Source organism: Quercus lobata, chromosome 2 (genome assembly GCF_001633185.2).
Source record: "Quercus lobata isolate SW786 chromosome 2, ValleyOak3.0 Primary Assembly, whole genome shotgun sequence".
NCBI lineage: Eukaryota > Viridiplantae > Streptophyta > Magnoliopsida > Fagales > Fagaceae > Quercus > Quercus lobata.
This window is the reverse complement of record NC_044905.1, coordinates 81,586,709-81,658,797: the sequence shown is the minus strand read 5'-3', so window position 1 is coordinate 81,658,797 and position 72,089 is coordinate 81,586,709. Positions and strand designations below refer to the sequence as shown.

The 72,089-nt window shown below is 36.1% G+C and overlaps 1 protein-coding gene, 1 long non-coding RNA gene, 1 other non-coding gene and 2 pseudogenes across 3 annotated transcripts; all 5 read right to left on the bottom strand.

The window, feature by feature from the left end:
• Positions 1-106: 106 nt before the first annotated feature.
• LOC115976856 (thyroid adenoma-associated protein homolog) lies at positions 107-11,595 on the bottom strand. The gene is made up of 4 exons (XM_031098368.1): positions 8,164-11,595; positions 7,665-7,933; positions 4,530-5,126; positions 107-2,689 (listed from the first exon to the last, which is right to left on the bottom strand). Exons 1-4 carry the CDS (start codon positions 11,509-11,511, stop codon positions 250-252), a joined length of 6,654 nt encoding a protein of 2,217 aa, XP_030954228.1. The 5' UTR covers positions 11,512-11,595; the 3' UTR covers positions 107-249.
• A 6,889-nt stretch (positions 11,596-18,484) lies between these two features.
• On the bottom strand, positions 18,485-21,274 carry LOC115957334 (annotated as a pseudogene).
• Positions 21,275-39,594: 18,320 nt separating this feature from the next.
• Positions 39,595-63,877, bottom strand: LOC115972289 (annotated as a pseudogene).
• Positions 60,095-61,766, bottom strand: LOC115978349. The gene is made up of 4 exons (XR_004088686.1): positions 61,688-61,766; positions 61,505-61,563; positions 60,390-60,737; positions 60,095-60,299 (listed from the first exon to the last, which is right to left on the bottom strand). It is a non-coding gene; the product is annotated as an uncharacterized LOC115978349 (long non-coding RNA).
• On the bottom strand, positions 63,399-63,530 carry LOC115978459. The gene has a single exon (XR_004088738.1). It is a non-coding gene; the product is annotated as a U6atac minor spliceosomal RNA (small nuclear RNA).
• Positions 63,878-72,089: the final 8,212 nt, after the last annotated feature.

Sequence of the window (72,089 nt, the reverse complement as noted above, 5' to 3'; positions counted from 1 at the left end):
GAGAACAAAAATGATAAAACATAATCTCATACAGCACCCACAAAACTTCAGCTTTTATAACAAGCCTGTTTAAATATGTTAAGGTGATCCTCACAAAATAGAGTTTAGTGTTGTACAGACAAATTGTATGGCACAGCTAAAATTTACAATACATTATGACTTCCCTCAAAATTTCCATAGCTACATTTCTCAAAAACTCCAAAGGCCCCTATAATTGACTAGAATATGAATCTTGCATCTACAAAGATCTTACCTAAGAAGAAAATAAGGTTCAAAACCATCCCAGATACAGCCGTCTCTGAATTCAGGGATCAAGTGGTCAGGAATACTACTAACATTTTTCTCATGTAATTTAACAACTAACAAATACAGGTTAAAAATCAAAGGGTTCCTAAGGAACAGAGTAATAGTTCTACCAAGTTCAACAACATCAGATAATAGATGTCTACCATCCCCAGCTTTTTCATTGAGAATGATGTTTGAGAGGGCATAAAAGCCAAGCAAATTTGCATACAGAGGTAGAAAAGCATCCTTGTGGTTGCCAACACCTCCTATCCAATCAGCGCCTCCCTGTTTCTCCACATGGTCCTTGGCAAATGAGATCAACTGATGGCAAAACCTATGTCTGCAGTTGTGTAAATAACTTCTCATGCTGTCTTTGTCTGAGAAATTTACTGCCCAAGATTTTGAAACTGGTAGATTCTCCAAATGGGAACAGCAAATTTGACTGAGCAAAAGCTTCTCTTCATGATGATTATCAATTTCCTTGTCAAAGACCCGTCTCACAAGATCTCCTTTGGGTATAGCATAACTAGCTGCATTTAGTACCCACTGCGAAAGATAATCAAAGTACTCAATCCAGTGACCAAAGATAGAAGACAGATGGTCAAAACACAATGCTATTACTTTCTCCACTTGGTTTGGAACCTTCCCAGCATGAGAGCATCTTCCACATCTCTCCAAAGTAAAACATTTCTGAACATCCAAGGCAAGCCTCTGCCTGATCCCATCATCCTCATCCTCTAGCAGCTGGATACAAGTGAACCATATATCCAGTATTTGATGAGCATACATATTGACAGCCTCATTTGGTTCAAAATGAGAGTATGAATCCTTACATGGGATTTGATTATTTAGTACAGAAGAATCAATAACCACAGCTTGTTCCAACAATCCGGATGCTATCACAGATTCTGCTGCAGCCTTCCGCATGCTTACTGGCTCAGAAGAGGCACTATGTTGTTTGATTAGGGTTGTGAAAAAAATGATGCAATCATACAAGCGAGCTGATCTTTCCAATTTCTCAGATTGGCAATGTTCAACGGATATTCTCAATCCCACAATGCTCATAAATAAACCAGCAAATTGCTTTACACATACTCCCATGCAACAGATGAGTGTTTCCCGAGTCTTTGAATGTCTTGTGAGTTTGTACAAGGAAATTAACTTATCCCAAAACTGAAACAAAGAATCACAATCCATCCCACCTATATAAAATGTTTTAGTGCATTTATCATCACCATGTTTCTGAAACTGAAGCAAGTTCCAAGCAAAAAGAATCCTCAGAATGTAATATGTGCATCTATTATTCTTTTCCGAGTCTAAGAGTTTTATCATTGTTTCATGGAGAGAGGATTTGGTCCAATTCTTAATGATCCTAATCTCACCGCTTGACAGATCATGGACCTCACTACCAGATTCTATTGCTTTCACGAATTTAAGTAGCCACTTCAATGTTGTAACTCGAACTTCATATGATGTGTCTGACAAGGAGCGGATCAGCCTTTCCTGGAGTCCAGCAAAAGGATTCTCCATTTCAGTTATCTTCAACAATTTTGAATCAAGCGTTGGACATCTCTGCGGCATCTGGAACTCTTCAGAAACTTCCTTTGATGCTTGAAACACACAACTAAAATAGGACATAGCTGCTTGCTCACGAAGTTCTGCTATAGTGGGATCATAATATGACAACCCATAAGAAGCTTCAACATCTAAGCATTCTGTCGATGACTCCAATAGTAGGTTCCTAATGGCATAAAAGTTTTTGCTCATACTGAATGTTCTTGCAATACTCAGCATGTGATCCAAAACCCTCAAGAAAGAGGTGTTGAGAATGGGGCAAGGGCACCATCTGGGGCTCCCAATCCATGAACGAGTCACAAGAACTTGGATAAAGTCACCAAGAATCTGATCTTTCTTTGAGAAATCAGAAAGATTTCTACAATTCATATCTAGAAGAGAAATTAACTGCAATAGTATTCCATGTATTGAATTAAAGGAAGCATGGTGAGAACCGAGGGCCATGCGCAATGAAATGGATGAAACAGATGATTCTGTGAGTTGGTTTTCTACAAAAGGCAACTCAGAGGCTATATTGTGAAGGACAATTGGCAACTTTTCATTAGAAACAAGACCAGTTAAAGCTCTAGATGCCAGAACTCTGACTCGTAGATTGCTTTGGGTTGAACACTTCCTGATGAATGGCATGAACAGGAAAGGGTCAAGCTCATCTCCAGTCTCACTTGCAATTGTTGAAGGCTTGAGCCTGGACAAAAGTATCAGTAAAGGGCACAAACTTGGGTGCACAACATTTGCCAGGTCAGATTCTGAATGCCCAGATGACACATCACCAAGCATCTCAGTTGCAACTTTCAGTTCATTGAATACAAATGTATGTAATGAGGGGTACCTTCAAACAAGTAAATTGAATTTCTTGTTAAACAGAAGATATTACTGTAAGTTAAAAAAACAAGGACTCGGTGCCAGCACTAAAGTTATAATTTAAAATTTTTACCCTCAGAATGTAAAACTCAGACGATGTATTATGCTCCTAACAAATAATAGCTCCTAATACTAATTCCCCCAGAGATCATATTCATAAGTCCCTAATCATAAACAGCACAGTTGATCAAATATTTCAAGGGTTATTGTTAGACCTTAGACATGCTGGAGAATACAAATAACAACTGCTACAGAAAAATATGAAGGGGTAAAAACGTTCAAAATTTTATTGATCTAAAGACTCATCACTCATGTATGTCACACATACAACTATAAAAGTTAAAGCTGCCAACTACATTGTCATCACTAGACTCAGGACAGAGACCCCTGTAAAAAGGACAGAGGTGTATCACTATCAATGAATAACAAGGACCAAAAAGGAAAGCGTCAAACAAATTTTTGCATTGGTATTTTTCTTATATTTTTTGTAATTCCTCAACCTATCATATGTTTTTTCTTTGCTACCCAACAACCATAACTCGTCAACCAAATTTGGCAACACACTGCCAACCCCAGAAGTTTATGCTTTTGTCTCAAATTTCAAATCAAGAAATGCATATTTTAAAATTTGACACAGTTAACCAAGTAGACATCTCTCTGCATGGTCAAATTAAGTTTTCAGACAACTATCCTAGTTACTATGCAAACAAGGCCAAAATAGAGAAAGTATCCAGTTCTTCCAAAGTACGGAGCTGGATGACAAGGCTAACTAGTTTAAAGATAATTTACAAACCAACAACTATTTGGGTGATTGAACCTTGCAGGAAAGCATCCTTTTCAGCAAACAATAAGACTGTAGTCTCCCCTTCATTTGGTACTGAAGGAGCTCAAAAAAATTCAGGAATAAAAAAATTGATAAGTAAACAAATAAAGCAATCAATCCATCTCATCACTTTCCTTTCCCTCATACTTCTACATAACAAAACAGGTTCCAATAAAAAAAAGAATTTGTAGTAATTATATATATTACCAATTGATGCAAACACTTAGACATAGATTGCATTCTCAGTAATCAGATTAATTTTTTGATAGGAGTAATAAGATTAATGCAAAAAAAAATACCATCTCTTGTAATCCAATATTGTTTCTTTTATTCATTTCATTTCTTTCAGCTTCTTTTACAGTAAAACAATCCCTGGAACGGCCATTTTACATCATAGCCTCAAGCATGATAAGAACAAGTTGTCCTTCTCTGGCCCCTCCCACTCCAACATTTTTCCAGTGTGCTAAGAACAACACCAACATGATTATGATTGTGTATTAACTCACAAGCTTAAAAAGTGCATTGCCACTCACAAAGGAGCCCTGTAACAAAGAAGTTTGGGAAAAGAAAAAAAAAATCCAAATTTAAAGGATTTCTTTCTCCTTCAATATCTTTTGATTTCAACCAATTAGGCTTAAATTAGGGCCTTGTAGCTTGTGTTTTCGAGCCTTTCTTGCTGAATGAAGAAACATTGATTTAAAAATCAAATCTTAAAAAAGCATTTTTCCAGCCTTGATACGAGTATCTTTTGGTCTATCAATCTCTGGTCCCTAAAATCCTACCCAAGTTACATAAACTCCAACAAGTAGAATATAAAGGTCATATTGACATCAACTTTAAATATCCTAAAAAGGGAATCTTTCCAGCATATGTGTATAAAGAATTCTATCTTGATGACCCACTTAGTAAAGTATCTGGAAATACCAAATCCAAGTAACAAATGCTGCAAATGGAAGAAAAGAAACGTTAAATTAAGAAACCATACCTATGAAAAAATTCAAGCCCACTTAATGCACGTCGTGCTGATTCTCGTTTTTGAATATTAAGAAATCCAATCATGCGGCGAACTAAAGCAGTGTATGCCAGACAAGCACTGTTCCGTACCTCCCAGTATGGCGAAGAGAAGGAGCGAATAGAAATAATTAGAGCCTCAGCAGAGAACCCTGAAGTATCAGTAGCCAGATTAGTGTCATTGAAAGCAGCTCTAAGGACATTGAATGCATGTACTGTAGGAACTAGACCCTCATGTCGGATTTTCGAGGTCGTTTTGCTCTCAATTATCTCAGGTTGCATTGCAGACTTGGTTTCTTGGTTTCGTTTTGTTGACAAAATTATACATGAGTCACCATTTGTTCCATTGGTTTCATTCAGATTCAGCAAAGACCCATTAGCTACATCAATTAGCCATCGCAGTGCTCGTGGTAGAAGCTTCTTTGGTGCACCTTCTGGCTCTGAGAGAAATAGAGCAATAAATGCAGCTGGAATGCCTGCACTTCTCCTTAATAAATCATCCACAATTTGTCCCTTGGCTACAGTTCTTTCCATAAGTTGCTCCATCCAAGATTCTGTCAACTTACAGAGTCTGAGAAGAGACACTATTTTAGAATAGATTTCCACAATATTCAATTAAAAAAGAGAAATCAACCACCAACAACCTCTGAATAAATTCAACCCCACCAAACATGGAGAATGGGATTTGACTAAAGGATAATTTAAATAATGATATCAAATAAAATCATTAGGACAAATCTTAGGTACAGTATCTTAGGTGTTATTCCTTAGGTTCTCTCTCTTAAGATTCAGTCATGTGGCTACTTAACTAAAAAATACATTTCTATCTCATAAAAAAAAATTCATATGACAAAATCTTAAAAGGGGAACCTAAGGAACAATACATAAGTACTGTACCTAAGTTTTGCCCAAATCTTTAATACGACTCAAGTCTCTCCCAAAAAAGTGCAAAGGCTTGGCAGTAATACAACAACAACAACAAAGCTTTAGTCCCAAATTTTTTGGGGCTGGCTATATATCCTCAAAAAATTAGTCAGGGTCAACTACATGTATACTTGGAATAATTGATTCCTTTATGTTAGCATTAAGGCTTAGTTGATTCAAGTTTATTTGTATTTCTTTTCCAAAAGAGTAAATACAACAACAACAACGCTTTAGTCCCAAAATTTTTGGGGTTGGCTATAGATCCTCAAAAAATAAGTCAAGGTCGGCCACATGTATACTCAAAATAATTGATTCCTTTATGTTAGCATTTAGGCTTAGTTGATTCAAGTTTATTTGTATTTCTTTTCCAAAAGAATAAAACACTTGATGTTTTGGTAATCTAAAATTCCATCATGACTAAGAATCCAACTAGGAGTGTGCAAAAAACCCACCGACCCGCCAAACCCGACCCGACCCACCGGGTTGGGTCGGTTTTTAAGGCTTGGTGGGTTGGGTTGGGTTACAAAAAAATTTTTTATGGCGGGTTGGGTTGGGTCTGGGTCATAAAATTACAAACCCGCCAAACCCAACCCGACCCACCCATATATAATATATATATAAAATATATTTTTATATTTAATAATGTTTTTTAAAATCAATAGTAGGGAACTTATATATATATATATATATATATTTTTTTTTTTAAATATATATTATATATTTAATAATTTAAAAAAAACTGTTGTAGAGCAATATTTCCTCAATTCCTCCTACTAATACTAATTTAATATATATATATATATATATATATAATATATTATATAATTAATAAATTTTTTTAAATAGTCAGTTCTTCCTATCCTATATAAAAACCAATTAGTTCACACAAATCCTAATAAATTACTATTGTTGTTTAGTCATTAGTGTTGTTTGCCTTTAAAGAGTTACCTTGATACTAATCTTTAGGTTTTTTTAATATTTTAATTTTTTTTTCTACTCAATTTAATAATAATAATAATAATAAAATTTCAAACCCATGGGTTCAACCCGACCCATGTGGGTTGGGTTGGGTTGGGTTGGACTTATGTGATGGGTTGGGTTGGGTTGGGTTTTTTTTGACCCACCATGGTGGGTTGGGTCAAAAAATCCCCTCAACCCGACCCAACCCGACCTATGCACACCCCTAAATCCAACTAAGAATTAATTTGCCCCAATTCAAGTTATGCATCTAAAAAGAAAGCTAATTGAACAGTGAGTAAATTCAATTACATTCAGAAGGAACAAAGTAATCCCATCATAGGACACTGCAGTCTGTTTTCTTCACACATTACTCAAACATATTTCCAGAGTATCACACATTACTCAGGTCTAAGACAAAGCAAATGAGGAAATGCAGATACAGCTGCATGTATATCTGGTTAAATTCTAGATAAATTAAAAACTGAAAATAATGCTATAATAGTCAACTCAACTTGCCACTCCAAGCATCATTGCTCGTTATCAATCCTTCATCTCAAAATAAGATGGAAATTATTGCAGTTTATTCAGTAATGAAGGGGGAAAAAAAAAAAAGGTGGGGGGGGCAATATGGTATTAGACAGAATGGAGGAATTGATTTGCAATATAACATTTGCTGGGCTAAAATACATTTTACATTCTCTACCTTTAATGCTACTGTCATTTTAATCCCTAGGTATCAAAATATGTAGTTGACCCCCTGAACTCTCAAATTGTAGTTGATTTTACCATTCCAATGGGTTTCATTAACTACCCCAAAACGATGTTTTGATTCAAAACTTTTTTTTTTGGGGGGGGGGGGGGGGGGCGCGGTGTTGGAAATTAAACTTGAGGGGCCAAAGTGAAAGCAAGCCATAAGCTCATGGGGTTAATTACAAATTTTGAATCTAGAGGAACTAAAATGACAGTCATTCGAGAGTTAAAGGGTTTAATCACAGGTTCGGAAACTTAGGGGAACAAAAAAGGCAGCAACAGCAAAGTTGAGGGACCATGGTAAAACATATTATAGCCCAAATTTTCCTATTAGAATCATTTGCTGTTTCTGTTGTCTATATGTGTGTGTGTGTGTGTGAAATGATTCCCCCATAAATAGGTGTGTCCAAGGCAAGAAATAAAATATGAGATCATAATGCGACTACCAGTAAAAAAAAATCAAATGGAAACATACGTTGGATCATTTGAACAAAGTAAACGATTGCAAAGTGCTGTAAATCCAGCCCTCGTCTTATCAATTGCACCATTATGCTTCATCTTCAGAAGGACTTCTAAGAAGTGGCTCCCAATTTTTTCAAGTTGTTTCACATCAAGCATTGCATCAGATTCTGTCATCAGCGAAGAGTCGGCGTCAGAGCGGAGGACCCCAAACTCTAATGTATCCGAAGCACCACAACTTGGTAAAGGTATCTTTCTTATGATGGTTCCCAAAAGAAGACTCACCTGATAACAAAAATATATTACAATTGAAGATAGCATTCTTCAACATTGTAACTCAAGAAATCTAACAAGCCTGAACACATATGCCATATACCCAGGCATTTTGTGGACATCATCCTATGAATTGTGTTTTACATTTTTAAAAACAACTGTTTACCAACAGAGAAATGAACAAAAACATGCATTCCATGAGCAAACACAAAAACGAAGCAAGCAGCCAGTAAGGAAAGTACCTCTTTCATAGCGAGCCAGCAACCAACCATAACTATCTGGTCTGATGGTCTGGCATCCTGGACAACTTTTGAACCTTTATCTTCATGGTCTGAAGAATGTGCCTGCACATCCACATCATCCGAAACCTCAAACAGGAAATTATCATCATCAACCATCTCATCCATGTCTTCTGGAAGATACCAAGCATCTGCAGAAACCACCCAAAGTGCCAAAGAAGTTATTCTCATAATGAGCTCCAAGAGTTTCTCCAATAAATGTCTCATCTCTAAGAAGCTAGCCAAGACTACATCAGAATTCCAATCCAATTCCTCAAAAGTATACCGCAGAGCAAGTAATACACCATGAACAAAGCTGTTCTTGCATGCTTCAGGCAGGTCCCTCTCTCCCTCCTCCACAGTAACATTTAACCAGTCTATAAGTGATTTCATATATTCTATAACAGGATGCCTAGTTTTGCCAGTCTGGTCATCTCCATTTACTAGTTCAGGCTGTGAACGAAAACAGACAAGATTAATTGATGCATTGACAAACCACCCCAGCTCCAAAACATACTTCCTAAAAATAAACCGTAAAGTCAGAGATCCCGCATCACTTTCTCTCACACGTGGACTGCAAACTAATTTCTTAGCCCAAGCAATTACTTTCTGGACCATGTCTTCACTTGAAATTCCAGGAAGTGGGGTAGGAAAATGTAGCAATATACGAAAAGAATTCTCTCTCAGCCTGTCCCAACTATCTACTATCGACCCAACTAACAACAAAGTTGAATCAGGTAATGTAATTCCTTTATTGTAAGGATAGAGACAGCTTTCAGGAGTAAGAGATCTACAGTCTTCTTGGTAAGAAGGCACAATAGACCAAATATTAAGCATTATCAGAATGAGATCCATGGCCATTATTTTTCTCTTGTAAGGAGCAGAAGGATAACATGAGAAAAATAGAAAAGAACTAAACCACCTCATAAAATGAAAAAGATCATCCGCTCTGTTAACTGTAGTTTCCTCACTTCCATTTAAAAAATGCACTTCAGTGTTACCGTGATAGACAAGTGGTTGCCAGCTGCCCTGCTTGAATTGTCTCTCCAAGGCTGTCCGCACCCGAGAAAAGAACTTTCTGAATAAGCTGCTCCACTTCATCTGAAAAGCAGTAGAGCAACACCTCATGTTTAATGGCACTGCCTCCTTCATCAGAGTAAGTTCTAAATGGGAAGGCAAACTAGATGTCTTGGGGTTTAAGAAAAGCGACTCAGCAGCATCTACACGAAGTGACTCATCGACATGGGTCAGTGCCAGTACAAGCCACTCAACAGGGACTTCCACCTCAATCCCCTTTATGCAGACAAGAGCATTACACGAAAAGCGATCTGATCCAAGCCCACCCTCTTTATCCTGTACCCCATTTTTCTTGCACCAATCAATGTCCCCCTCAATCAAAGCAAGTAAACGAGAGACCTTGAACAATGACACTAAAATGGCCACTTGCTGTTCAACCTTTAGTTCCATGTTTGAAAGACCAGTCTCATGATATAACAGTCCATTTTCAGCCCCATTTGGCCCAATGGAGATAAAAGCAAGCATAGTAAATATACTATCCACATCCACCTCAAGTATAACAGGCAGAGCATAAGTGTTCAAATTCGAACGAAGCTTTGAAAGTCCAGAACCAAGCCCATACAAAAGCGGGGGCAAGCAATTCCCTCTATAAACGGCATAACCATTTGCAATACCCTCACTGCTCCAACACTCATCACGCAAGTACTCAAGGAAACACTTCAAAAACGTCGTTACAGCACAGCAAACATCATCATCAACATACGCCTGTATCGTCTCATACAGCAAGTCAGGACTCTTCTCCAACATAGTCTTCGCCCCCAGCCTCCTTGTCAGAGAAGCTAAAGGAACATATCTACCCTTACAACGCGGCCCCAAGCAAAGAAGATACGAAGTAATCTTTTCCAAAAACGATTTTATTCTCTCCCCACCTTCCGACCAACAAAGTGAAGATTGAATGTCTAGGAAAAGATCAAACACAAGATGAACTTGCCTCACCGTTTGACTCAAAGGATCCTCTAAATTATTCCATACAATTCTCATTATCCGGGCCCCCATTTCCTCCGTAATCAACTCATAATCCCCCGACGGGTTACTAATATTAGCTAAAACCGACGTCTTTATCTGTTGCAAACAAATCTGCAGCACAGTCAATGCGTGAAAATTAAAATGACTATCACTCGGGTTCTCACAATACTCACAAAGCTCAGGCAAAATCCCATCATACAATATAGTCATAACACAATTACTACCACCACCACCATCATCACTCTCTCTCTCTACATCAAACCGGGTATTAAGCACATCCCTCGAAACAGCAGTGAGCACACCTCTAATCAAACAAAGTCTACTCAAAACCGCGAAATTTGCTATCTTATCACATAAATCACCCTTATAAGGAACCTTATCAATCACATTCCTAAGCTCATTAACTGAAATAACCGAATTAACTGTAATGCGATTGAATATACCTCGAATGATGAATAGGGCGAGTTGTTGAGGGTTTAAGCAGACCTGAAGGGCAGCGAAAAAGCAGACCCCGGCGGCGACGAAACAGTCCCGAGAAAAGGCAATGGAGTTGAGAACACTCAAGATAACCGTCAGAGAAGCTTCTACAATGTTCGAGTCCGTCAACTGTGACGGAAACCGTTGGAAAAGGTAGTACAAGCAGGAGAGAGCTTCTTGGCATTGTTCCATCACAATAGGCGAAGGCCGAGCCCAGTCTTTCGTCTCCGAAACGACGCTGTTCAAGCTCGAAACGACGTCGTAAGCCACGACCAACGCGCATTCTTCGATCACGTCAGCCAAATAGCCTAGCTTCGGCAGTCCCAAAACCGACAGCGCCACGCGCGACGCGCAGAAGAAACGGTTTTTCTTCTGACGCTTTTCGTGGTGATCGGCGTACCCGAGGAAGAGCGCGTGGAAGGACGCGCGGATGAGGGAGTGGTGGTGTTGGGATTTGGAGAGAGAGGAGACGAGGGTTTTGTGCAGAGGCTGAGAGTTTTCCAAGAACAAGAGCTCCAAGTAAAAACGCGAGGCTTCGCGGATTGAATCCTCGTGCTGTTCAGAGTTTGCGTTTGACAAGAAGTCGTTGAAGGAAGAAGCGAGTTTCTTGGCGTGGTTGATTTGGGAGTAAATGGAATTGAGAGAAACGAGATGGTTCAGTTCTGCGTAGAATTTTGACGATGGGTTGGTTTGGAGAGATGTGAGTAAAGAATCGGTGTACGAGTTTGGGAAAACGACGGCGTTGTATGTGTAACGGTGACGGTGTTGTAGTGCTCGCCATTTCGCTGACATGGTGGGTTCAGTCTCGGAGGTGGTGGCGAGATGGCTCGAACGGAGGGTTTTAGGGTGAAGTGAAAAAAAGAATACAGAGAGGAAAGCTTGGAGGGGAGTTGTATTGGGCTTGAAATGTGGAAAGATTTAACGGCCCACAGAACTTTTTTTTTTTTGGGTATTATATTGGGCTTGAAATATGGTAAGATTTTACGGCCCATAGAATCTTTTTTTTTTTTTTTTTTGGGTATTGTATGGGCTGAAGTATTTTTGAAGCACTGAACCATTTCTTTTGGACTGTTCTCTTGATTTTGGGCTTTTTTTTTTTTTTTTTTTTTTTTTTTAGGGTATTAGTAATATCTATGCGCCTTCAATGGTATATTTAGGGTATTAGCAATATTATTTATTATAACCGCCATTTGCATATATTATTATTATTATTTTTTTTTTTTGAGAAAAGGTTAAGATATAATATAATTATATATAACCGCCCTTTTAACTTTAATTGACCGCCCTTATTAGCGTTGCTATATATTTGCATAGATATTCGAAGTTTTTAACTTGTTCCTAAAAAAAGTTTCTTTCTTAATTCTGAGTTTGAGACTTCTTACATTCACCGAACATTCATCAAAAAGTTTGAGACTTCAAACATTCATCAAAGAGTTTGAGACTTACGTGTTTCTTGCTTAATTCTACGTTTGAGATTTCTTAAATTCACCAAATATTCATCAAAAAGTTTGAGACTTCAAACATTCATCAAAAAGTTTGAGACAATGGAGATGGTGGGGTTTCGATATGATCCTACAGATGATGAATTGATGAAGATTTTAATGGAGAAGGTCAACGATGCGGAACAACCCACTCACCTAAATCATCATTTTATTGTGAATGATTGTGAGATATATGGCAAAATTCCTCCATGGGAAATATATGATTCTCATACCCACTATCATTTACACACTTTCCACCGCAAGCTCTACGTCTTCACCGACCTCAAAACAACAACCGGCAATCGTGTGTGCAGGGCTGCCGCTTGCGGAACCTGGCTTGAAAAAAGCAAGCCCAAAAGACTCTACGATTCTCAGGGCAATGTTATGGGGATCGACAGGATGCTCTCTTTTAAGGCCAAGGATCTCCATTCGGGCAAATTCAATAAAACTAATTGGATAATGCACGAGTTCTCCTTGGCAAATCAGGAATTTGGAAGAACCAACACAGTCCTCTGCGTCATCTATAAACTAAGGAAAGGATCAGGGTCAGATTGTGAGGAGACCAACGGAAGAGGTCTCGAACGAGCTTTTTCTTCTACTACTGCAGGTGAAGAGTTCTCATGCTTCAATACAACTGCTGCTGCTGTGATTTCACTTGAGCCTGAGCCTGAGCCTGAGATGCCTAGTGCTGATGATGAAGAGTTCTCATGCTTCAATACAACCGCTGCTGCTGTGGTTTCACTTGAGCCTGAGCCTGAGCCTGAGCCTGAGATGCCTAGTGCTGATGATGAAGAGTTTGCTGCATGGGTTTCTGGATTTTTTTCTTCTACTGCCGCTGTCGCTGAAGAGTCCTCAACCTTCAATACTACTGGTGTGATGTCACATGGACAAGAAGATGCCCAAGCCCGAGAACACAAAAAAAGACGGTTGGATGCTGTTGCTGATGCAGATGCTGATGCTTTTACGAATGAAGAGTTTGCTGCATGCATAGCTGATCCCACATTCCCAGATGAACCATTGAGTCAAATATTTTCGGATCTACCACCCCTGGTTGAAGTATGCAGTCAATCCAAATCAGACTCTGTTGCTGATTTTGATGCATTAATTACTTCATTAATTTCTGATCCGACACAACCCGATGAAGTATGGAGTAAAATCTTTTGTATATGAGAATTCTTTTTCTTCTCTTTTAGTCTTGCACAGATTTTTTGTTCTTCTCTTTTCAGTTTACAGTTAGCATGTCTATAGTTAGAACTCTGGCAAATGGGTTGTTAGCAATGTAGCTTAAGAATTGAAGGATTGTACAAAAACTTGTTTTGATGGTGAAGGAGCTATTTGTCAACTCAAAGTTATAAACTTCTTATGCTTTCTTCACTTATTTGCAATCTTTATGTTTTTGATAAATGAATGTGTTGTGAAAGTTTAGATATAGTGTGACTCTATTATGTTATAAACGAGACTTTCTTGGTTTCATTTATCACATTTTTTTTCATTCTCTTTCCCTCTTAGTAATACTTGGATGCTATTGGTTAGTTTTTTTTTTCAATGATTGATTTTAAGGTGCAATTCCAACTTCCCTTATAACTAAAGAATAAAAAAGATGATTTCTGGTCACTCTAGGCACCTTGTCAATTGAATGAATACATATGAATGGTATATGTGGAAATAAATTCAAATGGGATGTGCAATCCAATATTGGCTACTGCAAAAGCCCATTTGGTAATGTTGTTCTAATAACGTTGTTTATATTTTTTGAAAATATATGTGTAATGTTGTTTAAACACTGAAAATTATTATTTAAACTCACCAACCAAACAGCCCCTAAAGTTCAAGAACTACCTACAGTACAAAATTTATGTAGTCTGTGGGGTGTGCTGAGGTGGAGGACCCATGCTACTGTGAGGTAGATGCAGAGATCATGGGCAGTGAAAGCTCATGGTTTGGAGGAGATTCTGTGGGAGAGGCCACTGTATTAGAGGGATATAGGCTAAAGGGTGGTTTATCATGGAGTTGTGGTGGGTTGGATGAATCAGCATCACTCACTGCTATGGGAAGCTCAGGTGGTTTGGGTAGTGCCTGTGGTGGAAATTGTGCTGGAAGAGAGGAGGAAGGTATATGATTTTGTTATTATTTTGATATGTCAACATGAAAGAATAGACTTCATAAGAATTTTTTTTTTTTTTTTTTTCTCTCTTATTTGCAATCCGATGGTTTTGACATATGAATCTGGAATCAGGGTATAGATTAATTAGAATAGAAAAGACTGAATTTTGATTTAAAATATATCAACCGATACAAGAAACTATCTTTTTGCATACTTTCACTTATACAACTCGGCTAATCCTCTATCGACACCATTGCATGATATCACTAGTAAAGTTAAGTCTCTTGCTTTTTTTATTTTTAAGAAGTACTTCAATTTCTTCTTGAAAATTGTAGCTTTTTGTCCACCATAATATCACTGGTAAAGACTTATGCCTACATATCAATGGTACAGTCCATTGGAGAGCTGCAATTTCATCTCCTATTGATTTCATCAATTCCTTAACAATAACAAGAAGCATAAGATGTTTTTTTCCTTTTCCATTTGTACTCTTGCATCTTTAAAATAAATAAATAAATAAATAAATAAAGTTGAAGAAGACAAAATAAAAAAAAAAACTTGACAAAGTTAGAACAACCCTTTAAATTAGTCCAGAAGGACCAGAACTGATTTTTTTGTACTTCTTGCAAGAGTCCTACATCCCAAGTTATAAAAACTAGTTGCAGATCCACGCAATATGTGGGAATAAATAATTATTTTATATTGTAATATAATGTATAATTTCTTTTCTAAATTTTTTTTGAAGATAATTTGTTCTTCCTAAAACTTAAAAAATTTCTATTCAGTCCAATTTGGTACACTCGGTCAATTTCAGTCCCCTTTCAGTCCATTTTCGACTAATTGGGTCTTAACTTGGTTCTTTTTGTAGGTTTTCTTTTCAAGTTTAGCTAAAAAAAAAAAAAATCTTCATTTTTTGGTTGAAAAGTATGAAATTTATTAAACTTTTGGGCTAAAATCTTTAGTTTTGAGTTTAAAAAAAAAAAAAATAGACATTAGAAAAATGAACCTAAAAATGCAATAAAAATGATAAATATTCAAAAGTTTAATTCGGTCCATATTGGTTCTATTTGGTCCATTCTTTCCTCTTCGGTTCAATTTGGTCCTATTAGGTCCATTCAGTCCTATTTAGTCCACTCTGTCCACTAAAGTTCTATTCAGTCCAATTTGACCCATTCCGTCTTGTTCAGTCCACTTCGGTCTAATTCGGTCCATTCAGTCCACATTTATCTTTATTCGGTCCATATTGGTCCTATTTTTCCGCTTTGGTCTACTTCGGTCTATACAGTCCACATTGGATCTACTCCGTCCACATTAGTCCAATTCAGTCCATACTATCCACTTTAGTCTGATTCGGTCCATTTTTTCCACTTTGGTTCGATTCTGTCCATTCTGTCCACTTCCACCACATTACTCCTATTCGGTCCACTTCGGTCCAGTATAGCTACCTCGGTCCTATTTGATTTAAATTGCTCCCGTTCAGTCCATTCTATCTACTTTGGTTCTATTCGGTCCATTCGTTCTAATTCGGTCCATTAGGTCCTATTTAGTCTATTATGACTACTAAAGTCCTATTCGGTCCAATTTGGCCCATTCGGTCTTATTTAGTCCACATCGGTCTAATTCGGTCAATTTGTCCATATTGACCTTATTCGGTCCACATTGGTCATATATTTTCCACAATCTAATTCGGTCCACTAAGTCAACATTGGCTCTATTCGGTCCACATTGGTCCTATTCGGTCCATTCTGTCCACTTTGATCCACGCCAGTTCTATTCAGGTCATTTGGTCCAATTCAGTCCATTTTGTCCACTTTGGTTCTATTCGGTCCATGCTGTCCACTTTGGTCCTATTACTCCAATTCAATCCACTTCTGTCCAATATGTGCACCTCGGTCATACTCGGTCCAATTTCATCCCGTTTGGTCCATTCTGTCTACTTCGGTCTTATTCGGTCCATTCAGTCCTATTTAGTCCATTCTGTCCACTAAAGTTATATTTGGTCAAATTCGGCCCATTTGGTCTTATTCAGTCTAATTCAGTCTATTTAGTCCACATTGGTCCTACTTTGTCCACATCGGTCTACTTCGGTCCACTCAATCCACAATGGCTCTATTCGGTCCACATTGGTCCTATTCAGTCCATTCTTTCCACTTTGATCCACTTCAGTCCAATTCGGGCCATTCGGTTCACTTTGGTCTGATTGGGTCCATTTTGTCTACTTTGGTTCACTTCAATCCTATTCAGTCCACATTACTCCTATTCGGTCCAATATGTCCACTTTGTTGTATTCAATCCAATTTGGTCCTGTTCAGTCCATTCTATCCACTTTGGTTCTATTCAGTCTATTCATTCTAATTCGGTCTTATTTGGTCCACCTTGTTCCTATTGTTGATGTAACACAAATTATATTTACTGCATTAAATTACTTTTATTTTGTTAATAAAATTAGTAGTTCTATAACTTTTTTTTTTTTTTTTTTGCAATGACTTTTAGGCCCTCAAATTTCACCATTGGCCCATTACATTGCAATGATACCTTGCATGGGCCTGAAGGCTAGAATAGCCCTCCAATAAATGATAGACAAAGAAAATTATAAATTTATAATAATTCATGAATTTGACACTTTTATTTGTAACCTATAAATATCGTAGTACTCACCCTAGTCCCGGTAGTTTATCAGATCTTAAACTACAGAGTTCATGGTAACTAGCATTGTTGATTTGTTGTAAAATTTCTTTTAGTGCCTTTGCATAACTACATATTATCCAATAATTTGATGTAACAATAAACACTGATTTGGTGTTTGATTGGATTGGATCATTGGATGTCAGTACCTCATCTTATCATTTTCTTTGACATATTGAACCAAAAAATGCATATCTAACGTCAATTTGAATAACCTTATTTGTTGCATTTTTTATTTGTTAAATTGGGTTTGGATTTAGGTCCAATGTTTCAATGTATTGGATTCAACACAAATAAGAAAAAAATTTATTTATTGAATTTAAATAAAATATTATATGTTTAATTTAAAAAAAAAATGAGACAAAATATAAATAATTTAATGATATGGAGGATGTTGCTGAATTTAAATGTTGAATAAAATAGGATGAGAAGAAAAAATAATAAAAATGAAATCTATGGCGATAAACACAAAATTATTTTAGTTATACTATGTAATAAAATAACATTATTTTATATACTATTTTTATATTACAATAAGATAACATTTAACAATCAATGAGAATAAAAAAGATAACAACATAAAACACAAAACTAAGTTGTATCAACTCAATGGAGAATTCTAAAGAATACAAAAGTTCATCTACCTAAAGTAGAGCTGCAAGAAAAAAGAAATTGAATATATATATATATATATATATATATATATAGAGAGAGAGAGAGAGAGAGAGAGAGAGAGAGAGAGAGAACCTTTTGTGTGTGAAAAAATAGAAAATTATGCATGGAATGAGAGAGTGAATGAAAAATTTATAGTATGAGGATAAGAACAAGAAGAGTCAAAAATAAAGGAAGATAAAGGAATAGAGAAATAATGATATTAAGTTAGAAAGTAATGGGGATATGAAAAGTTAAAATGGAATTGAAAATTTAATAAGAAATAAGAATAGTTAAAAAAAAAAAAAGATATTTTGATTGTAATATAATAGAGTTTTTAATTCACTTTAAATGATAAAAAATTGAAAAAAAAAATGATAATGACATGGCTACTGATGTGGCTTAACTATAGTATAGCAACAATAAATGCTACGTTTCAGTTTTTTTGGAGAGGTGTTACGTCCACAACATTTTCACAACAAATCATAAGTGGTTAGTTGTTTTTTATTCAAATTTAAACCTAATACCAAGATTACTTTTTTGCCCCAACAATAACAACCAGTAACAACTTGCTACTTAAAATTTGTTATAAAAATGTTGTGAAAATGTTGTGGACATATAATCTCTCTTAGATATATATAGATTTTCATTCACTTTCCTTATTCTCACTTCTAGCAAGAGTCCTATAATTCTTAGATGTGCTCCTAGATTTTACACAACAAAGATAAACAAAATGGTATTCATTGAGATTAAACTTATCCAAGCCTTGAGTAATTCAAAAGCAATATTCCAAATAAACAACTTGAAGAAACAATCACACAAGCCAATACCAAATATCCTGTCAAAACGTAACAATCACACAATTTCTTCAAGCAAGGTACCTGTACAATATCCAATCATTTTTATTCCGCACAAAGAGGGATTCAATTTGTTTTCTTATAACAACAAGGTTTTGCAAGAACAGCGACTGCAGCTGGTTTGTGACCTCAGCAACAATGCTATCAGGATGTAGCACGCTCAACTTCATGTTCACAATTCTCAGCACCAAGGCTACAATAGCAGCCCTTCCTCGTATCCTGAGAGACCTTCATATCAGTGAATATACCTTCCAGCTTAGATGTAAATTCATATCCACACTCTGTTTTTAGCTTAACAATCAAACTTCTTTCAGCATTATCAGAGACAGTTTTCCCTGCGGGGAGCCTCATCACCAAATGTTGTCTGTAATACTTATCAAATTCATCTCTCTCTTGAAGGTATTGGAAAAGTGTCATGACCTTATCCACTACAACCTCCATACTTACCCCTCTCCATCCTTTACGGAACTTGTCATCCACAAACAAAGAAATGAATTCTGGGGACTGAGCATTCAAATTAATGAAGTACTCAAATGAGGAATTCAAAGCATTCTGGAATGTCTTGTTATTGTAAAATGCCAAACTGATGATTTTTTCATACTTGTCCTTTAAATCCAGGAGACGTTGCACTAAGTTTACAGGATCCTTCAACCTTTCTGGATTGGTAACTAGCTGCTTACCGGTATCCTGAATGTACGAAGTCATGACATCTCTCATGATTGAGAGTCCACTAGGTACCCTGAAGAACAACTTATACATCCTTCTCAAGTCCTCATATTTGTTATTCACAAGCAAATCAACTAAGTCTGAGTTCTGCATATGGATACTAGTCTGTGCATGTGACTTTCAATCATCTGCTTTTCAACCACACTTATTATCTTATCTAAACTTCTGGCATCCAAATAATGGCACACTCTCTCCATTTCTTTGTTGAGACATCTGTCAGCCTTGCTTATATAATCCCTGCTATCACAAGACTCAATGAACTGTTGAGACTCAAGACAGTAAAAATCAGCTGAAACTTCAAGAAAAGGCTTCTCAATGTCTTCTTCATAAACAGAAGAACCAAAACCCATTAGCATCAAATCCCTATTTATAACTTCACCATTCCTTTCTCTATGAACATGCTCAAGAAGTGTATCCTGAAGCCTAGCATGGGGGATAACAATATCTCTCCACAAAGTGAACCCAAGCTCATGAATTGGGGTTTTGTGGGTGCTTGGGATGAAAGTTTTATCCATGTCCGTAAATATAACTAATATCATTTGCAATGCCTCATTATGATCTGCCCATTTCTGGCTCAGCTCTTCCAAAAATACCTCTCCCCGAGTATCTTCAATCAATTTAGATATTCCCCTTAGATGAAAAGTCATAGTTGTCACAAGTCTAGAATAGAGTTCATCTCCAAAATTGTGCAGCACCATATCATACACAAGCCTCATGTATTCAGAATCTTAAACATCATAAAATATGAAATTTTCTTGCGTGAGAAAAAATAATATCAGCTTCTTACACATTTAATAATATTAGTTCAAAAGAATTCCAGCCACTTGCCGCTTAAAAAAAATTAAAAGACTTGACTATGACAGAGGATGTGAAAAGATATATATTAGTAATAAGAAAACTTCTGATATGCAACCACAGCAAATAGCAGGACCTTGCAAAAAAATGCCATAGGATCGACTCTTGCAAACCAAGTTATAAATCTATTTGTGTTTTTATTAGTTATTAGCTGCTAAGAACAAATTAGGTGAACTGACGGAATGAGAATCTTGAGACTTCAGAGAAGATACTTTTAAAAGAGAGAGAGAGAGAGAGAGAGATAAATGAATCCATGAGTTGCTAACAAATTGACAGAACCATTTAGTATCGGCAATACTGAACCCTGAGAAACCTACTGAATAAATGGGAGGATACATTTCATTTAAGTTAAATGATATAGATAACATAATGAATAGAAAATTTGGTAACTTCAATATGAGATAATTCATGGTAAAATTTATAAGAAGAAGAAGAAAAAAAAAAAGGAAAGGAAAATAAGAGTTTCAAATTTAAAAATTTAAACACCATGAACTAAGAACTGCCGGACACTCCAATTTTTAACTTTGACATAGGACTCTTGTATCCAGTTAGGACTGTAGATAAAGACAAAATTTTTACTAAGACATCAAAAACATGATAATTAACAGTGGCTTCTACAAACAATGAGAATACCTTCCAAAATCATGGGCAGCTAATTCTAGCACATCATTTTCTGGGTTGGTTTGTGATGGTGGAACCAATTAAAATGTCATATTTTCACCACACTTTTGAAAGTACTCTTAGTTTAAAATGTAATTTCCTATTAAACTCCAATAAAGAAATGAATCAATCTCATTATTAAACATTGAAAATAAATAATAGCATAGTAGTCTAAAACTGTGAAATTATATATAAAAAGCAAAGGGGGGGCACACCTATAAATGTGTTCAAAATTGAGGCTTCCAAAATTGTGATGGATCAAAATATCCTGGATCGCGTGCTCTAGAATCTTCCACATCTCCTTTGGGTAGTTTGGATCCGCCATGGACTCATTCTTGAATTTCACAAAGCTCTTCTTCATCTCAGCACACAATGAAGGATTAGAGTTTTGGAGGGATGTTAACAAAAACTGAATGAGATTTCAGGAAAACAAAAAGCTATCAATCACCCACCAATAGACCCAAATGGTTTGGAGTTTACACCAAAAGCTTAAGTTGTGGTGAAGTTGCTGTTATGATTTGATCAACAGGAGTGAAACAATTTACAACCAGAGCAAACAATTGGCCATCTTTTTATCATTTAAATGTTGGAAATTTAATTGAATATTATTATTATTATTATTATTTTTTGAGTGAGAATCAACTGTTATATTCGATTAAACAATATTTCTGCCAGACAATTTAATTATTCCTACTAAATTAATTGACTTGGTTTAGAATATTTCAGGTTATCAAACTTTGAAATACATTCAAACATTAGTGTCTAGAAACAAAATGACACAAGATACTATGCAAAAGAGGAAAAGGTAAAAATTTTGGTCCATCCAAGAAGGTTGATTAGGTACATTTTGCAATGCAATTATTTTCTCAATTCATATGATTTATAGGATTCAAAACTCTCGCAAAATATTTGGAAATATTAATCCCTCACATCTCGCACTTAAATAAAATTGTAACAAATCACACCTAAATTAGTAAAATTCCTTTAACATTTCTCATGATCATCTTATCATAGTGGTCATGTGGGTTGTTTTCTTATAATTAAACATACATTAAGCTCTCATGATTTCTAAAACTAATTTCTTATGACTCATCATATTTGTAAGAACAAAAATCTTACTAATGGGAGAAATGTTATAGAATTTTCCTGTTATACATAGAAATTAGCCAATTCTATATAATTTAAAGAAGAAAATTTTCCTGTTCTACATAATAATAAAAGCAACAAGTAAAGTCTATGCTCTCTAGTTTGTAGCTTAATAAATTAACAATATACCCACATGGATTTTTCCAAGAAATCCTAAAAATTAAAAAAGAACAAAATATCAAACATGAAAATCTTCTAGAAACACAAACCCATATCATAACTCATAAGCCAAAAACATCACAAACACAAAGACCAAGAACCGCACCTTCCACAAATATATATAGAACCCTGAAACCAAAAATGCCAAGAAGCAAGCAAGAAATGCATGCAAGAATGTATTACCTGATTAGCTTTAAAGGGAGCAAGAGAAGTAACCGAGGAAGAGAATCAGTGCAAATAAGATTAGACTTGAGAGTTTGTAACAAGAAAAGCAAAGACTGATGGATTGTTACAACTTACATTACACGTCCACTTCAACAACAACAAAAAACTATTGAGAGGGAAAGATGGTTAAGTCCTGAGTTTAACCAATTTATAATATATTGAAGAAATCGTAGTTCGTTGTTGTTGATGTTTATATTTGGAGGAATAGTATGATGACATATGGCACACACCACTTTGTTGTAACGGACACAAATTTTGGAGGAAGGCGTTTTACAGAGAGATATATCCTAAATTACTAAGTTTAATTTGACATTTATTATTGATGTTGGGGTATATTTCTTTTATATAATATTTATTTTTGCCAAACAGTTTTTTTTTTTGGGGCCATTTCTTTCGCGTTTAATACCTAAGATAATTACCGCACACCCTTGATATAATGGTCACTCCATAAATATAAATGTTTGTGAGGTGTGAAGGGTTAAGATCGAAGTTCAAGTTTTCAGGAGAAAGTTTCATACACATATACACTTAGATTATTTTAGAGTAGAATTTGAATTTCGATCTTGTAAAAAAATTTAAAAAAAAAAAAAAAAAAAAAAACTAAGGTACTAACTCAAGGGATTGGCTAAGTGATTCCTAAAACCTCATGATTTCTCCCTGTGAAATGAAAGGATTAGGATACACACCTCATGAAATAGTCAGATATTCGAAGAGTTCTAGATACACATAATTAATTAAATAACTAGGGTACTGTTAAGGAAAGTTTTGATACTACTTTCCTGGAAAATATAAAAAGTTGTGAAAAAATAGTTTTTTTTTTTTTTCATTTTTTCTTAAAAAATATCTAAGCATATTTCATAAATTAATAGTGTTAGGGCATTTGTTAAATTTTACAAAAACATGTTTTGAAAACCTATTCCAAAACCAGTTTATACAATTTTTGAAAACACATTTTAATGCGGCAAGACCATATGGCTAGGTACATCCGAAAAATCAAGTCAACTTTTGACCCCAATCTATATTGAAGATTCCAGTGAGCTTGAGGGAGCTACAAGACAAATGTATGTGGACTTTGAATCCAAGGGGTGTTTAACTGTGAAATCAAGATGTTGGTTTATCAGTGACCAAGATTGAGATAGTGTGGAAGACACTTTAAAAGACAGCATTTGGAAAAACAAATTTAAATGAAAGGCTCAAAATGCATTTATGGAAGATAGCATCAAACATTATTCCCACTAGAGATAAGCTATGTCTGCTCAATCTTTTTTTTTTTTTTTTTGAGAGAGAGTTTCAACCTATGTCTTCCGTTCCTGTCAGATCTCTTATACAATCATCAGAGACTGTTAGAAACATAGACACGCAGCGGAATACAAATAATTGGTTTTTCGGCATACCTCTCTCGGACTAAATCGACGATCACACAGGAGCCTTGAGATTGTTCTACGTTGTCTAGAGCCAGCCTCCACGTAGACCAGCTATTCAAACACATTTTGAATTCCAGTTTGTGCAACCCACGAGCCAAAAAACGTTTCTCCAACGGTATTGCACACTACTAGAGTGATGCAAACATAACCCACAACCTAAGAACCTCACAACACTCTAAAAACACTATGAGAAATGTGGAATTCGTTTTCTGTACAATGGATACCACTCTTGGTGTTTATATACACACCATTCCATTAATGCTGAGTGGAATAGTGGGCTTAGTGGGGTAGAGTAATGGTCTAAACCATTACTCTATAACTCCTAGGTGTTACAATCTGAAGTATACAAAAGGACATGCCCACTTTGGGTGTCCATCCATATTCTCTTCAGTTTCTAACATCTCCCACTCATCCACTGTGGGCATGGCCCTATTATCCATCTCTCAATGTGTTTCTCAGTGTGTTCATACTAGCAAATAGGTTGTGCGACCGCCGAGCACATTTGAAAAATAAATTTGGGAGCACTATACTAAATCTCATACCAAGACCAGCATAGCAACATCCCTAAAGTGTCTCGTTATGCCCTAGACATATATTAACACATCAAACCAAGCATCTCTAACCCCTCTTGAGTTTAATACTCAGACTTATGCTTGATCCATCATAACTATCTAGATGTACTCACGATTATTTCACTACCATAAGCGCTATAACCTGTCGACAGTGAGTACAAATATAAGGATGTGTTACAAAAATAGTCTTCCCTTTGTACTCATGTCCTTTAACTTTGGTCCAATCGCTTTCCCAGCAATGTCCCTTTAGACCGAATCCAACATGGCCATAGGTAACATGCCAAAGTAGCAGACATCAAAACCTCAGCTTCATGACATAGTCAAAAGTAACAAGGGCATAAATAGAATCTTAATGAAAGATCCATGGGACTCACACGGTGAAGAAGCAGGGATTTATTCTCTCACCTCCGCTTTTGGTCGTGCAAGCACATGTAGTATGAAATACATGCTACGGTGGAGTTCTCTTAAGTAAGAGTGTATGTCTTAACTCAATACACCGTACAAATCTTAGTCTAGTCGCTACTTAAGCGCCTAACTCGAGTCCCTTATTTGCTTGCCACCTTAGGCATCAAATAAGTTCTCGCATCTGGCTAACCATAGGCTACATGGATCATGGGCTATCCATGTATGGTCTAATCAAGATAAATATATTATAGACCTCATCTTAGTCCCAACTAAGGCGACATCTGTTTGTGTCAACCATCTATATATGCTACATAAGCATTGAATGACACAATGTCTCATCTCTACCCACTACTCAAGTGCTAGAGGCGATCGCTCGTGTGAGTGAGCCGACCTAAGCCTGCCGACATACCTTTCATACCATAGAACTCATCATATGGTTTATGTGTGTGTAAACATACATATTATTAACTGAATAACATCATATGTATTTAAAACAAAATATCCCAAAAAAAATACAATAAATGGTAACTAAAAACAACATATTATCATATTCTACGTAGCCCTAAACTCCTAACATGAGCCTGAAAGACATCCCTTCCTATAGGCTTTGTAAGAGGATCAGCAATCATGAGGCTTGTAGAAATGTGTTTTAGAACCACTTCATTGTGAGCAACCATGTCTCAAATGTAGTGATATCGTATATCAATGTGTTTGGTTCTACCATGATACTTAGAATCTTTAGCATAGGCAAGTGCTGCCATGCTATCACAATGTACCGTAACGGGATCCAAGGCAACCTTGACAACCTCAAGATTCTGAAAGAACCTCCTCAACCAAACTGCTTCCTGAACAGCTGCTGAACATGCTACATACTCTGCTTCCATAGTTGATAATGCTATACAGGGTTGTTTCTTGCTACTCCAAGTGATGGCGCCATTATTCAGCAAGAAAGCATATCCAGATGTGGATTTGCGTTCATCTAGGTCACTACCCCAATCAGCATCACTATAGCCAATCATACGCAAATCTGAGCCCTGATAACAAAGGATGTAGTCTGCTGTCCCTTTTAGATACCTTAATATCCTCTTGACAGCTTTCCAATGAGCAAGTCCTGGATTAGACTGAAATCTGCTGACTAATCCAACAGCATAACATATATCAGGCCGAGTACACATCATTGCATACATCAAGCTTCCAACTGCATTAGCATAAGGAACACGTGCCATCTTTTCTTTTTCATCTTGAGTCTTAGGACACATATCCAGGCTTAAGCTCTCATTTTTGGCAACTGGAGTATCTATGGGTCTGCAATTATGCATTTGGAAACGCTCTAGAACCTTCTTAATGTAGGTTTGTTGTGATAAACCTAAAAGTTTCTTTGAGCGATCCCTAAGGATTTTAACCCCTAGAATATAATCTGCCTCACCCATGTCCTTCATCTCAAAGTTAGAGGACAACCACCCTTTTGTGGCGATAATCATCTCCATGTCATTACCGGCCAGCAATATGTCATCGACATACAATGACAAAATAATGAAACTTCCCTTGGATCGTTTTACGTAGACACAATGATCTTCTTCGATCATCGTAAACCCATTCGTTAGAACGGCTCGATGAAATCTCAGATACCATTGTCTAGACGACTGCTTCAAACCATATATGGATCGTTTAAGTTTGCACACTTTGTGCTCTTGACCTTTGGTCACAAAGCCAATAGGTTGATCCATATATATTTCTTCATCTAGTTCTCCATTGAGAAAGGCTGTCTTAACGTCCATTTGGTATAATTCCAAATTCAAGTTTGCAACAATGGCCAAAATGAGTCGAACAGAGGCAAACCTCACAACCGGAGAAAAAGTTTCCTCGTAATCAACACCCTCCTTTTGAGTGTATCCTTTTGCCACTAATCGAGCTTTATACCTTTCTATTGACCCATCCGCCTTACGTTTGATTTTAAGAACCCATTTGTTCCCAATTGCTTTACGCCCTGACGGTAGGTCTACCAGATCCCAGACCTGATTAGTCCTCATAGACTCCATTTCATCATTCATTGCTTTCATCCACTCATTACTAGCAGAAGATGAGAGAGCCTCTTGCACAGTTTTTGGCTCATCATCATCTTGTGAAGCAATCATGAAAGCTTCCCCCTCAATCTCAAAACGACGACGAGGAATATTTCCACGGTTGCTTCTACGTGGCTGAGGTTGTTGTGGATCAACTTCTAGTGGTGTGCTCCCACTAGGTTGTGAGTCGCTCCCACTGTCTCTAGGAGTTTCAAGAATTTCTTCCTTGTCCTCTACTAGTCTACTTGGGGCGTCTACCTCTTGATCCATCATTTCATAAAGAATCAAGTTCTTTTCAACCTCACCTATGTTAGGGAATTCACTTTCAATGAAATCAACATCACGTGACTCCAATTCAGTTACACTTCCATCAAGTTGTTCACCTATCAACACATAGCCTTTGGAATGCTCAGAATATCTTATAAAGATACACTTCTTTCCTCTAGGCCCTAACTTCCCATATCTATGAGAAGTATTGTGAACATAACCTGTTGAACCCCATGGCCGCAAGTTATTCAAATCAGGTTTCTTGCCGGTCCATATTTCATAAGGTGTGGAAGATACCGATTTAGAGGGCACTCGGTTAAGTATATAGGCTGCAGTCAAAAGTGCATCCCCCCAATACGAAATTGGTAAGTTTGCTTGCGCCATCATTGACCTAACCATCTCTAATAGTGTTCGATTTCTCCTTTCCGCCACACCATTTTGTTGCGGTGTATAAGGCATGGTTAACTGCCTTGCAATTCCCTTTTCATCACAGAGCTCCTTAAATTGCTCAGATAGATACTCACGCCCACGATCAGTTCTAAGAGCCTTAATGCTCTTGTCTAATTGATTCTCAACCAATCTCATGTATCGTCTAAAGCAATCTAAAGCCTCAGACTTATGAGAAATCAAATAGACATGACCGTAACGTGTATAGTCATCTATAAATGTGATGAAGTAGAAACCACCATGTCTTGCCCTCACATTCATTGGACCACATATATCAGAGTGGATTAGTTGCAATGGAAAAGATGCCCTTGTGGTTTTTCCAAATGGTTTTCTTTTTGACTTTCCCACAAGACAATGTTCACATGTGGACAAAGTGACTTTAGCGAGATTGCCCATAAGTCATTCTCTAGCTAACCTAGTCATCCTCTCTTGCCCTATATGACCAAGCCTAGCATGCCATATACTTGAATTATTAGAAGTATTTTCAGATGAAGTCAAAAAAACTGAACTATCATTATTATAATATTCAATGTCCAAAATTAAAAAACCATTTGAAATTAAACCACGGCCATAATAAACTGTTCCCAAATGCAATAAAACATAATTATTCTCAAAAATAAATCGGAAACCAAGTCTTAACAAAGTAACTACGGAAAGTAAGTTCCTCCGGATCTCTGGAGCATACAACACGTCATGGAGCAACAGAGTGCGACCACCTCGCAATTCTAGCTTGTAGGTACCAATTCCAAGTACCTCCACGCTAGCTCCGTTTCCCACCTTGATGTCTCTACTGCCAACAGGAATCCGGCGGTACTCCATAAATCCCACTCTATCTCTTGCTACATGTTCTGTTGCCGCTGAGTCTACAGTCCACATAGGAGCAGAATTAGCAACAAGGACATGACTAGTTACAAAAACATGATGAGATGTAGGATTAGGTGTTACCTTTTTTTTGGCTCAGCGCATTCACGAGCAAAATGTCCTTTCTTTCCGCAATTATAACAAGTCAACTTAGACTTGTCCTTCTTTGCGCGCTTTCCCCTAGTATTGCGCTTGACAAACTTAGCCTTCTTAGGCGGTGGCCCATTAGGTCTCTCTTGTCCAGGAGCGTAATCAGGTTGCTTGCGTTTAGGCCTAAATGCCTTACGCGAGCTAGTCTCAGCCATGTGCACAGAACTGATCGGCTTGGCTACTTCAAGGCGCTTAGCTTCAAGTTCCAAGTGACGAGCCACATCATCAAATGTTTTGATGTTCTCATTATGTGTCAAGTTTTGACACATCGTCTCCCATGAACTTGGTAGTGAACGAATCACTACCTGGACTTGTTGTTCGTCAGTAAGATTGTTTCTAGCTGATTTGAGCTCTCGAATCATGGAGGACATCGCCCTAAGATGCTGCTTCATCGTATGTTCAGAGCGCATCTTATATGAATCAAATTTCATTGTTAAGCCACGCAGTCTAGTGGCTGATGTCCCTCCATATCTTAGCTTTAGAGCTTTCCACATGTCTTGTGCAGTTGTATACTGCTCAAATTCACCAATCAAGTCATTGTGCATGCTGCTTAGCATTGTAAAGCGCGCACACAAATCCTTCTTACGCCAACTTTCATAGGCAGCAAGATCACGTTGGTATTGCTCAGTGCTTCCCTCATCCGGTTTACTCAACGAATGAGTTAGAGTCTCTAGGACTTCTTGCTCATTCAACACATACTGGATTTTACGGTGCCAAATATTATAATTTTCACCATCCAGTTTCTCTCCTTTATTGAGATCAGCAACTATACCTTTGGAAGCCATTTCACTACAAAATTTCACAAATGGGACATTACACACACATTTCAAAAATTTTGACGTTCGATCTAAAATAAACTTAGATAATCAACACATGTCACAAGATCGAAAATTCGCTAAGCTTCTTAATCATCTCTTGCGCTACTAGTGTCCATTACTAAGCTTAATTTTAATCTATTCGTGCAAAATTATGTATGAGAGATAACGCAACTCAACCATACTCCCACTATTCTATATTTCATATTTACAAAAAATATGTATTAAAAAAATTCACCAATTTTATCAATTAACTATTGAGCCAAACATGCTATCACAATTTAAACTCATGAGAACAATTCATATAGGCATTACATTATTTCACTAAGAAATAATTATTTCTTTGTTGCGTTAAATATAATATTTGACGTTGTGTAAATATATATACATATATATATATATATATATATTCTTAATACCATATTTCACAATAATAATGAAATTAAATAATTTACAAAATTAAATAAATTCCATATCATTTAAGCATATACCTTTCATGTTTCATGAGAAATAAATACTAAATTGAACCGTGCGTTTCACTTAAATAAACTCAATTATAAATATTAAATAGGCTTAATACGCATAAAATAAAAAATAAAAAATAAAATCTCACAAAGAGACAAGTTCCCAAAAGTGGCGGATGGGCTTACTTTACAGTGCCGTTAGCAGAGCAAAAAAAAACATAATAATAAAAAAATAATAATAATGATACTAATAGGTGTTTAAGAAGTTAGTAATTGTGGGACCTCCTCTGTATTCTTCTTTTATTATTATTATTATCTATATATATATATATAAAACCGAAGCCTTTGCTGGCACCACAATTTTCCACGTCAACACAATATTTAAAAAAATAAAAAAATAAAAATTATAACTCCTCAAAACCCTAGCAACCTTATCTCTCTCTCAAGTTAAGAAATATAAAGCCACGGTTTCTGCAAACTCTCTCTCTCTCCAGACGTAGGAAGCCCTAAAGTATTCAAGATCTACAATGCACGGTATAGATTTTAGCTTATAAAGTTTGGCTTTTGTAAGGTTAGTTTTGTTTATATATTAATTAATACATAGTACTTTGTTCACCATTGAATACTCATATAATCAATTTGCAATTCAGTGTTCAAGAATTAAACCAAAATTCTAACTGCACTATCATAAAATATTATTATTAGTATGAATTTTATGGAGTTACGGTGTTCAAGAATTAAACCAAAATTCTTTTAAATTATCTATAATATTTTGTCATCTGAAAATTTTATCTCTTTGATTTTATTATATTGTGTTTCTTAATCTATAGAGAGATTTTCTTTGATTTCTGCAAACTCTCTCTCTCTCCAGATGTAGGAAGCCCTAAATGTACGATATAACATTCAAGATCTACAACTCACGGTATAGATTTTAGCTTATAAAGTTCAACTTTTATAAGGTAGTTTGTTTATATATTTAGTCCTTATGTTTGTTTAGGTTTAGGTTTTAAGAGATTTATATATTACTACTATGTGGCTAAATTTCCCGTGACATCAGTTTTATGTTTTTAACCAAATACATCAGGAAAGCAAGAGAAGGCGCATAAATATTTAGTCCTTACGTTTAGGTTTAGGTTTAGGTTTTAAGAGATTTATATATTACTACTATGTGGCTGAATTTCCCCTGACATCAGTTTTATGTTTTTTTTTTTTTTTTTAATTTGTTTTATGTAAGGTTAGTTTGTTTACATCAGTTCTTTATCTCAAAGATAAGACTTTTATTTCTACCGCAAGAACTATTTAGGTATGTATTCCTTGCAAGCACACATGAACTTAAATTATCTTTTAATATATGCATGCTTTATTATTTTCTAATAGTTTTCCCGTGCATCGCACGGGTTAGCGACTAGTTATTATTATTTGCTATCACTAAAGCCCTTTAGGCAAGTGAAAGACACGTGCAGGTTGTCTTCAACCTTTCTTCTTTTCAACTTCTTTCGGCCATAAAACACGAGTTTCAGACATTAAATTCAAAGTTTTATATCTTCTTCATTTCAAGTCCGTTTTTAACGTACCATATACCGATTTAAAGCTTATAACATATAGATTTATAACATGAAATCATATTTTGTAAACAGAAATCATATAAGAGCAGTTTTGTCTTTAAAGTTTCGGTGTTCTCAGCTTTGTGAAACTATATCTCATGGCACACTTAGAGATTCGCTACGAAACTTAAGGTACATATTAATACATGTAATATAAACAACATATATTAATTTCAAGGCACGAAATGCTCAGAATCAAAACTTGCCATTGAAGGCTATGTGAGGTGCATAGAAATTCATAGCATATCACAGAAGCATAAAACGTATTAAGAACTAATCATATATGCCTATGACATCGAGAACAACCTATAAATGCTCTGATACCAATGTTAGAAACATAGACACGCAGCGGAATACAAATAATTGGTTTTTCGGCATACCTCTCTCGGACTAAACCGACGATCACACAGGAGCCTTGAGATTGTTCTACGTTGTCTAGAGCCAACCTCCACGTAGACCAGCTATTCAAACACGTTTTGAATTCCAGTTTGTGCAACCCACGAGCCAAAAAACGTTTCTCCAACGGTGTTGCACACTACTAGAGTGATGCAAACATAACCCACAACCTAAGAACCTCACAACACTCTAAAAACACTATGAGAAATGTGGAATTCGTTTTCTGTACAATGGATACCACTCTTGGTGTTTATATACACACCATTTCATTAATGCTGAGTGGAATAGTGGGCTTAGTGGGGTAGAGTAATGGTCTAAACCATTACTCCATAACTCCTAGGTGTTACAATCTGAAGTATACAAAAAGACATGCCCACTTTGGGTGTCCATCCATATTCTCTTCAGTTTCTAACAGAGACTTTACCAGTTAAGCTAACTAGAACTCACATGTCTTCTCAATCTTAATACTAAGTATGTTTGCCCTTTATGTAGTTTAGAACTAAAATTATAACCCATTTATTCAACAACTGGGGCCTAAGAATAGAATGCTTAGAAGTTGACTCTCCAATCCCACAACCTCTCTAATTCAAGAGCAGGAGCAAAGGGGCAAATTTATGTTATATGGTTCCTCACCTGAATTTTGCGGAATCCAATAATTTTAAATTAAAATTATGTTTACAAAATACAATTTTATTTCAAAATTTATAAATTAAAACCATGTTATGAAAACATGATTTGGTATCACAATTGAAATCGTGTTTTTGTTGGTTGAGTCATGTAGAGACTGAGGGGCCATGGTCACCCAAGTCTTTCAATTATTTATAAATTTTTTGAACTAATATAGATATTATTTATTAGTATTTTAAAGAAAAAAAAATTGGTATTAAGTACCCTCAAAATTTTTATATTATAATAGTATAGAAAATATCTAAAAAATTTTAGAAATAGTCATCTTAAATATATTTCAATTGTTAAAAAAAAAAAAAAAAAAAAAAAAAAAAAAAAAAAAAAGAAGAAGAAAAGAAAAGAAAAGAAAAGAAGAGGCCATAAGAAAAGGGTAACAAAAGTAAACGGTATATAGAGTTATAGAGATTTATGTTGTCTAGAGTTTCTTCCAATATGCCAGAAGAAATAGACCGCATAATAATTATGACATTTAGTCAAATTCTTGAGTTTGTTAACCTGCACTCAAATTGTGTGGAAATCTTTTAACAATACAAGAAGTTAGAACTAAACAGCCTGAATGGAAGATGGAAGATGGAAAATTTACCATCAAATGTTAAATATGTACTATAAGCTGATTAAAACAGCCTCCCTTAATAATACGCACCGAATTTTTTCTTTAAAAAAAAAATAATAACAAGAAGTCAAGAAGCCACTTCTCTATGTATCATAGGCAACTTTTAGAAATTTAAATACATACCCTTCTCCTTTGGTCAATATCCATTCATGTTGATCCTTGATATAAGCGACCTTAACTTACTAGGAGCTTAGTAGCTTACCATTACAGTCTCAAGCATAACTCAATCCCCCGAGATGCTGCACCTGAGGGTTAAGCATGGAGGCCAGAGGGGATCTTGGGCTCCCCTGGCCTACTTTCTCAAAGTAAATGATAGTGTACTTGTCAACTATAGTAATATTAGGAAAATGTTTAAAATACTACAAGTTTTATTACAAAAAACTTACAAACTGATGTAGCAATAAATGTGATTAGTGGGTTTTAACTATCTTATAAATGAATATTTCTCTTTATAATTGGTGACACGTCATTTTGTAAGCTCAATGGTTTTTTTTTTTTTTTTTTTTTTTTTTTTTTTTTTAAATGAGAATCATAAGCTCAATATAATAAACCCTATAGTATCCCTAGCACTACTCGTATAATTATGGTCAACAATAGTCATGGGCTTTGTAATCACACTATTAAGCAGAATAATTTTTTATTGATTACATATGGGGGAGCTCAGGCGTGTATTAATTAAACTTAATTGGAAATTTTTTTGTTAAATAAAGTATCTACGATCAAATTATGTCTATACAAAAACAAAACCAATATTGAATCTCACCTACACCAAAAAAAAATATATATATATATTAGTTTTATTATAAAGAATAATTATTATGGAGCGAACATCATAGATTTAAATCTTATTGTATCATAAAATAAAATAAAAGATCACTATGCATTTTAAAAAAAAATGATCATTACTTAAGTTTGCTAACCATATGTGTCATATGTTTAACAAGTACTAATTACCTATTAATATATGATCATAGGGTGAAATATCCAACTGAGAACTCCAAATTTAGTCAACTCCCCAAGTGTAGCCCTTGTCTGAAGCCAAATCATGTATGTTCCTTGACCTAAGTTGAAAAATGGGTCAAAGTCTTCTAACCAAAGCTTTCCAAACTCTTTCTGTGTGAACAACTGAACATTAACCTCCTAATCATAACCATGCTCCCCAGAAGCAACATACATTGGAGTTACTAACTAATACTACATAGTGACTATAATTTAGCACTCATATAGTTAACTCCAAAAATGGATGGGACAATGATCAAAAACCAAAATGTTAATTAAACCTAGTCATTCCTTATGGTTGAGTGTTCCTTTACATTGTCTAGCACATTATAGCTAACGTGCCCAAAGTTTTTTTGTTTACCAACCATCAACGCGCATTCTTCGTTCACGTCAGCCAAATAGCCTAGCCTCGGCAGTCCTAAAACCGACAGCGCCACGCACAGGAGAAACCTTCTATGGTATATTTTTTTTGAAGGGGAACAAAGATTCACTGCTTCAAGAAATTGAAACACAACAGGAAAGACAAAAGAAGAAAAGAGACCTCTAGCTGCTAACCTACTAGCACAGGAACAGCAAACCAAGAAGGACCCTCCTAAACCTAAAAAGCTTATACACACCAGCCAACTAAAAAAATTATAAACTGTCCTGTTTGATGAAGTGTGAATTCGTCAGTTGAAATGGGCAGATGAAACTCCCCGTCAACACCAATGTATCCTGTAAGAGGGTCATCGGTGTGGTGCCTACCACAACGCCTCCGATACCAAAGTTCGAATAGAAAAGCAATTCGCCAAATGGGAATGAATGAACTAGAAAAGTAATAGGTATTTTCTTAGAGTGTCAGTATCTGTACCTTGTGCTGCCAATGTATGGGCTTTATATATGTGATTTTGGTTGCTAGCCGTTGGAGTGTTAATGTCTTTCTTAGTAACGCCTCCAACCCAATAATGAGGCTTTTAATAGGCTCCCAACGGTCTATTTTGCTAGTTTCGTAACTGCTCAGGGTACTGGCTGGATTCATTGAATGATTTTCCTTCCTTCGTCAGTGATGACTGATTTCCTCGTCACTAGGGATGACCTCGTCATTAGTGTTGACTTCGTCAAGGTAATGCATTCTCGTCACTCCCATCACTGTTGAACTCCCTTTTCAAGAAGACAAAACTAACAAAAGAAAGATAAGCCCAAGATCCCAACAAGCACCAAAAAGTGCAGTCAAGTTAAACTGTCCCAAAGACAGCGTCAGCTAGACCTGAGTTAACCGGTTCACAGAGGCGCTTAGGAGCCCGGTTGTTCTCTTCCTCTGAAGCTTCATTTGCTCTCAAGTGCTTTGCTCCAATCTTCAACATCTAGGCAAGAGTTTGATCATCACTAACTTTTCCTGTCGCACGGGCAACTTTTTTCAGATTGCCTTTACCCAAAATTTGTTTTCCTTTTCCATGAGCTCAAGGGCGAAGGGAGACTTGGACTAGGGGAGGCAATGGCCACCCCTAATTTTTTTTTTTTTATAATTAATATATACATAGTCACCAATTTTAGCAATTTTGTTCTATAAAATCACACTTTGCCCCCCTTAATATTATCAATGATTCTTTTAGGAGTACTAGTCTAGCCACAAAATTTTCTATAACATTTTAACAAACTGATGTGGTAGTAAACTTATATTGGTTTGCATCTAGGCTCATCACTTACATCGTATTTTAACTTACTAATAACCACTCATCACATTAATAATTTGTAAAAAAAAGTTTGTAATTCTAACATTTTCCTCCTTTTAAAGGCCAGATCTAAAATCTAAAACAAAATAAACAAGCCCACAAAAATTATTCAACAACAAAAATTACCAATAATAAAGCTAAAAATAATTAAACTCAATCAACCAATTTTACCTAAAACAAACAACTTGACCCTTTAAAAAATTTTAAACAAATAATTTTGTCCATACCTGGATGCACACATAAGAAACACACACACACACACACACACACACACACAAACCTCATTAGCTGTTAAGCAACTGAGCCGGAAGCTAGAGCCACCACACGCAACTAATAGTAAACTGCCCCCACTAACTTCAAGTTCTAGCTTCGTCCCTGCATGAGCTTAGGCCTGAAAAATTACACCAACTTGGACAGCATTGGCCGGATTCTTCTTCTCTGGGTTGTCTTTCTCATTTTCATCTAAAGGGGCTTTAGTACTTGGGCTCCCTTGAGAAATAGAGCCTTTTGGGCTTTGTGAAGCAGGGCGGCTTTTTGGCCCATGGGAGAAAGAGCCTCTATGCTCAATTGAAGAATCCTGCCTTAGATGTATATTAGTAATAATTAGTAATTATATAGGGTATTAGTAATAATTTTTTATATAATATATATTAGTAATTATATATAACCGCCCTTTGCATATATAATATAATATAATTACATATAACTGCCCTTTTAACTTTGATTGACCGCCCTTACCAGCGGTGCTATATATATGCATATTCGAAGTTTCTAACTTGTTCCTAAAAAAAACATTTAGGACTTAATTCTGAATTTGAGACTTCTTACATTCATCAAGACTTCCTAGGTGTTTCTTACTTAATTCTGAGTTTGAGATTTCTTACATTCACCAAATATTCATCAAAAAGTTTGAGACTTCAAACATTCATCAAAGAGTTTGAGATTTCCTACGTGTTTATTGAAAAGGGAAAGAAAATTCTTTGATTTCTTGAAACAATGGAGATGGTGGGGTTTCGATATGATCCTACAGATGATGAATTGATGAAGATTTTAATGGAGAAGGTCAACGATGCTGAACAACACACTCACCTAAATCATCATTTTATTGTGAATGATTGTGAGATACATGGCAAAATTCCTCCATGGGAAATATATGATTCTCATACCCACTATCATTTACACACTTTCCACCGCAAGCTCTACGTCTTCACCGACCTCAAAACAACATCCGGCAATCGTGTGTGCAGGGCTGCGCTTGCGGAACCTGGCTTGAAAAAAGCAAGCCCAAAAGACTCTACGATTCTCAGGGCAATGTTATTGGGATGGACAGGATGCTCTCTTCTAAGGCCAAGGATCTCCATTCGGGCAAATTCAATAAAACTAATTGGATAATGCACGAGTTCTCCTTGGCAAATCAGAAATTTGGAAGAATCAACACAGTCCTCTGTGTCATCTATAAACTAAATAAAGGGTCAGGGTCAGATTGTGAGGAGGCCAACGGAAGAGGTCTCAAAAGAGCTTTTTCTTCTACTACTGCAGGTGAAGAGTTCCCATGCTTCAATACAACTGCTGCTGCTGTGATTTCACTTGAGCCTGAGCCTGAGCCTGAGATGCCTAGTGCTGATGATGAAGAGTTCTCATGCTTCAATACAACCGCTGCTGCTGTGGTTTCACTTGAGCCTGAGCCTGAGCCTGAGCCTGAGATGCCTAGTGCTGATGATGAAGAGTTTGCTGCATGGGTTTCTGGATTTTTTTCTTCTACTGCCGCTGTCGCTGAAGAGTCCTCAACCTTCAATACAACTGGTGTGATGTCACATGGACAAGAAGATGCCCAAGCCCGAGAACACAAAAAAAGACGGTTGGATGCTGTTGCCGATGCAGATGCTGATGCTTTTACGAATGAAGAGTTTGCTGCATGCATAGCTGATCCCACATTCCCAGATGAACCATTGAGTCAAATATTTTCTGATCTACCACCCCTGGTTGAAGTATGCAGTCAATCCAAATCAGACTCTGTTGCTGACTTTGATGCATTAATTACTTCATTAATTTCTGATCCGACACAACCCGATGAAGTATGGAGTAAAATCTTTTGTATATGAGAATTCTTTTTCTTCTCTTTTAGTCTTGCACAGATTTTTTGTTCTTCTCTTTTCAGTTTACAGTTAGCATGTCTATAGTTAGAACTCTGGCAAATGGGTTGTTAGCAATGTAGCTTAAGAATTGATGGATTGTACAAAAACTTGTTTTGATGGTGAAGGAGCTATTTGTCAACTCAAAGTTATAAACTTCTTATGCTTTCTTCACTTATTTGCAATCTTTATGTTTTTGATAAATGAATGTGTTGTGAAGGTTTAGATATAGTGTGACTCTATTATGTTATAAACGAGACTTTCTTGGTTTCATTTATCACATTTTTTTTCATTCTCTTTCCCTCTTAGTAATACTTGGATGCTATTGGTTAGTTTTTTTTTCAATGATTGATTTTAAGGTGCAATTCCAACTTCCCTTGTAACTAAAGAATAAAAAAGATGATTTCTGGTCACTCTAGGCACCTTGTCAATTGAATGAATACATATGAATGGTATATGTGGAAATAAATTCAAATGGGATGTGAAATCCAATGTTGGCTACTGCAGAATTACCTACAGTACAAAATTTATGTAGTCTGTGGGGTGTGCTCATGGTTTGGAGGAGATTCTGTGGGAGAGACCAGAGAGGCCACTGTATTTGAGGGATATAGGGTAAAGGGTGGTTTATCATGGAGTTGTGGTGGGTTGGATGAATCAGCATCACTCATTGCTATGGGAAGCTCAGGTGGTTTGGGTAGTGCCTGTGGTGGAAATATGCTGGAAGAGAGAAAGGTATATGATTTTGTTATTATTTTGATATGTCAACATGAAAGAATAGACTTCATAAGATTTTTTTTTCTCTTATTTGCAATCCGAAGGTTTTGATATATGAATCTGGAATCAAGGTATAGATTAATTAGAATAGAAAAGACTGAATTTCATTTAAAATATATCAACCGATACAGGAGACTATCTTTATGCATACTTTCACTTATACAACTCGGCTAATCCTCTATCCACATCATTGCATGATATCACTAGTAAAGTTAAGTCTCTTGCCTTTTTTATTTTTAAGTACTTCAATTTCTTCTTGACAATTGTAGCTTTTTTTATCCACTATAATATCACTGGTAAAGACTTATGCCTAAATATTAATGGTACTGTCCATTGGAGAGCTGCAATTTCATCTCCTATTGATTTCATCAATTCCTTAACAATAACAAGAAGCATAAGATGTTTTCTTTCTTTTCCATTTGTACTCTTGCATCTTAAAAAAAAAAAAAAAAAAGAAGTTGAAGAGGAAGACAAAATAAAAAAACTTGACAAAGTTAGAACAACCCTTTAAATTACTCCAGAAGGACCAGAACTGATTTTCTGTACTTCTTGCAAGAGTCTTATATCCCAAGTTATAAAAATTTTTATTCACTTTCCTTATTCTCACTTCTAGCAAGAGTCCTATAATTTTTAGATGTGCTCCTAGATTTTACACAACAAAGATGAACAAAATGATATTCATTGAGATTAAACTTATCCAAGCCTAGAGTAATTCAAAAGCAACATTCCAAATAAACAACTTGAAGAAACAATCACACAAGCCAATACCAAATACCCTGTCAAAACGTAACAATCACACACTTTCTTCAAGCAAGGTACCTGTACAATATCCAATCATTTTTATTCCGCCCAAAGAGGGATTCAATTTGTTTTCTTATAGCAACAGGGGGTTTTGCAAGAACAGCGACTGCAGCTGGTTTGTGACCTCAGCAACAATGCTATCAGTATGTAGCACGCTCTACATGTTCACAAATCTCAGCACCAAGGCTACAATAGAAGCCCTTCCTCGTATCCTGAGAGACCTTCATATCAGTGAATATACCTTCCAGCTTAGATGTAAATTCATATCCACACTCTGTTTTTAGCTTAACAATCAAACTTCTTTCAGCATCATCAGAGATTTTTCCCTGCATGGAGCCTCATCACCAAATGTTGTCTGTAATACTTCTCAAATTCATCTTTCTCCTGAAGGTATCGGAAAAGTGCCATGACCTTATCCACTACAACCTCCATACTTACCCCTCTCCATCCTTTACGGAACTTGTCATCCACAAACAAAGAAATGAATTCTGGGGACTGAGCATTCAAATTAATGAAGTACTCAAATGAGGAATTCAAAGCATTCTGGAATGTCTTGTCCTTGTAAAATGCCAAACTGATGATTTTTTCATACTTATCCTTTAAATCCAGGAGACGTTGCACTAAGTTTATAGGATCCTTCAACCTTTCTGGATTGGTAACTAGCTGCTTACCCGTATCCTGAATGTACGAAGTCATGACATCCCTCATGATTGAGAGTCCACTAGGTACCCTGAAGAACAACTTATACATCCTTCTCAAGTCATCATATTTGTTATTCACAAGCATATTAACTAAGCCTGAGTTCTCCATATGGACTAGTCTGTGCATGTGACTTTCAATCATCTGCTTTTCAACCACACTTATTATCTTATCTAAACTTCTAGCATCCAAATAATGGCACACTCTCTCCATTTCTTTGTTGAGACATCTGTCAGCCTTGTTTAGATAATCCCTGCAATCACAAAACTCAATGAACTGTTGAGACTCAAGATGGTAAAAATCAGCTGAAACTTCAAGAAAAGGCTTCTCAAAGTCTTCTTCGTAAACAGAAGAACCAAAATCCATTAGCATCTTTATAATATTCCTCATCAAATCCCTATTTATAACTTCACCATTCCTTTCTCTATGAACATGCTCAAGAAGTGTATCCCGAAGCCTAGCGTGGGGGGGATAACAATATCTCTCCACAAATTGAACCCAAGCTCATGAATTGGGGTTTTGTGGGTGCTTGGGATGAAAGTTATATCCATGTCCGCAAATATAACTAATATCATTTGCAATGCCTCGTTATGATCTGCCCATTTCTGGCTCAGCTCTTCCAAAAATACCTCTCCCCTTAGATGAAAAGTCATAGTTGTCACAAGTCTAGAATAGAGTTCATCTCCAAAATTGTGCAGCACCATATCATACACAAGCCTGATGTATTCAGAATCTTAAACATCATAAAATATGAAATTTTCATATGTGAGAAATAATAATATCAGCTTCTTACACATTTAATAATATTAGTTCAAAAGAATTCCGGCCACTTGGCACTTAAAAAAAATTTAAAAGACTTTACTATGACAGAGGATGTGAAAACCTACACAGCAAATAGCAGGACCTTGCAAAAAATTGCCATAGGATCGACTCTTGCAAACCAAGTTATAAATCCATTTGCGTTTTATTAGCTGCTAAGAACAAAATAGGTGAACTGACGGAACAAGAATCTTGAGACTTCAGAGAAGACACATTCAAAAGAGAGAGAGAGAGATAAATGAATCCACGAGTTGCTAACAATTTGACAGAAAACCATTCAGTATTGGCAATACTGAACCCTAAGAAACCTACTGAATAAATGGGAGGATACATTTTATTAAAGTTAAATGATATAGATAGCATAATGAATAGAAAATTTGGTAACTTCAATATGAGATAATTCATGGTAAAAATTATAAGAAGAAGAAAAAAAAAAAAAAAAAAAAAAAAGGAAAGGAAAATAAGAGTTTCAAATTAAAAAATTTAAACACCATGGACTATGAACTGCGGGACACTCCAATTTTTTACTTTGACATAGGACTCTTGTATCCAGTTGGGACTATAGATGAAGACAAAAATTTTACTAAGACATCAAAAACATGATAACTAACAGTGGTTTCTACAAACAATGAAAATACCTTCCAAAATCGTGGGCAGCTAATTCTAGCACATCATGTTCTGGGTTGGTTTGTGATGGTGGAACCAATTAAATGTCATATTTTCACCACACTTTTGAAAGTACTCTAGTTTAAAATGTAATTTCCTATTAAACCCCAATAAAGAAATGAATCAATCTCATTATTAAACATTGAAAATAAAAATAAATAATAGCATAGTAGTCTAAAACTGCGAAATTATATATAAAAAGCAAAGGGGGGCACACCAATAAATGTGTTCAAAATTGAGGCTTCCAAAATTGTGATGGATCAAAATATCCTGGATCAAGTGCTCTAGAATCTTACACATCTCCTTTGGGTAGTTTGGATCCACCATGGACTCATTTTTGAATGTCACAAAGCTCTTCTTCATCTCAGCACTCAATGAAGGATCAGAGTTTTGGAGGGATGTTAACAAAAACTGAATGAGATTTCAGGAAAACAAAAAGCTATTAATCACCCACCAATAGACCCAAATGGTTTGGAGTTTACACCAAAAGCTTAAGTTGTGGTGAAGTTGCTGTTATGATTTGATCAACAGGAGTGAAACAATTTACAACCAGAACAAACAATTGGCCATCTTTTTATCATTTAAATGTTGGAAATTTAATTGAATTTTTTTTTTTTTTGGGTGAGAAATAACTGTTATATTCGATTAAACAATATTTCTGCCAGACAATTTAATTATTCCTACTAAACTAATTGACTTGGTTTAGAATATTTCAGGTTGTCAAACTTTGAAATACATTCAAACAGTAATGTCTAGCAGAGACTGAGGGCCATGGTCACCCAAGTCTTTCAATTATTTTATAAATTTTTTTAACTAATATAGATATTATTTATTAGTATTTTTAAGGAAAAAAATTGGTATTAAGTACCCTCAAAAATTTTATTATAATAGTATAGAAAATACCTAAAAATTTTAAGAAATAATCCTCTTAAATATATTTCAATAGTTAAAAAAAAAAGGGGCCATAAGGAAAGGGTGACAAAAGTAAACGGTATATAGAGTTATAGATATTTATGCTGTCTAGAGTTTCTTCCAATATGCCAGAAGAAATAGACCGCATAATAATTATAACATTTACTCAAATTCTTGAATTTGTTAACCTGCACTCTAATTGTGTGGAATTCTTTTAACAATACAAGAAGTCAGAACTGAACAGCCTGAATGGAAGATGGAAGATGGAAAATGTACCATCAGATGTTAAATTTGTACTACAGGCTAATTTAGACAGCCTCCCTTAATAATATGCACCGAATTTTTTCTTTAAAAAAAAAAACAAGAAGTCAAGAAGCCACTTCTCTCTGTATCATAGCATAGGCAACTTTTAGAAATTTAAATACATACCCTTCTCCTATATATGGTCAATATTCATTCACGTTGAACCCTGATATAAGTGACCGTAAGGGAGTGTTTAGTACATGTGTTTGAAAACATGTATTTTGTTATTTGAAAACATGTGTGAAAATACGTATGGATGAAAAAGTGTATGAAAATGCATGTAATGTTATTTAAAAACTGAAAACATGTGTTGGAGTTTGTCTACCAAACAACCCCTAACTTACTAGGAGCGTAGTAGTTTTCCATTACAGTCTCAAGCATAACTCAATCCCCTGAGATGCTGCACCTAAGGGTTAAGGGTGGAGGCCAGAGAGGCACTTGTTCTCCCCTAATTTCTCATAGTAAATGATAGTGTACCTGTCAACTAGTACTATTTGGAAAATGCTAAAAATACTACAAGTTTTACTACATAAAACTTACAAACTGATGTGGCAATGAATGTGACTAATGGGCTTTAACTTTCTCTTATAAATGAATATTTCTCTTTATAATTGGTAACACATCATTTTGTAAGCTCAATGTTTATTTTATTTTATTTTATTTTATATATATATTATGAGAATAGTAAGCAAAATATAATATACCATGCAGTATCCCTAGCACAACTCGTACTATTATGCTCAACAATAGTCATGGGCTTTGTAATCACACTATTAAGCAGAATAATTTTTTATTGATTACATATGGGGAAGCTCGGGCGTGTATTAGTTAAACTTAATTGGAAAAATTTTTTGTTAAATAAAGTACCTACTATTGAATTATGTCTATACAAAAACAAAACCAATATTGAATCTCACCTACACCAATATATATATATTAGTTTTATTATATAAAAAAACTATTATGGAGCGAAGATCATAAATTTAAATCTTATTGTTTCGTAAAATAAAATAAAAGATCACTATGCATTTAAAAAATAATAATTGATCATTACTTAAGTTTGCTAACCATATGTGTCATGTGTTTAACAAGTACTAATTACCTATTAATATATGATCATAAGGTGAAATACCCAACTAAGTACTCCAAATTTAGTCAACTCCCCAAGTGTAGCCCTCATCTGAAGCCAAATCATGTTTGTTCCTTGACCTAAGTTGAAAAATGGGTCAAACTCTTCTAACCAAAGCTTTCCAGACTCTTTTTGTGTGAACAACTGAACATTAACCTCCTAATCATAACCATGCTCCCGAGAAGCAACATACATTGGAATTACTAACTAATACTACACCGTGACTATAATTTAGCACTCATATGGTCTAACTCCAAAAATGGTTGGGACAATGATCAAAGACCAAAATGTTAATTAAACCTAGTTATTTCTTATGGTTGAGTGTTCCTTTACAATGTCTAGCCCATTATAGCTAAGGGCATCCTTATCAATAATTGCAAAAACGCTAAAACTTAAATTTTAGAATCTGAAACTCAAAAAACCCACTACATCAAAACTTGCATATGCTAAAAGATTTGCCATCTTGCTATAGTGCACTCTCATTTTTGAGAGCGCACTGTAGCTATATCTTATTAAAAATATATTATTTTAAAGCTTTCTCTCTCTTCTTCTCTTAAAAAACATATTTTATTTCTCCCTTTTTTTTATTCTTTCCTTCTTCTCTGTTCAGACCCGTCGTTCCTCTCTCTCTCTCTCTCTGAAATCAATCTCCCTATGGCTCCCCACTTGAAGCTATCTCACGACTTGGATTTGAACCAATGAAGCTACTTCCCTTCCAATTTTTTTTCAGTGGGTTTCGATGGTGGGTCACGGTGGCGGTGATTTGTGGGTTTGATTTGGAGGCATAGTGGTGAGATCGGCGAGTCCGTGGGTTGGATCTTTGGGTTATAATTTTGTTTTGATCGCTGGTTGTTTTTGCTAGATGGTTGTGGTTTTGCTTTTTTTTTTTTTTTTTTTCTTCCTACAGTGGGTTAGATCAGCCACTAGGGAGTGCTTGGTTGAGATTTTGTTTTTGCAATGGCTGGTTGTTTTTGTGGTAGTTGGTTGTGATTTTGGTGGATGGTTGTGGTTATATTTTGCGTATTTTTATTTTTTATTTTCTTCCTATAGGTGATTGTGGTTGCCACGGTGGTGCTGTGACTTGTGGTGGTGGTGGCTATGGTGGGTTGTGGTTGCTACAATGGTGGTTATGGCAAGTGGAGTGGTGGTAGGTGTGATGGAGGAGGTGGTTGCTATAGTTTTTTGTGTAGTTGTTATATTATTATTTTAATGAGTAGTTTTTATTATTTGAATGAAATGGTAAACAATATAGAAGTTTTGATGTTTGATGTATCTTAAAATAGGGTGGTATAATAGATAAAGTAAAATTTTGAAGTGTTAAATACTAAAATTTTAAGAATCCTTGATGGAAATGCTCTAACATGTCCAAAGTTTTTTTGTTTACCAATGATCAACGCACATTCTTCGTTCACGTCAACCAAATAGCCTAGCCTCGGCAGTCCCAAAACCGACAGCACCACGCGCCATGCGCAAGAGAAACCCTTTTTTTTTTTTTTTTGTATTGAAGCAATGAACCATTTCTTTTGGACTGTTCTCTTGATTTTGGGATTTTTTTAGGGTATTAGAAATAATTATATGCCTTCTATGGTATATTTAGGGTATTAGCAATGATTTTATCTATAATATATATAATTATATATAACCTCCCTTTAACTTTAACTGACCGCCGCTTTCAAAAAGAAAAAAAAAAACTTTAATTGACCGCCCTTATTAGCGTTGCTATATATATGCATAGATATTCGAAGTTTTTAACTTGTTCCTAAAAAAAGTTTCTTTCTTAATTCTGAGTTTGAGACTTCTTACATTCACCGAACATTCATCAAAAAGTTTGAGACTTCAAACATTCATCAAAAAGTTTGAGACTTCCTACATGTTTCTTACTTAATTCTACGTTTGAGATTTCTTACATTCACCAAACATTCATCAAAAAGTTTGAGACTTCAAACATTCATCAAAAAGTTTGAAACATTTTACGTGTTCATAGAAAAGGGAAAGAAAATTCTTTGATTTCTTGAAACAATGGAGATGGTGGGGTTTCGATATGATCCTACAGATGATGAATTGATGAAGATTTTAATGGAGAAGGTCAACGATGCGGAACAACACACTCACCTAAATCATAATTTTATTGTGAATGATTGTGAGATATATGGCAAAATTCCTCCATGGGAAATATATGATTCTCATACCCACTATCATTTACACACTTTCCACCGCAAGCTCTACGTCTTCACCGACCTCAAAACAACATCCGGCAATCGTGTGTGCAGGGCTGCCGCTTGCGGAACCTGGCTTGAAAAAAGCAAGCCCAAAAGACTCTACGATTCTCAGGGCAATGTTATTGGGATGGACAGGATGCTCTCTTTTAAGGCCAAGGATCTCCATTCGGGCAAATTCAATAAAACTAATTGGATAATGCACGAGTTCTCCTTTGCAAATCAGGAATTTGGAAGAACCAACACAGTCCTCTGTGTCATCTATAAACTAAATAAAGGGTCAGGGTCAGATTGTGAGGAGGCCAACGGAAGAGGTCTCAAAAGAGCTTTTTCTTCTACTGCTAATGAAGAGTTCTCATGCTTCAATACAACTTCTGCTGCTGTGATTTCACTTGAGCCTGAGCCTGAGATGCCTAGTGCTGATGAGGAGTTCTCATGCTTCAATACAACTGCTGCTGCTGTGATTTCACTTGAGCCTGAGCCTGAGCCTGAGATGCCTAGTGCTGACGATGAAGAGTTTGCTGCATGGGTTTCTGGATGTTTTTCTTCTACTGCCGCTGTCGCCGAAGAGGCCTCAACCTTCAATACAACTGGTGTGATGTCACATGGGCAAGAAGATGCCCAAGCCCAAGAACACAAAAAAAGACGGTTGGATGCTGATGCTGATGCTGTTACGAATGAAGAGTTTGCTGCATGCATAGATGATCCCACATTCCCAGATGAACCATTGAGTCAAATATTTTTTGATCTACCACCCCTGGTTGAAGTATGCAGTCAATCCAAGTCAGACTCTGTTGCTGATTTTGATGCATTAATTACTTCATTAATTTCTGATCCGACACAACCTGATGAAGTATGGAGTAAAATCTTTTGTATATGAAAATTCTTTTTCTTCTCTTTTAGTCTTGCACAGATTTTTTGTTCTTCTCTTTTCAGTTGACAGTTAGCATGTCCATAGTTAGAACCTAGGTTGCACGGACACGCCATTTTTGGCGTCGTGTCGGTGTCGGACACGTGTCGGACACCGGAACGGGTACGACTCGCCGGATTCCCGTGTCCGGCGAGTGTCTCTTTTTTTTTTTCTTTTTTTTTCGCTTCTCTGACACGGCATCGACACGGCTTCGACATGGCTCCGACACGCCAGCAGTGAAAAAAAAAAGAAAAAAAATAAAGAAAATCACAGATTTCTCAACCCATCTCAAGTTCTCAACCCACATCTCAAGTTGAAAAACCATAGATAGTCGCCGGTGGACACGCCAGCAGTGAAAAAAAAAACAGAAAATCACAGATTTTGACAGTCGCCGGTGAAAGTTTAGAGTCTGATACCGTGAAAGTTGAAACCCATAGACAGTCGCCGGTGCAAGATCGGGCCGGTCGGCAAGTCGGCGAGCTCCGTAGACAGTCGCCGTCGACGCCATGCTCTCTGTCCCTTCCGATCTCTCTCTCTCTCTCTCTCGGCGTGGACAAGTCTGAGTCCGACCTCTTCTCTTCTCTCTCTCTGTTTTTTTTTTTCTTTCTTTCTTTCAGAGATGCTGTGTACTCTGTTTACTTAAGTTATGACGCTTTTTTTTTCTTTTCTTTTTTAATCCCACTCTCACTACATATATATATATATATATATTTATATATATCCCAAAAGTTTAAATCTGGTTTTCCTTAATGTTTTTAGTTTGACGTTGAATGTAGCCTGTTTAAACTTTTGGTTTGTACTCTAAACATTTTATGTGTATTATTATACTACTTTGGGTGTTAGTTTACTTATTTGTAGTACTTATATAATTTAAATTCTAGACATAAACGTATTTTATGTCATAAAATATTAAAAAATATGCCTAAATATAAAATTTAATTAATTATTTAACTGCCGTGTCCCCGCCGTGTCGTGTCCTTATTTTTCAAAAATTGCCGGATCCCCGAGTCCGTGTCCGTGTCGTGTCCGTGTCTGTGTCCGTGTCCGTGCAACATAGGTTAGAACTCTGGCAAATGGTTGTTAGCAATGTAGCTTAAGAATTGATGGATTGTACAAAAACTTGTTTTGATGGTGAAGGAGCTATTTGTCAACTCAAAGTTATAAATTTCTTATGCTTTCTTCTCTTATTTGCAATCCTTATGCTTTTGATAAATGAATGTGTTGTGAAGGTTTAGATATATAGTGTGACTCTATTATGTTATAAACGAGACTTTCTTGGTTTCATTTATCACATTTTTTTTCATTCTCTTTCCCTCTTAGCAATACTTGGATGCTATTGGTTACTTTTTTTTCAATGATTGATTTTAAGGTGCAATTCCAATTTCCCTTGTAACTAAAGTATAAAAAAGATGATTTTTGGTCACTCTAAGCACCTTGTGAATTGAATGAATACATATGAATGGTATATGTGGTAATAAATTCAAATGGGATGTGAAATCCAATGTTGGCTACTGCAGAATTAAAGTTCCAGAATTACCTACAGTACAAAATTTATGTAGTCTGTGGGGTGTGCTCATGGTTTGGAGGAGATTCTGTGGGAGAGACCAGAGAGGCCACTGTATTTGAGGGATATAGGGTAAAGGGTGGTTTATCATGGAGTTGTGGTGGGTTGGATAAATCAACCTCACTCACTGCTATGGGAAGCTCAGGTGGTTTGATTAGTGCCTGTGGTGGAAATTATGCTGGAAGAGAGGAGGAAGGTATGTGATTTTGTTATTATTTTGATATGTCAACATTAAAGAATAGACTTCATAAGATTTTTTTTTCTCTTATTTGCAATCCGAAGGTTTTGATATATGAATCTGGAATCAGGGTATAGATTAATTAGAATAGAAAAGACTGAATTTCATTTAAAATATATCTACCGATACAAGACACTATCTTTTCGCATATATACTTTCACTTATTCAACTCGGCTAATCCTCTATCCACACCATTGCATGATATCACTAGTAAAGTTAAGTCTCTTGCTTTTTCTATTTTTAAGTACTTCAATTTCTTCTTGACAATTTTAGCTTTTTATCCACCATAATATCACTGGTAAAGACTTATGCCTACATATTAATGGTACAGTCCATTGGAGAGCTGCAATTTCATCTCCTATTAATTTCATCAATTCCTTAATAATAACAAGATGCATAAGATGTTTTTTTTTCTTTTCCATTTGTACTCTTGCATCTTTAAAAAAAATAAAAAAGAAATTGAAGAAGAAGACAAAATAAAAAACTTGACAAAGTTAGAACAACCCTCTAAATTACTCCAGAAGGACCAGAATTGATTTTCTGTACTTCTTGCAAGAGTCTTATATCCCAAGTTATAAAAACTAGTTGCAGACCCACGCGATGCATGGAAATAAATAATTATTTTATATTGTAATTTAATGTATAATTTCTTTTCTAAAATTTTTTTGAAGATAATTTGTTCTTCCTACAACTTAAAAAATTTCTATTCAGTCCAATTAGGTTTACTTAGGTCCAATTTGGTCCACTCGGTCAATTTCAATCCCCTTTCAGTCCATTTTAGACTAATTGAGTCTTAACTTGATTCTTTTTGTAGGTTTTCTTTTCATGTTTAGCTCCAAAAAAAAATTCTTCATTTTTTGGTTGAAAAGTATGAAATTTATTATATTTTTGGGCTAAAATCTTTAATTTTAAGTAAAATAAAATAAAATAGACATTAGAAAAATGAACCTAAAAATGCAATAAAAATGATAAACATTCAACAGTTTAATTCGGTCCATATTGATTCTATTTGGTCCATTCTTTCCTCTTCGGTTCAATTTGGTCTTATTCCGTCCATTCTGTCCTATTTAGTCCACTCTGTTTACTAAAGTTCTATTCAGTCCAATTTTTCCCATTCAGTCTTATTCAGTCAACTTCGGTCTAATTCAGTCCACATTGGCTCTATTCGGTCCACATGGGTCCTATATTGTCCACTACCTAATTCAGTCCACTTAGTCCACATTGGCTCTATTCGGTCCACATTGGTTCTATTCGGTCCATTTTGTCCACTTTGATCCACGTTAGTCCCATTTGGGCCATTTGGTCTACTTTGGTCTGATTCGGTCCATTTTGTCTACTTTGGTTCATTCTGTCTACTTCGGTCCTATTCAATCCATATTACACCTACTCAGTCCACTTCTGTCCAATATTTCCACCTCATTCATATTCGGTCCAATTTGGTCCCGTTCGGTCCATTCTTTCTACTTTGCTCTTATTTAGTCCATTCGGTCATACTTAGTCCATTATGTCCACTAAAGTTCTATTCGGTCCAATTCGGCCCATTTGGTCTTATTCAGTCCACTTTGGTCTATTCAGTCCACATTGCCTCCACATTGGTCCTATTTTGTCCACTTCGGTCTATTCAGTCCACATTGGCTCTATTCGGTCCACATTGGTCCTATTCGGTCCAATTTGGTCACGTTCAGTCCATTCTATCCACTTTGGTTCTATTCATTATAATTCAATCTTATTTGGTCCACCTTGTTCCTATTGTTGATGTAACACAAATTATATTTACTGTCACATGAAATTACTTTTATTTTGTTAATAAAATTAGTAGTTCTATAACTTCTTCTTTTTTTCTTTTCTTTTTTTGCAATGACTTTTGGGCCCTTAAAAAGTCATTGCATGGGCCTAAAGGCTAGAATAGCTCTCCAATAAATAAATGATAGACAAACAAAATTATGAATTTATAATAATTCATGAATTCAACACTTTTATTTTGCAACCTATAAATATCGTGGTACTCACCCTGGTCCCTATGGTTTATCAAATCTTAAACTACAGAGTTTATGGTAGCTAGAATTGTTGATTTGTTGTAAACTTTCTTTCAGTGCCTTAGCAGAACTACATATTATCCAACGATTTGTTGTAACAATAAACACTGATTGGGTTGGATCATTGGATGTCAGTGCCTCATCTTATCATTTTCTTTGACATATTGAACCAAAGATGAATATCTAATGTTGGTTTGAATAGGCTTATTTGTTGCATTTTTTATTTGTTAAATTGGGTTTGGATTTAGGTCCAATGTTTCAATGTATTGGATTCAACACAAATAAGAACAATTTTTATTTATTGAATTTAAATAAAATATTATATGTTTAATATTAAAAAAAAAAAAGAGACAAAATATAAATAATTTAATGATATGGAGGATGTTGCTGAATTTAAATGTTGAATAAAATAGGATGAGAAGAAAAAATTGTAAAAATGAAATGTATAGCGATAAACACAAAATTATGCTATGTAATAAAATAACATTATTTTATATACTATTTTTATAATACAATAGGGTAACATTTAACAATCAATGAGAATAAAAAAGATAACAACATAAAACACAAAACTAAATCCTATCAACTCAAAGGAGAATTCTAAAGAATACAAAAGTTCATCAACCTAAAGTAGATATGCAAGGAAAAAAAAAACTGAATATATATATATATATATATATAGAGAGAGAGAGAGAGAGAGAGAGAGAGAGAACCTTTTGTGTGTGAAAATATAGAAAATTATGCATGGAATGGGAGAGGGAATGACAAATTTATAGTATGAGGATATATAAGAATAAGAAGAGTCAAAAATAAAGGAAGATAAAGAGATAGAAAAGTAATGATATTAAGTTAGAGAGTAGCGGGGATATGAAAAGTTAAAATGGAATGAGAAAGGTTGAAGAAAGTTAAGGTAGAGAGTAGTGGGGATATGAAAAGTTAAAATGAAATTAAAAATTTAATAATAAATAAGAATAGTTAAAAATAAGATAAATATGATATTTTGATTGAAATATAATAGAGATTTTAATTCACTTTAAATGATAAAAAAATCATATAAAAAATTGGAGAAAAAATGATAATGACATAACTACTGATGTGGTTTAACTGGAGTGTAGCAACAATAAATGCTACATTTCAGGTTTTAGATATATATAGATTTTCATTCACTTTCCTTATTCTCACTTCTAGCAAGAGTCGTATAATTCTTAGATGTGCTCCTAGATTTTACACAATAAAGATAAACAAAAATGATACTCATTGAGATTAAACTTATCCAAGCCTATAGTAATTCAAAAGCAATATTCCAAATAAACAACTTGAAGAAACAATCACACAAGCCAATACCAAATACCCTGTCAAAAGGTAACAATCACACAATTTCTTCAAGCAAGGTGCCTGTACAATATCCAATCATTTAAGCTTTCCAGACTCTTTCTGTGAACAACTGAACATTAACCTCCTAATCATAACCATGCTTTCCAGAAGCAACATACATTGGAGTTACTAACTAATACTACGTAGTGACTTTAATTTAGCACTCAAATGGTCTAACTCCAAAAATGGATGGGACAATGATCAAAGACCAAAATGTTAATTAAACCTAGTTATTCCTTGGAGCATTCATAGTAGTAGAGCTGTTTTTTTAGCTATTTAGCACCACAAAAAGCTATTTTTTTTTTTTTTACCTACTCATTTTACAAAACATCCAGCAGCAGTGGATCTATTTTAGCTTTCAACACAATAAAATAATATAAACATCATAATAAAATAATATATCTACTACAATAAAATAATACATCCTACCACTGCCACCACCACTTCATACAGCCCACCACCACTACCACTACCCACAGCCAACTCTTCCATCGCCACAACCACCAAAATCAGCCCACAACTACCAAGAAAATCAACCCACAACCACAAAAATAAAACTCACTGCAACATCACAACACAACCACCATCATAGTAGCCTCAAGCTCAACCAAAAAACTAGCAACCAATTAAAAAAAAATAGAATAAAATAAAAACCCAAATATGCTATCCAAAGAGACCCACACAACAAACACACACCACGGCCCTAGTAACCCACCCACGAACCCAACGGTAGAGTGGAGGTGAGGAAGAAGAGTTTGGTGGGTTAGATAGAAGAGAAGAAAGGCGAGTCAGGTAGGCGTGGGTCAGAGGCGTGGATTGGAAGCATGGGTCTAAGGCATGGATCGGCGGCTTGGGGCTTGGGTCGGCTTGGGAGTTCGACAGAGTGGGTCAACCCATGGGTCGGTGATGTTAAGCTTCGGTGGGTCGGTGACGTTGAGGTTCAAGTCGGGCCAGCGGTGGTGAGACAGAGAGATGAGAGTTTGAGAGAGTGAGTTTAAGAGAGTTAAGAGTTCATGAGTTTGAGAGCTGATCTGAGGAGAGAGGGAGAGAATGAGAGTAACAGGCATAAAGAGAAAAGAAAAAGAAAAAAAAAATAGAAGTATTATTTTAATATGTGTAAGAATTAAAAAAATATTTTAAAGTTGTAGCTTCACTTTCCGTACGAAGCCAAAAGTAGCTTCCTACGGAAGCTTGAAGCTAAAAAATTTTAGTTTTATATACATTGATGTAGAACATTTTTTGTGTTTTAGTAAAACTAAAATAGTTATATAGCTATTTAGTTTCACTGCTATGAGTGCTCTATGTATGAATGTTCCTTTACAATGTCTAGCACATTATAGCTAACGTGCCCAAAGTATTTTTGTTTGCCAACGATCAGCGCGCATTCTTTGTTCACATCAGCCAAATAGCCTAGCCTCAGTAGTCCCAAAACCAACAGCGCCACGCGCAGGAGAAACCTTTTTATTTTTTGGTATAGTACGGGCTGAAGTATTTTTGAAGCAGTGAATCATTTCTATGGTATTAGTAATAATTATACGCCTTCTATGGTATATTTAGGGTATTAGTAATAATTTTATATATAATTATATATAACCGCCCTTTGCATATATAATATAATATATATATTTTTTAGAAAGGTTAAGATATAATCATGGTTTTAAAAACCGGATCGGACCGGCCGGTCCGACCGGTTCAACCGGGAACCGGTAATAAATCCGGTCCGGTTATGATTAAAACCCGAAAAATAACAAAAAACCGAAATATACTGAAAACCGGACGGTTGAACCTTAGAACCGGAACCGGTATGGTTGAACCGGTTATTGGCAACTCTGTCTTTGCGCCACTGACGAGCCTAACACTGGGACGGCGTTGCTAGGTTCTCAGCCTAACTGGGACAACGTTGGTTGGTGGGTGGCACCATTGATTCATTGACATTTGCAAACTGGGGTTGAAGGCATGAACAGAGAAAGGAAGATGTTGAAACTTGAAAGCTTGAACAGAGAGGAAGAGGCTGAAAGCGTGAAACTTGAAAGCTTGAATAGAGAGTGTATTTAGACTTTAGAGATCTGAAAAATGAAGAGTTAAACCTGAGGTGGTACAAGGAACTAGGAAGACGTGAAATAGGAAAAAAAGATCTTTTAATAAAATATTGGAAGACGTGGAAACATACAAATGACTGACAGTGGCTGACATTTTTTTTATAGTTCCAACGGCAAAAGGCTGGCTTTTTGAGTTTTGGGTTTCTAAATCCAGAAGTTTTTAATTTTTTTAATCATTTTTTACTCTCCCAGCGTGACCATCATTACCATTCCTTATTTAAAGTTTTCTTGTCTTGTTTTCTTTCCCTTTATTTATTTATTTATTTATAATTATATATATAACTTATAAGTTCATTGAGTCAGGTATGAACTAATTAGTTACTTTTTTTTTGTTGAATCTAAACTAGCTAATTACTATTATCATTTATTCAGTCCATTACTCTATGGGTAACTTTTATACTCAATTATTCTTTTAATTATTAGTAGTTAATGAATTATAGAGCATTATAGTTTACAAATCATTTTAGTTTACATGTGTATTTATAAATTATTAATTAGTTTTAGTATAAAAAATTATTATTTATTTATATAATTTTAAAAATTATTAATTAAATTATTTATGACGTCATCGGTTCGACCATCGGTCGGACCACGGTCCGACCAGAAAACCGATAATCAGTCTCTTTTTCGATTCTTTCACCGTACCGGTTTTTAAAACCATGGATATAATATAATTATATATAACCGCCCTTTTAACTTTAATTGACCGCACTATTAGCGTTGCTATATATATGCATAGATATTCGAAGTTTCTAACTTGTTCCTAAAAAAAAGGTTTCTAACTTAATTCTGAATTTGAGACTTCTTACATTCGTCAAAAAGTTTGAGACTCCAAACATTCATCAAAAAGTTTGAAACTTCCTACGTGTTTCTTATTTAATTCTGAGTTTGAGATTTCTTACATTCACCAAACATTCATCAAAAAGTTAGACTTCCAACGTGTTTATAGAAAAGGGAAAGAAAATTCTTTGATTTTTTGAAACAATGGAGATGATCGGGTTTCGATATGATCCTACAGATGATGAATTGATGAAGATTTTAATGAAGAAAGTCAACGATGCTGAACAAGATACTCGCCAAAATCATCATTTTATTATGAATGATTGTGAGATATATGGCAAAATTCCTCCATGGGAAATATATGATTCTCATACCCACTATCATTTACACACTTTCCACCGGAAGCTCTACGTCTTCACCGACCTCAAAACAACATCCGGCAATCGTGTGTGCAGGGCTGCCGCTTGCGGAACCTGGCTTGAAAAAAGCAAGCCCAAAAGACTCTACGATTCTCAGGGCAATGTTATTGGGATCGACAAGATGCTCTCTTTTAAGGCCAAGGATCTCCATTCGAGCAAATTCAATAAAACTAATTGGATAATGCACGAGTTCTCCTTGGCAAATCAGGAATTTGGAAGAACCAACACAGTCCTCTGCGTCATCTATAAACTAAATAAAGGGTCAGGGTCAGATTGTGAGGAGGCCAACGGAAGAGGTCTCAAAAGAGCTTTTTCTTCTACTGCTGATGAAGAGTTCTCATGCTTCAATACAACTGCTGCTGCTGTGATTTCACTTAAGCCTGAGCCTGAGCCTGAGCCTGAGATGCCTAGTGCTGATGATGAAGAGTTTGCTGCATGGGTTTCTGGATGTTTTTCTTCTACTGCCGCTGTCTCTGAAGAGGCCTCAACCTTCAATACAACTGGTGTGATGTCACATGGACAAGAAGATGCCCAAGCCCAAGAACACAAAAAAAGACGGTTGGATGCTGTTGCTGATGCTGATGCTGTTACGAATGAAGAGTTTGCTGCATGCATAGATGATCCCACATTCCCAGATGAACCATTGAGTCAAATATTTTCTGATCTACCACCCCTGGTTGAAGTATGCAGTCAATCCAAATCAGACTCTGTTGCTGATTTTGATGCATTAATTACTTCATTAATTTCTGATCCGACACAAGCTGATGAAGTATGGAATAAAATCTTTTGTATATGAGAATTCTTTTTCTTCTCTTTTAGTCTTGTACAGATTTTTTGTTCTTCTCTTTTCAGTTTATAGTTAGCATGTCTATAGTTAAACTCTGGAAGATGGGTTGTTAGCAATGTAGCTTAAGAATTGAAGGATTGTACAAAAACTTGTTTTGATGGTGAAGGAGCTATTTGTCAACTCAAAGTTATAAACTTCTTATGCTTTCTTCTCTTATTTGCAATCTTTATGTTTTGATATATAAATGTGTTGTGAAGGTTTAGATATAGTGTGACTCTATTATTTCTTGGTTTCGTTTATCACTTTTTTTTTTCATTCTCTTTCCCTTAGCAATACTTGGATGCTATTGGTTAGTTTTTTTTTTTTTCAATGATTGATTTTATGGTGCAATTCCAATTTCCCTTGTAACTAAAGATGATTTTAAGGTGCAATTCCAATTCCAATTCCAATGATTGTTTTTTTAATTTTTTTTAATTTTATTTTATTATATATATATATATATATATATTTTTTTTTTATAGTTTCATTGCCTAATAGTAGCTAGAAGAAGTTTCATAGCATAGGTATTATCTAGAACTGCTTATGAAGGTTGCTCATAATTGTTTCAACATTATTATCATCATAGCATCATATTATGTGGCATTGTGAGTATTCTAGGGAATTATGGCATATGGGTTTCTGCCTATTTGGCGTGCAATGGGTTATGCCTCGCCGTGTAGTGGACTTGCTGGCTGGTTGGACAGGTCGGTGTGGTAAGTTCAGGGGAGGCAATTGCTGGAAGGCCATTCCTTTGTGCCTTATGTGGATCACTTGGTGTGAACGGAACAATTGGGCTTTTGAAGGAATTAGAACAGAACGCAGAACAATGGAGCTCAAGATGATTATTTTAAGATCTTTTTTTTAATTGGATTGCTGAAATATCTATGTACTTGAGACCTTTTTTCGATTTTCTAGACTCCAGTAATATGTCATAATTCTGCAGTTCCAGTACGCTGCTTGTGTACTGGAGGTGCATTTCTTCATTCTATTTAATTTTGTTATTTACCTATAAAAATAAATAAATAAATTGGAATCTCCTTCCCTTTCTGTCTTTGTGTGTGTGTGTGATGAAAAAAATTATTCTCTCACTCTTTTCTTCCTAAACTTCAGTCTTAATGTTTATAAGAATCCTCACATCTCGTTATGCAAAAGAAGATTTCCTTGAGTCCTTACCTAGAAAGATGATATTAGGCCGTTCTACCCTTTTCTTCTCTATTGCAGCCATGATGACAGCCTTTTCCGCTGCTCTTTTTCTTATGCTACATGAACAATCATGGATTTTCAAACCTGTCATTTATTTGGCTAGCATTCCTATCACCCTCTTTGTATTGATGCAGTTCACCCTTCTTGTTGCCATGGAAATTTCAACTTACAGACCTAGCATCTTCGAAAGGAAAATCAAGCGTTAGTTTTAACATATTCATTATTTGTGTTTTACTTATATGATGAACTAGTGTCCTGTTAATAATTGGCATATACTAGCCAAACATGAAGGTTTTTCTTTCTTTATTCTTTTTCTCAATTATCCAAATAATGGGACATTCTCTCCTTTTCTTTGTTGAGATGTCTCTCAGCCTTCATTAGATAATCTCCACAATCACAAGACCCAATGAAATGTTGAGACTCAAGACGGTAAAAATCAGTTGAAACATCAAGGAAGTGCTGCTCAAAGTCTTCTTTGTAAACAAAAGAACCTAAATCCGTTAGCATCTTTATAATATTCCTCATTAAATCCCTATTTATAATTTCACCATTCCTTTCTGGATGGACACAATCAAGAAGTGTATCCTGAAGCCTAGTTTGGGGAATGACAAAATCTCTCCACAAATTGAACCCACACTCACGAATGGGAGTTTTGTGGGTGCTTGGGATGAAAGTTTTTTCCATATACATCATTACATCTCGGATCGTTTCCAATGCCTCTTGTAATCTGCCCATTTCCTTTTCAGCTCTTCCAATAATAACTCTCCTTGAGCATCTTGAATCAATTTAGATACTTCGCTAAGATAAGAAGTCATAGTCATTACAAGTCTAGAGTAGAGTTGCTCTCCAAATTTGTGCAACACCACATTAAAAGCATGCCTGAATGTATTCAGAATCTTAAACATCAGAAATGTGAAATTTTCTCAAGTAAAAAATAATAATTTCAGCATCTCACACATTTAGCAATATTAATCCAATAGAATTCCAGTAGCTTTGCCACTTAAAAAAAAAAAAAAAAATTACTTTACTAGGACAGGCGATGTGGAAAGATACATGCTACTTAGGATGAGTTTGGTTCAATTTTTTGATATTGTGCTTTTTGAAAAAGTGGAGGTTTTAAAAAGTACAGTATGAAACTAGGCTTTTTATAAAAGTTGAGTGTTTGGAAAAAGCATTATTATTGATTCCATTCCGTTACGGCTGGAATATTTCGTACCGGCATTAAAACCGATACCATAATACCCCTCATTCCACCTTAGGTCAAATTTCGGCCTATTTCGAGGTGTTTCTACCATTCCAGCCAATTTCGACCGGTACCAGATTTTGGATTTAAAAAAAAAAAAAAAGTTCCTACCTCCTTCTTCTTCTTCTTCTGGTGGGTTTCGAACCCATCTTCTTCGTTTTTTTTCTTCTAGTGGGTTTCGGTCCTGCCAATCTCCCTTTCGTTTTTTATTTGTGTGCTGTATAGGTAAATGGTAATGTATTTGACTATTTGTCAACCTCCTTGCTCTTCCTTAAATGCTATGTCCTTATATTTTTTGTTTGTTTTGCCAGCCCACGTGATACTCTTCTCTCTTGTCACTCTTGTTTTAAATTTTGAATTTTTTTCTTTGTTATGTTGTAGTGAGCCCCACAAGACAAACAATAAAAATAGAATGTTCTAGCCTTAACCCTCTTCCACTATTCCACCTACTAATATTAACATCGAGGTTTTGGTTTTTTTTTTTTTTTCTTCATATTATTACTCTTATTATATTTTATAAATGATTGAACTGATACTTATTATTATTATTATTTGGGCTTAAAGATCACATATTAGTTGAAATATGTATTTATAACTTCTTTAAAACCCTTAATAATTTATATGGGGTTTTTTTTATTAATAATATATATTTTTTATATTATAAAATAGTGGTAACTCTGAAACGCTCTGAAATGGTACGTCGAAATAAGACGGTACCGAAAAATTCCATTCCAATGGGCAAACCGAAAAGGGGTCCGAAACAGTATTAATAACATTGGGTAAAAGCTGTTAAAAAATGCTTTTTGAAAAAGTTGAGTGTTTAACTAGCACTTATAAAGTGGCAGCTTGAGAGGTAAATTACGAAAGAGGACAATGTATATATAAGAGAGTTTATTTCATACTTAAATCAACTACTTCATATACTTACTAAAAAAAAAACTAATTAATAATAATAATAATAAATATATATTATTGGTATTATTTTAATAATGTTTGTGTTTAGTTCTTTTTAGTGTCATAATTATTTGTTATTACCATTATTGGCTTCTTTTCAATATTAATTAAATCTAAATAATTTTCATCATCATGAAGCACAAAATGAAAATGTAAAAAGATGATAAAATACATACCAATAGTCCAAGTTTAAATTGTACTACATAAAAATGTAAAAAAATTGTACTACATGATATTATAATATAAAAAAGTTAAAATTTAAAAAAAGAAGAAGACAACTACTAATTATTATCCCCCAAATGGAATTAGCAATGGAATCATGAAAAACCACCATATCAGGGTCTGTTAAAGATCTTGAGTTCTACTCCAGTTGCTGCAACATCCCTGAACATTCTATCAAGTTGTTGTAGATTCTGCAGACCTTTATGTCGAAATTTTGAAGTTTTGGGTACTTCCTACAAAATGTAATTGACATTTCACTCATATTACAATAATATACATAACTATCTCCAACTAACTACATATTAATAAAATACTCAACTCACCTTCAACTTCATGTCCCATCAATCATCACTAGCATCAATCGTTCCCTTCATTGCATCCCAACCTAAACCTGTGCCAAGACCCTTCAATTTTTCCCACACTCTCCAATCTGTTTTTAATGCATCCCGCCTACTTTTTAATTGGTCCTTATCATAGTTTAGACCGGTCTCATCACAAAATTTGATCACCAAATTGCTCCAACCTTTGGGACTAAAGGCAACAAAGATTGTTCTATTCCTGGCTTCAATCTCTTCCACACAAAGGTTACAAAAAGTAGTTGTCTAACTTGGATTTCCCCATAATGCTCTTGCTTTTTTTGCTTTGGAGTTGGAAGTGGTGTTTTTATCCATCTATAGAGTTAAGCTATCATAAGAAATGCAAAAAATAGAATTCATAATAATAAACTCTTCTGCCACAGAGGACAAGCATTTTACAAACCATGACAATGAATCAAACACTGAACAATTAACACAATTACTCCAGAAGCACCAACCCACCATAGCATGAGATTGATTCCAAAAATCAATAATAAAGAGTGGAAACATAAACCCGTACAATCACTACGGAAATGTAAATAGCTTGTGTACAATTATATTATAACCAATTTAATTATTAAAATAAATTAAGCTCCAAATAAAATAAATTTCATTATCAATCAACAAGAAATTTAATGAATACTTTGGAAAGTCTCAAGAAAGAAAGAATAATTGGAAATTGGAAAAAGATAAATGTGAAAAGAACTTAACAAATCCTTTTATAATCCAAAAGTTAAAATTGTGCTGAAAAGGCTTCCAACATTTTACAGACCTTATCGTAACAAGAAATAGCAGATTCACAAATTTGATACACAAGACAAAAACACACCCCCAAAACATTCTCTTTTTATAGGAATTGAAATGCAGACTAAACATACTTAATCAACCTAGTTGAGAATTAAACAATTCAGACCTATAACAGAGCATTTACCCACAAAAGAAAAAAAAAATACAAAGTATGTACCCACAAATTTTTTCAGTACCCAAAAGAGAACAAATAGATCATGTAAATAGCAAGAACAAATAAAGCACACACAGATTTGAAAAATTTTCAACAAATATTTCAAAATCTCTGGTGGTACCTGGTGGTTTTTGTTAGTAGATCAATGTTGCTTGGTGTTTTGTTGATCAAAAACTCTACCTTCAAAATGTTTTTCTCAAATCAGATATATAAGACATCAATAATTTTTTATTTTTTTTAAATATAGAGAGGAGAAGAAGAAGAAGAAGAAGAAGAAGAAAAAGAAGAAGAAGAAGTCTTTTACCTGTAGCAGCACGGAGAGGATTGCTATTCTATAGCAAAGCAGAGAGATGAGATTTCTAGCATGCGCTACAGAGATGGTGTTATCCTTTGATTTATCAAAGGGTAAAATTGGGTTTTCAATAAAACATGTGGGCAATTTGGTAATTGAACTACAGATCCAACAATAATATTTATTAAAAGCACTTTGGCTTTTGCAAAAGTAGCTGAGAGCTGTCCACACATAAAGTGCTCATCTTTCACATTTCAAAATGCAACTTTTTGGACAAAGCAACTTTTAAAACCATTACCAAACACACATAAAATATTTTTGGTCTCAAAAAGCGCGTTTCAGCTTCTAAAAGCTTAAACAAACGCACACTTATAAGAGAACTCTTAATGTTGCCACAACTAGCAAGACCTTGCAAAAAATGCCATAGGATTAACTCTATCAAACCAAGTTATAAGTCCTTATGTGATATTATGCTTCATGGCACAAAATGACGAGCTTCAAAGAACAAAATAGATAAAGAGCTGATGGAACGAGAATCTTGAGACATCAATGAAGATACATAAAAATAGAATAAGTAGATAAATCAATCCATGAGTTGCTAACAATTTGACAAAAAACCATTTGAAGAATTGCCAATTCTAAACCTAGAGAAACATATTTAAATGGGAGGATACATTTTATTGAAGTTAAATAACTAGGATAACAAAATGAACAGAAAATTTGGTAACTTCAATATGAGACAATCCATGGTAAAAATTATAACAAGGAAAAAAAAAGTTAGGAAAACAAGATTGCCAAAATCAACAATATAAATACCAAGGCAATTGATGACATAGAAACGCCCAAAACTCCAACCTTTGACTTTGATATTGGACTCTTGTATCCAGTTAATTCTATAGATAAAGACCAAATTTCCACCAAGACATCGAAAACATGATAAATTTAACATTGGATTCTACGTATGGTGTTCACCTTCCATAATCATGGGCAGCTAATTCTATCACATCATGTTCTTGGTTAGTTTGTCATTGAGAAACTAATTAAAATGTCATATTTTCTCCACGCTTAAAGCATTAATTCAACCTCATCAGCCATTGTTTGAAATTCGTCACCTTAATTCCTAGTTGAGTGAGCTAAGAGTGTCCTCTACTAACTTTATAGTGCAAACATTAAACCAAGAAACTTCTATGCTTTAAATCATATTCTTGCGTTCCTACTGGGCATTCAAAGCACCTTAATAGTCAAAGATTTCTCTTGACAAGTCACCACAAAAATGATCAATCCTTCGCAAAACCTAAAGGTCAGGACTACATAACCAGTTCCAAGTTTATGTGCAGGATACAGAATTTTAAGGATGGACAGGGTAATTGCCCTCCAACACATGAATTGGCTGCAATTGGTGAAGATTTGCAGTGAATCCATGAACTAGAAAGTCAATGTTGCGAATTTAACCATAATTCAACTATCAATTCAATATTAAGGGTACATGAAACCCTACATGATAAATAAAAATCACAAATGCAAAAAATTTTCACGACTCAAGTTTTTTGGATTTATTAGTGGGAAAAAATTTTGATACAAGATAGAAATTCTACTCTAGCCTAATCTAAGTGTATATGTGTGTGAAAACTCCGTCCTGGAGACTTAAACCTTGGCCCTTATCCCCCACACTCCACAAGCACTTATACTTGTGGAGTGACCATCACACCAAGAGTGTGCGATGGTAAAAATTGGGTTATAGATCCACCCCAAAGGGTGGGAAGCCTTAACTGGATGTGTAGGTAATAGGTAAGCTCGAAAGCCGTTCTCGTCCCTGTCAAGGGAGATGCCAACCATCTCTCCTTTTTACGAACACAATTTGTTACTTTCTAAAACTTCAATGTTAAATTTATTAGTACTTTTGAAAGTACTCTCACTAAATTACAGGGTTTAAAATGCACTTTCCTCTTTTAAACCCCCAAAAAAGAAATGAATCAATCTTAAATTTAAACATTGAAAAGAAAAATAAACAATAGCAGAGTAGTATAAACTGTGAAATTATATGTAAAGCAAAGGGGGGCAATACCTATAAAGTTGTTCAAAAGTGTGGTTTCTAAAATTTTGATTGCTCAAAATATCCTGGATTGCATGCTCTAGAATCTTCCAAGTCTCCTTTGCGTAGTTCGAATCCACAATGGGCCTGTGCACAAATGGCTTCTTCATCTGAGCACTCACTCATGGATTGGAGTTTTGGAGGCAATGTTAACAAAAACTGAATGAGTTATTCAGGATAGACAAAACCCTTGTGGCTTTTCCTATTATTCATAGGTTCTGCATAATAATAAAAGCAACAAGCAAAGCCTATGCTCTTCTCTAGCTTGAATTAACAATATACCCACATGGGTTTTCCAAGAAATCCTAAAAATTATAAAAAGACCAAAAATTAAACATGTAAATCTTTTAGAAACACGGCCTAATTTGCGAAATAGCACAATTTTATCAAAATTTTAGGTAAAAAGCACTTGACAAAGTTATTTAGTTATGTAACGCATTTTTTGAATTCAAGTTTGACAAACTTGAGTTCCAATAGTGCTATTTAGCAAATTTGGCCCCTAGAAAACACAAATCCATATCATAAACCAAAAATATCACCTTCCACAAGTGTATATATAGAACCCAGAAACCAAAAAGTCAAGAAGCAAGCTAAGAAATGCAAGATGGAAAATCAGACAGTCCAATTATAAAGAAAAAAAGGGTTAGAGAGTATTACCTGATTAAAGTAACGGAGGAAAAGATCAACTAGTGCTCTGATATAGCAAAAACTTCAGTTGCAACTTGCAGCTAAAAGTGAAAGTCGGTCCTTTTCAGTTTAGATTTTTTTTTTTTTTTGGGATACAAAGTAGAAATTCTACTCAAGCATAATCTAAGTGTATATGTGTGTGAAGCTCCCTCTTGAAGACTTGAACCCCAACCCTTGCCCTCCACACCCCACAAACACTTAAAAAATTTATTACAGGAGAATTGTCAAGGAAGGGGAACCACCCATGAAAATGCAATGAGGACCAAATCATGGGTTAGCTCCTCTTATTGACTTCAACTCAAGATCCTGTTTCTATTAATCTTAATCTTTATTCAAGAAAAAAAAAAATTCCTGTTACTGTCAAAGTAGCTAATTTTCTATTGCGTGCAAAGTTGTCAAAATCGAGATCCTACGTAGGATCGTGGGAGGTAGATGGGATTGTAGATCATAGGATCGGATCGTAAATCATAAGATCCTACATTATTTGAGAAAAAAACAAAAATTACACATTGGTCTGTTAAATAATCACATAAATTATACATTCATTGATATAATTATCATACATCACTACATCTATTTGTAAGCATCATTTAAAGAGGCCAAAAACCTCAAAACGTGACACTCTATTAGGGTATTTTTTTTATTTAGGTCCAACTGACACTCTTTCTACATTAGAGTGGAAAAACTTGGTCTATTGAGATTTCATTTTTCATTTAGGTCCAACTGAGTCTTCTTTCAAGTTAAAGAAGGTTACAAGAAACCAAGGTCGTTTGAAATCGTCAAAATTGTATGATCCTACCGATCCTGAACGATCGCAAAGACCCTTGAAAGATCCAAATCGTTTTGGGTAGGTGGGATCATAAAATCAGAAGATCGTAGGATCCAGATCGGGATTTTGACAACCATGATTGCATGGGTCTCTTTTGCATAGATTGACTCCAGTCAGTCAATACATGCGGGCTTCTGAATAATTATTTTAATTTGAAGTTTATAATAGCCAACCCATGTTTGGGGCAAGGTCTATTTGGTCAAAAATGAAGAAGACTAAATTGATCGAGAAGGATTTCAAAAATCATATGATGAAGATTGTTGAAATACTATCGAAAATTTTATTGAAGTTCAATTAGATGGTAACTCCAAAAACCATAATTCCAAGAAGATTCAGTTGATTGTATTCAAAACTAAAACATTTTGAGCTAATGTGGCATTTAATGGTCACCTCATTAACGGATAGGGGCAAAGGGGTCTTTTTATTCCATACACTATGCAAATTTAAGAGTGTGAATATAAAAATTTTAAAAATTTATGGGGTAAAATTAAAATTTCCCTAATTTAATAGTGAAAATTTCAATTTAATCTAGCCAATTTGACAAATATAATCTAATCTAAAGAAGTCCTTAAAAACTAAATTAAACTGAAGTTAATGTTTGACGATAAGTCACACAAGCAACTTGTAAGTATTGATTTCATTATTCCATTTTCTATCTTACTTTTACTTACGAGGACTTTGTAATAATGTAATCAAATCTCTTTCTTGCTTACATGCGCACATATGCGCGTGCACACACAAATCCTCGCCATGCAAAAGAAGGATAAATAATAAAAAGGAAATGGGGGCAATAAAAATAATATCTATAAAGGTCTTCAAAAGAGACAGCTCCAAACTTTTGATGGGTCAAAAATCAAAATATCGTTGATGGCATGCTCAAGAATATTCCAAGTGTCGTTTGCGTGGTTATGATCCCTCAATAACTATTTTTTTTTTTTTTGGTAAACTGGATAATATATTAAAGAAAACGGCCTAGGTGGAATTCACCACCATATTACAATAACGGTCCTGGGCCAAGCCCAACTTATCCGAATGCAAAATATTAACAATACAAGGAGGGGGCGATTCAAACACAGTAAAGTCTTCCTCCATATTTGCTCCAAACTTCGCCAGAGCATCTGCGCACCGATTCGCCTCTCTATAGCAGTGAAGCAGCCGGACCTGGGGTATGTTCTTCATTAGGCTCCTGCAGTCATCAACAAGGGAAGAAAACTCCCCGTTAGTATTAGATGTTTGGGATAACAGAGAAATCACTACTGAAGCATCAATCTCCACTTGAACCGCCTCGAGCGACAACGCACAGCACCGATATAACCCATCACGAACTGCCCAGAGTTCTGCAGCAAGGCTTGAAGTAATCCCAACTGCTCTGGCAAAACCCGAAATCCAGTTGCCCTGCCAGTCTCGAATCACCCCACCACAACCAGCAAGCCCCACCGTCCCCTGTACCGCTCCATCCGTATTCAATTTTGCCCAGCTCACAGGCGGTTTCACCCACCTAACAGCAATGGTAGATGTTGAACGAGAGCTTCCATGATCCAGGACACAAAACCAAAACTCATAAACCTGAGCTTCCACAATTTTGCTTAAGTTCCGAGGGGTGTGAGAGGTTTGAAATAATCTTCTATTCCTGGTAAGCCAAAGTTGCCAAACACCAAACAGAAAGAACTGAGCCCAGGGATAGCTTTTCCCTTTTGCAAGGACCTTACATTGGACATTCACTCTAATCCAGTCCATAACTTCCATTCCTGCAGTGTGACTCAATTCATCAGGCCGGTTAGACTCTGCCCAGAAAACTTGGGCTGCTGTGCAGTCCCTTAGAACATGGCTAATGGTTTCTGGCTTGTCATGGCACAGATCACAGAAAGGAGGTATTTGAATACCTCTTTGGGCTAGAACATTTTTGACTGGAATGCTATTATGATAGCACTTCCAAAGAAACATCTGGATTTTTGGCAAGGTTTGAGACCTCCAAATCCAGGAACCCAGAAAACCATTCTCACCAATATTGGCACCACATGCAATAAGGTAAGCATTTTTTGAATCAAACTCCCCTCTCGGGCTAGCAATCCAGATGAGATGGTCTTGGCTGGCTGAAGCTGTCCTAATAGGAGTAGCCTTGATGGATTGGCTAAGGTTGGGAGGGAAAACGAAGGACAACTTGTGCAGCTCCCATAAGCCATTAGTATGGATATTACAGATTTGGATGTCAGCCTCTCCCTTCTGAAGTGGGCCCTCAATGCACTCCCTTACTGTACCCATGTTCAACCATTTATCCTCCCAAAAAGACAGTTGGCTGTTATTGCCAATGGACCATTTTGAGCCCTGCTCACAGATAGAAGCACCATGCAGAATTGCCTTCCAGGAGCGAGACTTAGGGGCCTTACTCTCAATTGACCTCCTTCTATATTTAAATTTCAGCACTCTAGACCAAAGCTCATCACTTTCTTCCTTCATTCTCCAGCAAAGTTTGGCTGCCAGGGTGGTATTTCTCTCCTTAGCAGCATGCAAACCCAGCCCCCCTCTATTTTTTGGCTTAGTAACTTTATTCCATCCTACCATATTGAGTTTTTTCTTCTCCACAGTTGACCCCCAAAGGAAATTCCTGCAAACCTTATCCAAGCTAGAATGGATTCTACTTGGTAAGATACACCCTTGCATAGTGTAGGAAGGAATGGCAGATAACACAGCTTTAGTAAGAGTTAGTCTACCAGCCATGGATAGCAGATTTGCTTTCCACCCCTGAAGTTTGTTGTGCACTCTCTCCAGAACGAAATCAAAATCCCGAGACGAGGATCCCTTATGATGGATGGGAAATCCGAGATACTTCCCCAAATTGGGTGTTGATCTGAAACCGAGAATATTACAATAGGAATCTCTGTTCTCCTGACCCACACTAGGCGAAAAGAAAACCTTCGACTTTGACATGTTAACTTTTTGACCCGATAACTCACAAAAAGTATCAAGAGTGTCGCGGATGCTCTGACAATTCTTCAAATCAGCTTTGGCAAATAAAACCAGGTCGTCCGCAAAGAAGAGGTGCGAGAAGGAAGGCCCGCTTTGAGAGGATTTGATCGGGTCCCAAAGATGGGAAGAGCATTGATCGGCAATCAAAAAACCCAACACCTCCATGCAAAGGATAAAAAGATAAGGCGATAACGGGTCGCCTTGTCTGATTCCTCTTGAAGGAAGGAAAGGGTCAAGTTGCCCACCATTAAATAAAACTGAAATAGAAGAGCCCGAGATGCAGCTCATTATGAGTTTAACCGTGTCCTGAGGGAGATTGTATAGATTAAGCACATCCCGGATAAAATGCCACTCAAGTCTATCATATGCTTTCTCAAGGTCTATTTTTATAGCCATATACTCCTGGCTGCCCTTCTTAGTGCTCATGGTATGGATGAGCTCTTGCACTATGATCATGTTATCCAGCCCTTTTCTACCCGGAACAAAGGCTGTCTGAAGGGGAGAGACCATCTTATTCAGCAGGGGTCTAATTCTCTGGACTAATATTTTTGTCACAATCTTATAAATAGTGTTGCAAAGACTAATTGGCCGGAATAAGCTAAGGCAATCAGCTCCAGAACACTTAGGTATGAGGGTGATCAAGGTACGATTGAGATTGCAAGGCATGATCCCCGAGCCAAAAATTGAGCAAACCTCCTTCACCACTACCTCCTGCACCACATTCCAATTTCTCTGATAGAAACCCGCATGTATTCCGTCATGGCCAGGAGCCTTGAACGGTTTCATGCTCCACAGCCCCTCTTTGACCTCCTTTGCTGTGACTGTGCAATTAAGCAGCTCGCCTTCCTCTCTAGACAACCTATTGGACCAGCTAGAGACATTCCAAATAGATATGGGAGCACACTCCTTACTAGTGGTGAACAAGGAAATGTAACCTTCTCTGATAGTAGCTGCAATGCTCTCCTCATTAAAAATCTCATTCCCCGAATTGTCCTTGAAGCAGAAAATCCTATTTCTTTTTCTTCTGATCATAGCTGAGGTATGGAAGAAATTGGTATTTCTATCTCCCTGAATAAGCCAGTTGTACCTAGATTTCACCGACCAAAAATCCTCTTCCTGTTGATTTATAACCCAATAATCCTCCCTTAACTCTCTCTCCAAAGCTAAAAGGTGGGCATTCGGCCCATCGGCCAAGGCTTTTTGAATGCCTGCCAGCCGAGCCTCCACCCTCCTTTTCCTATGGAAAATATTTCCAAAGGTCTCCTTATTCCACAAAATAATTGCCTCAGTAAACTTAGAGAGGTTTGTGTTGAGGCTGTGCTCACTAGCCCAATTCTGAGTAAGCACATTCTCAAACAGGGGGTGAGACATCCAGACTGGCTGGAACCTGAAAGGTCTGGTCAGTCTAAGAGAAGGGGGCTTATCAAGACTGAGGAGAATGGGGCAATGATCTGAATGCACCCTTGTGAGATGTGTAACTGAAGCTTCCGGGTAAATCTCAGTCCACTCCTGGTTAGCAAAGACTCTATCCAAACGTTCTTGGATGAAGTACCCAATATCTTGCTTATTTACCCAAGTGTATTTCGGCCCCTGGAACCCCAGATCAATTAGATTGCACGCATCAAGACAGTCTTTAAAAATCTGAGCTCTTCTCATGTTTATTGGGTTACCACCACACTTATCAGCACTAGATAATATCTCATTAAAATCACCTATCATAGTCCAGGCTAAATTATGCATCCCAGCAACTTTTTCTAAATTCTCCCAAAGTAATTTTCGTTCAGCAAATCTAGGACTAGCATAAATACAGGAAAGAATCCAGGAAAAGTTAGATGAAAGTACCTTAACGATGACGTGAATTTCCTGTTCCGTCTTCGCCAACTGCGTGACTTCCACAACTTCAGAATTCCAGAGAATCCAGAGACCTCCCGCATACCCAATAGTATCCGTGTGAATGGCTCCGTCAAACGGGAGCCTATCAGTGATGTCTTTTGCCCTCTGGCCGCCAATGCGGGTCTCTGTCACAATTACAATTGAAGGAGTAAACTTGCTCATCAGACTATCCAAGGTTTTTCTGAAACGAGGGTTTAGGGCCCCTCTACAATTCCAGCAAATAATATTCATGGATACTGGCTGGAAAATGGGTGGGTCCCTTCTAATCTGAAAGCGATTCCTGGATTGGATCATCAGTTTCCAACCCAGCTCCCTTAACTCGGACTTCGACACCTCCTTGTTCTTCGTAATGCATATCACATGCTCCATAATCCCCATTAGCTGCTCCCTTGAGTTGATCAGAAGATTTATCTGTGGGTAGCTCCCGCAAATCTGAATCAGCTTGATTGCTTCCAAAGACCCCATTAAACTTACTGCAGATGGGTCGTCCACCACCATTTTCTTTATTTGGACCTCCTCCAGTGGGTTTGATTCTGGTAAGAGACGATCCAGTGAAGCTGGCGATAGTGCTCTCCACCCCCAAATTTTTCCTTCTGCTGTTGTTGGAACGTCCGTTGGAAATCTCCACCAAGGGTTGTCCCATTCTAGCCACGCCGGATCGGTCAGTGGAAGGAATCCCAGTGATTTGCTCTCTGGAGTTAGAGGAAAAATGTGGCTCCATGCTTGCATTTGTTCCTGACTGGACCACCCCCAAATCATGGTGGGGGATGCTCGAATTTGTTGAATGAATGACAGAGATAGGGGCATGATTTTTCCTTGGAGTTTTATTGCCCACTGCCTTTTCGTTTTGTCTTCCATTGCTTACCTTGGCAGCACCAGGCTTCAACTTAGAGTTTTTTTCTGGTTTATGGCTAGACGTGGTAGCTTCAGGCATACACAAATTTGAACTCGGCGAAGTGACGTTACACAGATGGTCCTTTTTAGTCTGAGCCAAGAAAGTCTTATTAACCTTGGGCAGCACACTGAAGCTTGCCTTAGAGACCGTTGGATCATAACTGAGTGGACGGGTGGGGTCCATGTGGTCAGTGTGGTCAAATCTACTACTCTTACGTTTCCCATCTGAAGAAGCATTAGGAGGGCTGGTTGGAGGATTTGCTTCAGGAGCACCCCTTCTTAGCCGGCCCAAATCTTTTGCATTAAATGCATGAGCTAGCTCCGGATTTGGCTTTGATGGGAAAGCACGTGCTGCTCTTGATCTTGCAGCATGCTTCCTACTCTCCACTAGCATCCAAGGGCCATAATCTTCCAACTCTTTTCCCGCTTCAGGCTTCTCGGAACTAGAGCAAGGACTAACCTCAACTTCACTTCCATCATGGTCACTCACAGTAACATTGTCCCCCACTGTAACCTTCTCCTTGACTGTATAGGGGCAGTTACTTTTCCGGTGTCCTATTCTACCGCAGGAAAAACAGAGTGTGCCTATACCCTCATAAAGAATATCCTGCTTGAACCTTCCAATGAGTACATTACGCGGAAGTGGTGTATCAAGATCGACCTGCACACACAAGCGAGCATAGCGACCTCGCGTGCCAGCTGCAGTAGTGGCGTCAATTCGCAGTACCGGACCTATAGCCCGTCCAATATCCTTCAAAACCTCCATCTCATACAGCTCTATTGGAAGTCCAGGTAGCCGAGCCCAAACAGCAACCTTTGAACACGCCTCCACTGTGGGTTTAATATAAGGCTCCCATGCACGTATGGTGAGATAATGCTCCCCTATGAACCACGGTCCCCCCTTAAGAACTTTTTCGAAATCCTCCACTAAACCGAATTTGATAAGATAGAAATCTTTTTCCAGGTCAATGCAGTCGAGTCTCCCCGCTGGTTTCCAGAGCTGCATGATCCTTGAGTGCAGATAATGGTATCCAACTGTTCTTCCGAAAACT

What these genes read in the sequence shown, in the direction of transcription:
- LOC115976856 (XM_031098368.1), bottom strand. Translation starts at nt 11,511, where the DNA reads ATGTCAGCGAAATGGCGAGCACTACAACACCGTCACCGTTACACATAC. An exon ending in GCTGGCTCGCTATGAAAGAG is followed by an intron (nt 7,934 to 8,163) that starts GTACTTTCCTTA and finishes TTTTGTTATCAG; the next exon opens with GTGAGTCTTCTTTTGGGAAC. An exon ending in CTTTGTTCAAATGATCCAAC is followed by an intron (nt 5,127 to 7,664) that starts GTATGTTTCCAT and finishes GTCTCTTCTCAG; the next exon opens with ACTCTGTAAGTTGACAGAAT.